This window comes from Monodon monoceros, unplaced genomic scaffold, assembly GCF_005190385.1.
Source record: "Monodon monoceros isolate NGI ecotype Baffin Bay Population unplaced genomic scaffold, NGI_Narwhal_1 Super_Scaffold_17, whole genome shotgun sequence".
Classification (NCBI taxonomy): Eukaryota; Metazoa; Chordata; class Mammalia; order Artiodactyla; family Monodontidae; genus Monodon; species Monodon monoceros.
Window position 1 is genome coordinate 2,912,077 of NW_021703773.1, and position 71,389 is coordinate 2,983,465.

Sequence of the window (71,389 nt, forward strand, 5' to 3'; positions counted from 1 at the left end):
TTGTGGCCTCTCCCGTTGCAGAGCACAGGCTCTGGACGCGCAGGCTCAGCGGCCATGGCTCACGGGCCCAGCCGCTCCGCGGCATGTGGGATCTTCCCGGACCGGGGCATGAACCCGTGTCCCCTGCATCGGCAGGCGGACTCTCAACCACTGCGCCACCAGGGAAGACCTGTATGAAGTATTTTCTAAACTGAAGTATACAGTCGTTGATTTACAATATCGTGTTAGCTCCAGGTATACAGCACAGTGATTCAGTTATATATACGTATATGTACACTCTCTTCAGATTCTCTTCCCTTACAAGTCATTACAAAATATCGAGTAGAGCTCCCTGTGCTACACAGGTCCTTGTTGATTATCTATTTAATATATAGTATAGTAATAAATAATCCCAAACTCCTAACTTATCCCTCTCTCCCCCTTTCCCCCTGGTAACCATGTTTGTTTTCTATGTCTGTGGATTTATTTGTTTTGGAAATAAGTTCATTTGTATTTTTTTTGTTCCACATAGAAGCGATATCACATAACATTTATCTGAAGTACTGGAGTATGATGTGCTCACTTCACAATCCCTCTGAGAGTTTCATGGTTAGCTCAAGTCCATCACAGAAGGAAGGTGGATGTGCACGGGGTTGGGGGCACTGAGGCCTCAACGTTTGGGCACAGAGTAAACACAGCGGGTCTTGCTCCAAGGTCACAGCTGGTACATGTTCTTGCTGCACCTGCAGATATGGACCTGCAAGCATTTCTCAGGAATCTCGCTGCCAACAAGCTTATGATAAGGTATGATGCCACTGTTTGAAGTAAATGTCCCATCCTGCTTCCAGTGATGAGTTTTTAACCATAAAGCAAAATACTCCCCACAAATTGAAAATGTTAAAGACGTCACACTAAACCACATCATTTCCCTTCACTTGGTTTTGAAATTCAACTTCCTCTTTATTTCGAAATGGCTTATCTAAACCAGTCTTCCTTTGCAGAGGTGACCTAGGAAATGGAGCAATGAGCTCTGTGGCTTCAGTGACGACCTTACTCCTCCGTGCTGCCCGGCATGAACAGGGCGGGAGCAGGTGACATGATGCAGCCCGGTCCTCTCCTTTCCACAGCAGAGGCAACGGTGACATGGGACCACAAGGTGGCCCCGAGGACGGAGACTTGGGTTCGGACTTATTGCTAAACGCCCACCTTGTTTCCCACCTATTTACCTACTACCAGCCCTGCCTGCTTCTCAGGATGCTGTGAGGACCCATGGGGTCCTTGCTAACAAAGCCGTTAAGTGATCTGGGGCCAGCCTGCCTCTCAGACCTTAATCCTGCACCCTTCTGCATTGTGCCCACTGCCTTCTAGCCACACCGACTGCAGGTAGAATTCGTTTCTGCCTCAGGGCCTTTGCACAAGCTGCCTTTTCTGCCTGGAAAGCCTTTCGAGTTCTGTGTCTGGCCCCTTCTTGTTATTCAGACCTCAGCCTAATTCAGTGAGATTCACTGAAATCAGTGAGAGCCTCTCAGAGCACCCAGTCATGCTGGTGAGCCCCCGTGAGCCCCCCGTTCTAAGTCTCTTCAAGGCACTTCTCCCACCTGAGCAGGGTCAGTGACCATCTCATTCTGGCTTGGAGTCCCAGTGTGGCGGACCGTGCCCGGCATACTGTATGCTCACTGCACATTTATTTAATGAATGGCTGAAGAGGGTGAAAACGCTCTGGAGAAAACAAAGCACTGCGTGAGATATAAAACGTTTTTCTTAACGAATAAAACCTTCCTTGCTTTCACTTAGTGATTTCTCTTGGAAATGACAGCAATATCACACTGATTACTCCAAGAGCCAACATCATGTAGATGAAAACCTGCCTTTGCATCAAGCAAGAAAGACTGGAAGGCAGTTGCTCTGTATCACGTTCCAAGGGAAGACGATTCACGTGTGTACCTCCCTCCTCGGGTGTCACCCAGACACTGTCCACTCACCGAGGTTAATTTCATCTATTCCCCTTGAGAAAGTGAAGAGCCTAAAAAGGAACAGCTGCCGCTGAGGTGGCGGCGTAGGAGAGCTGCTGCTGCTCTGCCCCCGGGGCCCTGGTCAAAGCCAGCACATGGCCTGCAGGCTGGCCCGGGAGACTGCCCGACGCTGCAGTTCGCCGCGGGGAGGATGCACCTCACTAGACTACACGCTGGGAACTGCCCACGGGCTCCTTCTGCCACGAAACCGAGACCTAGTTACTAGTTTATTGGTTGTGATGCTCAGTTAGGCACGACAGAAGTTGGCTTTAAGTGCGAGAGCAAGGCTCCAGAAGCTGAGTTTACACGAGTCAGTGACATACTATACAGGGTGGCCACACGGTTTAATCTATTTACACTCTTCCTGCCAGGAGGGTTGAGGGAGTGCTCCTGCCGCTGTCAGGTCGGGGCCCACCAGTCCCCTCATCACAGGCAGCAAGGCCTTTCTATGCACCCCCTCGGCCTCACTTTCCTCAGTTCAAACACCACCACGAAGGGCGCTTCCGTGTCCCTGCCCAGCCGCGGGGTCGGCAGAGCGATGACCCCACCTGCTGATCCTGGCTGAAGCAGCCAGGGAGGGATCTGCCCCGAGCGGATCTCAATGCCCCAGTGACCCATGGCACTGCCGGGAAAAGTTCCCATCCTCGGGCACCAGCTGACACGTGGGGTTTCCAAATACGCTCTCCAACGTTCCATGTCCTCACTCTTGGTTAGTTGCTTCCGGTTTTAAATCAGCTGTACGGCTCCAGAAGCGACCAGGGGTGCGATGGTTTTGTATCGGATCAAGTGCTGTGAGCCCTCCTCCAGGTCGATCACATAGTCCCTGGAAGAGAGAACAATGTACCCGCGGAGCTCAGCTGCAGCCCCATGGGGAGGAGTGCTTCCCACCATCCACAACGCAAACGCCACTCACCTCTGCTCATCTGTTTCCGGTTCTACCAGTATGTTTTCCTGTCGCTCTTTCACCCTCAGAAACACATATGAATCCAGATCTGGTTTGGGAACTGCCAGGAGGACGATAGTGTGATCAGAAAATGCTCAGCTAACAAGATCGGGATGGAGAAGCTGCTAGGATTAACTGCCTCAGGCACAAAGGGACCCCTGATGTAAAAGCATCTTGGGGGCAGGGATGAGAGGAGAGATCTGGCTCCTTCTAGAAACAGCATACTTCCCTCAAGGTTTCACACGGCACGCGCTCATTTGACAAGTGATGAGGACGTAAGATCTGCAGGGCACCTGGGAGGAAGAGCGAGGGCCATGGGAGAAACATGCGTGACGTCTTAGGAGGACAGAGTGTGTGAATCGGGCCAGAAAGTATGTCTGTATAAAGGGTGGGAGGATTGGATGTTAGGGAGACTGGGTCACACGGTGATGGCCTTGAGTGTCAGGGAGATGAATACGGGCTGCGCGCTGTAAGCATCCCTCCCTCTCTACCACCAGCCAGCACTTCACCACGAAGTGCCCCGCGCTGGCAGCTCTCCAGCCCTTCCCTGCCTGCGGCTCCGTTTGTGCCAAGAGGACCCCATCACCTGCGGGGTCCGGAGGACCCACCGGACAACTCAGTGTTCAGAGCCCAGCTCAGGTGTGGGGCTGCCCTCGGTTCCCTGTCTACGGGAGGGGGGTCAGGATAACTGACCGCAAAGGTCTGGGAAGGGTCCCCTGGGCTGCTCGGGGGTTCTGGGCCTGCCAGAGACACCAACTTCAGCAGGGTCAGCTGGGCCCACTGGACAGCTGCTGATCTGAGGAAACCCTCGAAGGACGTTCGGCTACAACGCCCTTCCACGACTCTGCCACTGTGGTCTCCGTGCTCCAGGGGGCATCTGGGCTACGTGAGCAAGGCTCTCATCTCACGAGGGAAGGCTGGTTCCCGAACAGCTCCAGCCCTAGGCGCCCAGCTCTGGTCCTTGGAAGGGACCCAGGACAAGCGACACATGAGCGTCAGGAGGTGTTGGCCAGCATCAAGTAGAAGCAGCTCTGGGGCAACGGCCTGGACCCGGCTCAACTGGATACGACAGGTGGTGCTGGGCAGTGATTAGGGACGTGGTCCTTGCCCCACTCGTAAGTGCAGACGAAAGCGGCCGAACTGGACACGGACTGGGCCTCCCGTGTCCCTCAGGCGGGTTCACCAAAACGACCAGTTCAGAGTTCCACAAGCCCAGCACGCGGTGGGCTTGCTCCTGGTGTCCCCTCCACGATGACACACTGAAGCCCTGAACCCCAGTACGTCAGGACAGGAATGGATTTGGAGACCAGGCCTCTAAAGAGGCAAAATAAAGCTGTCATGGTGGGGTCCTGATGCAACCTGATGAGGAGAGGGACAGACAGCAGGGTGCGTGTGCAGGGGGCGGCCGCCTGCAAGCCAAGGAGAGAGACTCAGGGAAACCAACACTGTCAGCACCCTGACCATGGACTCTGGCCTCCACATCTGTGAGAAGATCCACGCCGACTGGTCAGGCGCCCCCGTCCTGTCAGTGGTACTTAGCTGTGGCAGCCGGGGCTAAGTCCCCCACCAGCGGCAGGGCTCAGGGCACGGCCCCCAGGCTGGGTCGGCGAGGGACGCTCAGGGCTTGGCTGTCGTGAACTCAGCTTGGGAACCTGTGGACTCCAGGCCCCCATGAGGTCCTGCGTGGACACGGCGAGCTGGGAAAGGCCGGGGAGGAGGACTGGAGGCCACACGCCAGGGGCCCTGCTGGCTGATCCAAGGTTAGGGGTTACCACCAGGGCCCCCTCTTGGCTCGGCAGACTTTCAGGGGACCGAGCAAGGGGGTGAGAGGCAGAGGAGATGGCCGTGCTTCCCTCCCTGGCGCCTCCCTGCAGTCTGTCCTGCTCCCCTTCCCACAGCCGGGAGGCTGTTCACAACCGAAGATCAGGAGCCCTGAGGGACCCCCGTAGGCGTCCCAGCCTCCCAGCTAACGTCCCCCCCCGAGGAGACAGGCCCTGCATGGCCTGGAACCTGTGAGGGGGACGCTGCTGCCCCCGGAGACCACAGACCCCGGCATCTTCCTCGCCCAGAGGAGCCGAGCACAGCATGGACCCTCGGGAGGTGACTGCGTACGCAGGTGAGTCTGCACTTACAGGGGCAGCTACGAGAATTTCCTCTGAACCGGAAGAACACAAAAGTGATGCTGAAATCGCTACCCCGGCGCCTGCTTTTCACGATTTTTGGTTTTTGACCCAGAACCTGTCCCCTCTGTCTCTTTTCTGCTGATCTATCTGTGCACCTATTTGCCCACGTTCGAGAGAAGAGAGTGGAGATGAAGATGCTATTCTAAGGCACCTGGAGATACGTGGGGTGTAAACTACGGCCCCTCGGGATGTCCGAAAGGAGAATGTTCTGCTCACCTGCCCTCAAGAGGTCCACCTTCTGTAAGTTAGGAGGCATGTGCTTTAAGGCAACGTTCTTTAGGTAGGTCTCTGTGTTAGCCATGTACCTGAAACACACAAACCCACATCGCAGTGACGACACGCCCCGGAGCCACCAGGGCTATAAGACCAACAGCAGTGGCCCTGCGACTGGCCTCAGGGACACAACCACCAAACACACTGGCAAGCCAGGGAAATAAAGGCGGGTCCCACGCTCGCTGCTTACTCACTCTCTGGCAAAGGCACACTCTTCCGGAGAAAGGCAGGAAGGCTCCCCCTCACGGCGTGTTTTCTCCTTTTCGAGGACGTGAGGGAAAAACTTCTCTATCTGTGGGGACAGGAAACACCTGTCAACGCTTTCTGCCATCAGCAAGTTTGATCAAGTGTGTCATCGAAGGTCTGGTCTGACTCCAGTGGCACACATGCTAGTTTTCTGAAACAGGTCGAGGTTAATCTAGAAAGTGGCTCTTAAAATGACACGTTTTCATGGTTGAGGCTCTTTCTAATCATAAGACTTACACACTGGACTTCACGAAGGCAGGTTTCAGAGAATTTGGAGCAAAGGCCAGGGCTCAAAAAAGGAAGACAGTTTAAAAAGGATGAGAGGCCTTCATGAAAGAAACTATGGTGAGACAACTGGAAATGGAAGTTAAGAGAAAGGAAGGGGCTGTTACCCAGCACTTCTATGTCATTGTACAGACACAACTGTACAACCTGTGAAGTGAAACAGATACAGAGGCTGGAGAGACACACACAGAACATTTAAGCAGACAGAGAGTGATGCTCGATTATAAGACTATAACCAGGGACTTCCCTGGTGGTGCAGTGGTTAAGAATCCGCCTGCCAATGCAGGGGACACGGGTTTGAGCCCTGGTCCAGGAAGATCTCACATGCCATGGAGCAACTAAGCCTGTGCACCACAACTACTGAGCCTGCGCTCTAGGGCCTGCGAGCCACAACTACTGAGCCCATGCACCACAACTACTGAGACTGTGAGCCACAACTACTGGGCCCACGTGCCACAACTACTGAGCCCACGCACCTAGAGCCTGTGCTCCACACCACAACTACTGAGCCCACGTGCCTAGAGCCTGTGCCACTGCAACGAGAAGCCTGTGCACTGCAATGAAGAGTAGCTCCCACTCGCTGCAACTAGAGAAAGCCCGTGCGCAGCAACAAAGACCCAACACAGCCAAAAATAAATAAATAAACTTATAAATTAACAACAACAACAAAAGAAACAATATAACCAGCAAGGATAAAACCCACAATGAGGTGAGGTTTGGGAAGCGTGCTAAGAACTACCAGAAAACAACAACAAAGCTAAAAGCTACAGAAAGGTGTGTGGTCAGGAACCAGGAAAGGCAGTCTCGTTTGGAGTCAAAGCTCTCACGATCACCTCCGCCAGGGAAACACTCTCTGCGAGCAGGACCACGATGATGGCAAGGAGGAGCTAGGCCCAGAGAAGGCAGCACTTATCCTTAAAGCGGTGAGGTCTCCCGGCTCGGACGGACTGTGTTCCAGGATGAACTAAATTCTCGTCTGTACGGAGTTTGAGTGTGTGAGGCACCTTCTCCTGTCCTATGTGGATCACCGCTGCTACTGTATCACTTCGTGCACTAAAAATACATGCCATTTCAGAATCTCAGAGTCACTGAGTTCAGAAGAGGTGGGAAAGATTAGAGGCACACACATTTCCTGATTTTCAAAAATACAAAGGAGGAGACTCTTCCAACACACATCGGCGTCCTTCATGTTGTACGTGGCCTTACAGATAGACAGTCTGTGAACTCAGAGGAAAGTAGCGGTGTGCGTGAAGAGCATTCACCTCACCACACGCCTCAAAAAACTGAGCGGCCTGGCAGCTGAGGGTGGGGAGAGGCGTAGCACGTCTCAAGTTTTTCAAAATGCGTGATGATGTCTTTAACGTCCTTGTGGACAAGCTGTGGCAGGGGTGCTGGCTGACAGCACAGACTAGGAGACGCATAAATGAGTGAAAGAAGAACACGGATTCAACTGACAGACGCCGATCGGCGGGGAAGGCTCTGGCGGGACATCGATCACTGGCCCAGTCCTACTAAAGAACCAGATAAGATCTCTGATGACACACTCATAAAACTTGCTGAAATAACTAATAGGCTAGGTGACAAGACTGGGATCCAGAGACCAGGGAAATGGCCCAAAAAAAGAAGCTGAAGAGGGACAAGTACTGAGCCCTACACTGAAGGGTCAAAAATCAAGCCATGGAAATACAGGAGAGTGACGGGATGGCGTAAAAACAACAGCTTAAAAACTTCCAAAGAGGTTGGTGCTCACGGCGAGTGCGGAATGAACCCAGGGTGACGTGTCCGTCAGACGCTACATGACACTGGGTGGTGTTACTACCAGTCTGATACCCACAAGGGAAGTGATCATCCTGCTTTTCACAAAAGTGACCAAACTACAACGGGAACTCTGTTCCACTGTAGGTGGGATAATTTAAGGAGGATACTGATAAACCTTTTAGGGGAAGAGACCAGGAGAGTAAATGGAAATAAACAGCTGAAATGTTTAGCTGAGAGGACTCTCAAGAGCCTTCTGAGCTGTCTTCAGTATCTGAAGCACGTCCACATGGTAGAGGGTACGGCTGGCCCTTGAACAACTCGGGGCTTGAGTGTGCCAGCAGCCCTCCCCTCCCCCCGCCTTACAGTCGGCCCTCCGTATCCCTGGTTCTGCACCTGGATTCAACCAACCTCGGATCACTTTACAGCAAATATTGAAAAAATTCTATGTATCAATGGACCCACGCAGTTCACACCCATGGTGTTCAAGAATCAAGCATATTTGCTTTGTAATAACTAAGAGGGCAAGTGGAACCAAATGAGAAGAGACTTCAAGGAGGTAAGAACTTCCAGGGTTAAAACAGACGTCATTGAAAATAAGCATGTTTTGCCGTTTCATTTTTATAAGTTAGACGGCCATAGAGATATAGCTGAATGTCACTAGCATGGTCCATTTGACATTGACTTGACGACAGATGCAAAACAGTTCTTAAAACCAGGTCCCCTCTGGTCAGTATTCCCTGTTCATCCACTGCCAATACCTCCACGCTCAGCACCGCCCGACGGTCACTCCGGGGGGTGCCGTTCGCACAGCAGACAAACTAACAGTGTCCCTGGAGGTGGGAGACAACCGTGCCGTCGATGCTTCTCCAGAACAGTCCCACCCTCCTGACTCTGGCTCCCCTGACGTGGGGCCTCAGCAGCACCTGCAGGCCCTGGACCCTCCCAGCTCCTCCTAGGACCCTCAGTCCGCACGACAGCTGCCCCCTGCCCCCCGACCTTCGTGAGCCGACACCGCAGGTAGCTGCTCAGGACGAAGCGGATCCTCTCCATCTCCATCTGATGGATGCTTACCTTCAGGTCCCCCTTCTTGGCCCTCCTGAGATTTTCTTCCTGTTAACAGAGAAAAAGAAGTTTGTAAAAAACATGAGAGTCAAAGACTAAGGACCTTATTTCTTCAATCAGCGTGTGGCCCATCATTGTCGGCAACAGTAAGGACGCAGAGGCTACATTTAGGTCAGAGGAGAACAAAAAACTCATCGTTTAAGGGCTCTCATTTCCTTCTAATTTCTTAACTACACAAACAATACATGACCACAGTCTCACGACATAAAGTGCAGACAGCACTCGTTTACTTTTAGAAAATGACCACTTGAATAGAATCTGAATCTGGCTGGTCAGAAGGGCCCAAAAGAACCCCAGCCCGAGTGTGAAGGACAGCAGCAGACAGAAGAAATGTCTAAAGGGTCTTAAAATAGTTAAAACACCAGTTGAGAAACTGTATAATACCAACGTTTCAAAGCCACCCTGAGGCTGACAGTGACTAAAGCCCGGCTCATCTAAGGCAAGGGCCGCAGACTCACAGGCTTCGGGGCCAGGCAGCTAAGGTACCTGAGAAAGGTAGGCAGCCAGGAGCTGGGGGCCTGGGGAGCACATTGGAAGGGGCGGTCCCTACCCTGCTCTGGTCAGCTGTTCTCGCGTACAAATGCAGGAATGCTGAGGACAGGTTTTTAGAAGCTGACGTCCAGATGTTCATAGGAGCTCCCAGGCTTTGTAAATGTAGGTAATTAATTCAACGTTAAAAAAGAAAAAAAAAACCCAAACTAGGATGGGCCCAACGAAACAGATTTGCTATCAGCTTACGGCCTCTCACTATGCCGACACACTTTCTAAGCTGCCCTCCTCTGAACGCTGAGGGAGGCATCTCTTACCATGTGCTGCAGCTGCTCCATGACACATTCAACGATTTCCGACTTGTTTTCCAGCAGCTCAGGGGCAAACTTTTCATTCATCCAGGCCTAAAAAAACAATGCCCGAAAAACACACAAAGGGGCATTACTCACAATGGAGCAAAATAACCCTGTGAGTCAGTACTCACCCCTAAAATCACAGCCGCCTCAGCGAAGAAACTGTCTACCGGTTGGAAATACTGGAAATGCTTTGAAGACAAGCTATGTTTAATGATGGCTTTTTTATTTCCTTTAGTGGAAAGGCTGTGTTGTCAGTACACCTATGGCTGAGAGTAACCCTACCTGGTGTCCACTCGGTACCTGTCACCGGGCACCAGTGTCTGTATCTGCTATTGCCCACCAGGGGGCACCAGCGCCCTCCCATTCCGCTCAGAGCACTTTATAATTTTTTCATTCATCACTATCATAACTGAGATGAAATGGATACAGTTATCCTTACCTTCTTGATGAGAAAACACAGATTACGTTATTTACTAACTTCCCAAGAGTACAAAGGATCACAAAGGAAATGGAGATTTATCTGTTAAGCAGTTTTTGGAATAAGACGTTAAATCCCTAATTTATGACTTAGGCCCAGACGCTTGGTATGTTTCAGCAATTACCAAGGCTTAGGGAACTGAAGTATCCACTGGTGACTGAGGAAGCTGTACTTATCTTTCAATCACAGGAAATTGAGTTCTAGCATAGCTCAGAGTTACAGGCCAAGCACGCTCCAGTTATTCATTTTGACACACTTAAGCGTCTGCTTCTCCAATTATCACCATTCAGACGCATTATTAAATACCGGTATTGCTACTATCATAAAATTTTTTTTCAGGTGCTCAAGCTTCTGGAATAGTGTTGCAGATATATAAAATTAACCAGAAAGACAATCTGTCTTTTCAAGTAGCATAATGAATGAGAAAAGATCAAACTGTCATAGAGAACTTATAAAGCAGGAGATTTTCTTTTTTTTTAATAAATTTATTTATTTTATTTTATTTATTTTTGGCTGCATTGGGTCTTCGTTGCTGCGCAGGGGCTTTCTCTAGTTGCAGCAAGCGGGGTGGGGGGCTACTCTTTGTTGCAGTGTGCGGGCTTCTCATTGCGGTGGCTTCTCTTGTTGCGGAGCACGGGTTCTAGGTGCGCGGGCTTCAGTAGTTGTGGCTCACGGGCTCTAGAGCGCAGGCTCAGTAGTTGTGGCACACGGGCTTAGTTGCTCTGCAGCATGTGGGATCTTAGTTCCCAGACCAGGGCTCAAACCCGTGTCCCCTGCATTGGCAGGCGGATTCTTAACCACTGTGCCACCAGGGAGGCCCAGGTTTTCTTTTTACCTGACTTTATTAAATGCTGAATAGGTACAAAAATATTTATGAAATACACAACAACATGAAGAATGCTGATAAACACCTATGTGCACACAGCTTCATTAAAGAATATCATCATCATTTTACAAGTCCCCTTGTGTCCCCTCCCTCCTCAGAGGTGATCATTAGCCTGAATTTAGTGATTAATTTTCTGTAGTTTCATTACTTCTGTTTTTATCTCTACATGGTGCTTACCAACCTTTCCATGACAGGGCACTCAAAGAAATGATAGCACTTGTATGGTATACTGGGTAAAATGGAGTAGATTTGGGGGAGATTTCTCATTTACAGTATGAAATCATGGTAATAAAACATATAACAGTAGGGCAAAGTTTATATTAGTACAAAATGCTCAAATAAAATCTTTTCAAAATTTTTAGTGAGAAACTTGTATTTAAGTTCACAGTCTTTTTAAAAATAATGAAGTTCTCTGTTTGAAATGACTGCATCAAAAAAATTTTAACAACAACCTGTTTATCGCTGTTACGGGTGAAACTGTGCCGCCTCCACCTGCCGATTTGTATGTTAGAGCCCTAACTCCTAGCACCTCAGAATGTGACTGGATTTGGAGATGCAGTCTTTTAACGAGGTAGTTAGGTTGAAAGGCGGTCATTAGGTGGGCCTTAATCCAGTACGGCTGGTGTCCTTGTAGGAGAAGAAGAGGACACAGACACGGAGTTTCCCAAGGCTCAGTCCCTGGCACCTTCTTTTCTTTATGTACATTCACTCTCTATGGGAAATTATCTACAGAGAGGACAGAGCACATGAGGACACAGAAGACGGCCGTCTCCAAGTCCAGGAGAGAGGCCTCAGAGGAGACCGTGTCAGCACCTTGATCTCGTCTCAGACAGAAGAGCCTCCAGAACTGAGAAGGTAAATCTCTGTCAGCAAAGCCACCCAGTCTGTGGCACTTTGTTAGGCAGCCTTAGCAAACTAATATGACCATTAAAATGAGAAACTTTGCATTTTAGGTACCAAGTTTTAAATCGTATTTTTACCAGCATTCAAAAGTATCCTACGTATGCTCCCAGAGCTGTGCTCATCAATGGCCTGTCAGGCCGGCCCCGAGGCCATGCTACACGGCAGCTGTCCAGGCGGTGGCTGCCCTCCGGGCAGGAGAGCATCAGGCCGCAGGCGTGACTCCTGCTCACCCCCTGCCAAGGCCGCCAGACCCCACCCTCCTTGGGTTCCCTCCCAGGGAGCCCTGAGGACACCCAGAAGATGCCGGCAGTCTGGGCCCGGCTGACCTGGAGGGCGAGGGTCAGCATCTGAGCCTCTGCAGAGCCTCAGCGTGTGCAGCACCACCAAGCTGGCAAGCTCGGCCCTGGACGACAGCTTTGCAAGGGTCTGAACGGTACACAGACGGTTTCTTCAGCAACTTATCTTTTGTTCTTCTATGTGATGTTCCTGACAGCTGTCCATGCTGTGGCAGGAGCTTTTACTCATTTTACTGCTGTTTTTCTCCCTCGTTATGTGTATATGCCGTACTCTAGGTATGCACCCAGGAGTAGAATAATTCGGCCACAAGACACGTGTGCCTTCTCTAACCTGACCAGAAAATAACGTTAATATTTTAAAGTGACTGTACCAAGTTACACGCACACCGTGGTATACATGTGCTAAATTCTCTACATCGTTGCCAACACTTTATACTGTTCATCTTTTTCATTTCTACCACTCTGATGGGTATAAGTGATATCTCATTGGGTTTTAAATTTTCAGGGTGTCTGTGAATCTCCTGAAATTACATGCAAAGTTCTGCACGGGTATATATGTGCATTATTCTGGGAGGGCCAGAGTTTTCACCAGATTCTTAAAAAGGTCTGAGACATAAGTTTTAAATTTTTAAATGACCTTCCTTGGGTTTTATCACTCACGATGGCATGTAATGGTAGGAAAGAATGAAGAATCCTAAAGTAACAAACATGAGAGAGCTCTGGAAAGGGGCGGTGAGAGGGAGAAGAGTAAGGCAGCAGGTGTAGTAAATCAAAGAGACCTGGTTCACATCCTGGCTCTGCTGTCCTTGTGTGGCCTTGGCAAGTTACTTTACACCTCTAACCTCTAAGCTTCAGTTTCCTCATCTGTAAAATGGAGATGACAAAAGTGCTTGCCTCAGGGCGTTGTTGTACTGATTATGACCACTTGCACCTAACATTCAGTGAGCTTTCAGCACACGTCAGACAACACTCTGAGCTCTTCACACATAATACCCCATTTCATCCTCACAAGAGCTCTGTGAGGCAGCCGCTATTATTACCTCCACTGACAGTCAAGGAAGTGCTAGAGACAAGCTATACAACCTGCCTAAGTTGTAAAACAGACGAGTGGGGACTTCCCTGGTGGCGCAGTGGTTAAGAATCCGCCTGCCAATGCAGGGGACACGGGTTCAAGCCCTGGTCCGGGAAGATCCCACATGCCACGGAGTAACTAAGCCCATGTGCCACAACTACCGAAGCCCACGTGCCACAGCTAATGAGCCTGCGCGCTGCAACTACTGAAGCCCGTGTGCCTAGAGCCTGTGCTCCGCAATAAGAGAAGCCACCGCAATGAGAAGCCCGCACACCACAACAAAGAGTAGCCCCCGCTTGCCGCAACTAGAGAAAGCCCACATGCAGCAATGAAGACCCACCGCAGCCAAAAAAAATTTTTTTAATTAAAAAATTAAAAAAACAAAAAACGAGTGACATGCAGGGATTTAAACACAGGTAGTCTGAACTCCAAAACTACCAAGGTCTCCTCAGACAACAATTGTGAAGAGCCCTGGCACACAGGAAATACTCAACAAGCCACAGCGATTATGACTAAAAGGAGAAACAACCCAGAAGTGGTTTGAGGTAAGCAGTGGAAACATACAGAACGGTGGACAAAAGGAAGTATTTGGAGGAAAAGGAAGAATAAGACCAGTTTTCTCGGGCTTCCCCGGTGGCGCAGTGGTTAAGAACCTGCCTGCCAATGCAGGGAATACGGGATCAAGCCCTGGTCTGGGAGGATCCCACATGCCGCGGAGCAACTATGCCACGACTACTGAGCCTGTGCTCTAGAGCCCGCATGCCACAACTACTGAAGCCCGCGCGCTTAGAGCCCGTGCTCCACAACAAGAGAAGCCACTGCAATGAGAAGCCCTCGTGCCGCAACTAGAGAAAGCCCGTGCGCAGCAACAAAGACCCAATGCAGCCCAAAATAAAAATAAATAAACTTAAAAAAATAAAAAAGACCAGTTTTCTCCTAAAGAAGGTGTTTCAGCACTTTCTAGACCTTACAAGTCTCTACCAAGCACTTCTGCGGTCCCCACAAATACCAAGCAGATCCTTTGCTCTGTGAGCTGTTCTCGTAAATGTCCCCAAAGCTGACCCTCTCTGGCCCCACTTGAGAATTTTGTGTCTGACATAATGAGGTTTCTATCCGGCTGTCCCCCTACTTCCTATTTCTGTGTAGATGGTAAGATGCGGTCTCTCTTCTCTTGAAATAAGCCTAGAGTTCCATCACATTTCCTGATTCCCGACATTTGCACAGCTGGACTAAATTAGAAGGCTGAGCTTGGAGCAGGGGGATTCTGTTTGGGCTGCTTACCTGTTCCAGCCTGTCAATGAGCTCTGCAGGGGTCAGGACCACCTCCTCACTCCCCGCATCAGAGTCCTGTCCCGGGAGATCCAGTTCCTCTGTCATCTTCTCTGAAACCAGGAACCTAATAAATAAAAGAACCCATACTATGCTGTGTGTTCCATTTCTTTTCAAGAATATGCAACTACGTACCTGGAAAAGGGAAAGGTTTACTGCGGTTGTAGAGGCTCACTGGCAGTGGCTAGGAAATTCATAGGTTTTGGTTTTGTAATTCTTCACCTCTTCGTTCAAATCTTAGGTCAGGGATCAATTTCTCAAAGCGATCACTCCTTACAAGGGCTTCCACGTGCACCCTGAATTGAGCACCTACCACACCCTGCAGTAATTATCTGTTTGCCTTCCAGAAGGAGGTCCTCTCCTCGGGGGCTGCGTTCACTTCAGCTCTAATATGAATCCTGGAACCTCTAAGGACTAGGGACACAGTGACCTGTGCAGCCCCTGGCTCAGCATGGCTCTTCACTAAGAGCAGGCAAATAAAATTGCTGGGAGAACCAATCCACGCCCGTTTCCTGGAGCCACAAGGCCCAGCAACATCTGTCCGGTCAGTGACCCAAAGGGCTTAGGAAGGCGGGTGGTGGGGACGAGGGCGCGTCCCCGGAGCCTCGGGGACACCGAGAACACATTCCTCCCGCTCGCCTCCCGGGGCCACGAGCACAGGGTCACCGCCTCCCCCGAGGCGCGCGCGCACTCCCAGCGGTCCCACTCGGACGCTCACCCGGGCCTGGGCAGGCTGCGAAGTCACCCCGGGCTGGCGGGTGGCGAGGGCCGGACCCTCGCGGGAAGCAGCCTGAGGAGCACCGGCCGCAGAACGGTCCGCGCCAGGCCTTTCCGGGACGCAGCTGACCCTCCACTTCTCAGCTCCCGCGCTCCTCTTGGACACTTCCCGTCCGGACTCAACGTCACTGCGCACGGACGGGGCTGACCAATCACGGCCAGACGGCCCCGCCCACCCTGGGGGCGGGAATTGCGTCCCCGTGGCTCGCTCTCAGGGCCACTTCCTGAGTGGAGGCGGGCCCGAGTTGGGCCCCGCCCACCTCGTCCCGGCTTGGGTGTGCGGCGCCGGATGACACCTCCCAAGGACCGTCGGCAGGAGGCGCCTGGTCACCGCGGCTGGGGGCTCCGGCGGCGTGGGCCTTCCCGCCACCGGTTGCAGCCGTCCGCGTGTGCTCTGGCCGATAGCCGGGCCGACAGAGAGGTGGGCTGTGTTAAATCGGGCCGCTTCCACCTCCTGGGTCGTCTTCTCCACCCACTTCCCTTGTGGCTCTTCTGGTTACCGAATATCTGCAGGGGCTGCACCTGTGGCCACTACTCCCAGCTCTAAAAGCCTTTAGGCGAGTGGTTCTTAAAACGCGGTTCCAGACCACCAGCAACAAATCGGCTGGGACCCGAGAAAAATGCAAGTTCTCAGACCAGTCCGAGAACTGCGGAATCGGGAACTAGCGGGGGCCGGGGGAGGAGGGGGGGAGACGGTCAACAGGTTCATCAGGTGATTCTGAGGCAGGTGAGCTTGGAGAACCATTGCTTTAGGCAATGCTTCCATCCCAGCTGCTCTCTAGGTTATATTGACATTTACAGTTTATGCCTTCTGCCTTTACTGTAGGGCAAAGATATATATATATTTTTTTTTTTTTCTTTGTGTGATTATAGTTTTTCATCTCTGAATTGCTGATGCTTTTCTTTCCGCTCTCCTTTGTTTTCTGTGCAAAGTGTCGCTTCTGGCTCCCCTAGAAGTGTCTCTTCCCCACCAATCTGAAGATTCTTTGTGATGTGATAAGAAAAAAGAAGTCCGGCTAATTGACCGATTGGGTACTACCTGCCTGATTACAATAGTGTTATAAAAATAATTACAATAGAATATACTGAGTGAGAGAGTGGACATATTTACAAAGGGCTGAGGAAACTGGGGGACAGCAAAGAGGTATTCCAAGGGAAGGGCCCTTTGAACTGTGCTTGCAGAACGAGTTTTGTTAATGACAGACGATGGCCTTTTCCAGGTCCATTTCAATTCTGCGTTGCAGTGGTTGGTGGCCCAGTGGTTTTTAGTTGTGGCAAGTTGTGTTTTCCCAAGAGAGCTGCTCTGACATAAGCCTTATCCTGAACTCTTCTGCTCACACCTCTCCATCAAGAGGTGGAGTTTGTGATCTCCCCTTTTTAAAAAAATCTTATTTTGTTGAAGTATAGTTGATTTACAATTGTGTTCATTTCTGCTGTACAGCAAAGTGATTAAGTTATATATATATATATATACTTATAAACATACACATGCTTTTTCATATTCTTTTCCATTATGATTTACCCCAGAATACTGAATATAGTTTCCTGTGCTATCTGGTAGGACCTGTTGTTTATCCGTTCTCTCTGTAATAGTTTGTATCTGCTAATCCCAAACTCTGAATCCTGTCTGAGTCTGTTTCTGTTTCATAGAGGAGTTCATTTGTGTCATATTTTAGATTCCACATAAGTGATATCATATGGTTTTGTCTTTCTCTTTCTGACTTACTTCACTCAGTATGATCATCTCTAGGTCCATCCATGTTGCTTCAAATGGCATTATTTCATTCTTTTTTATGGCTGAGTAGTATTCCATTGTATATATATACCACATCTTCTTTATCCATTCGTTTGTCGGTGGGCACTTGGGTTGTTTCCATGTCCTGGCTATTGTAAATAGTGCTGCTATGAACACAGGGGTATATGTATCTTTTTGAATTAGAGTTTTGTCTGGATATATGCCCAGGAATGGGATCGCTGGTTGTGATCTCTCCTCTTCAATCTGGGAAGATCTTTGTAACTGCCTGGACCAAGAGAACGTGGCAGAAGTGCTGCTGAACGGCTTCCGGAGCTGAGTCATGAAAGGTGGTGCAGCTTCCACCCACTGTCTTTCTTGAGCTGCATCCCTGGGGAGCCGTGAGCTGACAGGTAAGATGTCTGGCTGTCCTGCAGCTGTCATGGAAGGTCCACGTGGAAAGGTCACTTAGAGATGGAGAGCCATGTCCAAGGAACCCCAGCTGTTCTGTCCTTCAGATGTCTGAGTCGAAGGAGCCTTCAGATGGTTCTAGCTCTTAGACTTTGAGCGACCCCAGCTGACCCTAAAGGAGCAGAGACAAGCCATCGCTGCAGAGCACTGCCCAGATTGCAGATTTGTGAGCAAAATATAGGTGTTTTAAGGCCCTAAGTTTTGGGTGTTTTTTTAAATTTTATTTTTTAATTTTTTTTGGCTGCATTGGGTGTTTGTGGCTATGCACACGCTTTCTCTAGTTGCAGCACGTGGGCTTCTCATTGCAGTGTTCTCTTGTTGCGGAACATGGGCTCTAGGTGCTCAGACTTCAGTAGTTGTGGCGTGCAGGTTTGGTAGTTGTGACGCACGGGCTCTAGAGCGCAGGCTCAGTAGTTGTGGCTTGCGGGCTTAGTTGCTCCATGGCATGTAGGATCTTCCCGGACCAGGGATCGAACCCGTGTCCCTACATTGGCAGGCAGATTCTTAACCACTGCACCACCAGGGAAGTCCATTTTGGGTGGTTTTTAATCAGCATTAGAGGACGTGAACATTAGTCTCTGAGCACAATCCCATTCTTCCATAATTCTCATTCCTACATAGCTTTGCAATGGTCTTTCCAAATATTCCTTAAGTGTTCTAGATTGGAGTCCACTCACCGATGACTTCCCTGTATGAGTACCCATTGCTAAGTTTGCTCACTCAGAGTCTTCCCTTCCGTGGTGCCAACTGCCACCCCGGTCTCCCGCTGTGCCCCAGCTAGGGAGCTGGCGTCCAGCGCCTGCTTCCTTACTAAACAGGGCCGTTACCTGGGACACATCACTTCTTTGGGCTTCGATCAGTTGTACTGCCTGTCCAGTGAGAACAAGATGTGCCTTCCCGAAGGCAGAGGGATAGATACAAAATTGGGCCCCCCCTTTCGCTTCTGAGATCTTTGGTTCCAACTAATATTCATCAGATAAAATCACTCTAGAGTAAAATGAGTTGGAAAAAAAAAAATGAGTTGGCCGAGAAAGAAGGAGCATTGAAGGAGACGTCCAAAGAGGATCGACAGAGCTACCTGTGGGCAAGCAGCACAAAGTTCTGGTGGGACGGTTGGCCTGTGAAGTTCAGGAAGGTGGGAGAAAAGACCCGGCTTAAGTTACATTATGTTAAATGGAAAGAAAAATCAGGAACATCTGGTGGACGTAGCCCCATTGTCAAGAAGTTTTAAAAAATAATTACATAGCCGTGCAAATAGAACGCCTTTCATGAAAATGATCACGTGAAAAAGAGAATTACGTAAGTTATGATAGCAGGAGGGTAAAGTTTGATGGTGATGTATGGAATTGCAGGACAGAATTTACAGGCAAGTTCTGATGATGAAAAAAGCAAGTGAACATGCCAGCATGAATTCAGATGAGTAAAACATGAAGCTACCAACATAGCAAAAGAAGGAAGAAGCTAGTGCCCAACGGTGAAGAGGATACAGAAAATAGGACCCTGTACAATTGAAGAAAGTCAATGCAATTTCCAGATACTGCTCAATGAAGGAGTTGATTGCACTTAAAGACAAGGCAAATGGAAACAGCCAAAATATATGTGGATAGGTATGGAACTATCATTAATAAGAATGGACCTAATTTTTTTCAATCACTAAGGATAAAAGACAACATATACATATCTATACAGCACCGTGAGCCTTTTTGAAGATGATGCTTTCTAAATACAAAGTAATACCATCATTACGGTTCATGTATCATCACTGCCCTTGCTCATTGGTCAACAGCTGTTTCTCAATGTTTCCTTCCTCTAAATTCCATCACATTCTTGGTCTTGAGACCCTCACAAGCAAAGCACTAAGTCTTGGGGAGTGTATTCGTTAAGCAGAGTTTAAGCCCCAGTTGTTCTGAATGAATGAAGACTTGGCCTAAGGATAGGAAAGGAAGAGAGCAATTTGCATTTTTAAGGAAAGCAGAAAAGTACTCTTAGAATATTTCCTTTTAGCCTCACAAGGAAAGCTGTCGACTGGTGAATTGTAAGTATTTTTCTGGCCGATGGTAAAACCCCATACGCAGTTGTATGGCTGAGATGCTGGAAAACTCAGGAGGTCAGAGCCCTGAAAAATGTAAAATCTGGGCAGTGCATGATATTTCTAATTCCGTTTTTCCCCCTCAGACTTTATAGCTCCTCATCCCTTACTCAAAACCCATCTTTAAAGCACATTGAGGGCTTCCCTTGTGGCACAGTGGTTGAGAGTCTGCCTGCCGATGAAGGGGACACAGGTTCGTGTCCTGGTCCGGGAGGATCCCACATGTCACAGAGCGGGCTGGGCCCGTGAGCCATGGCCGCTGAGCCTGCGCGTCCGGAGCCTGTGCTCCACAACGGGAGAGGCCACATACCAAAAAAAAAGCACATTGAATTAACATATATATGTTTCCAATAAAGATATAAACTTTTCAAATGTCTTCTAAGCTTTGAGATCACAGTTTCAAGAATAACGTGGCTTTGTACTATTGTTTAAGCAAAAAAAAAAAAAAAAAAGCAGGTACAAACCTTTAATGCTCTATTCTCCTACCCGCTCCCTTGTAGGAGCATGGTGAGACCCTCTTTCCTTAGTTCGGTCTTAATGTGTTTCTAGATTCTAGCAGAGATGTGACCTCCACCTTTGTGTCTTGTTGCCTTATGGTTGATGGGAGGATGCTTTTTTTCCTCCCAAGCCCAGAATGAGCCTTGGGAATAACAAAAAGAGTCAGTTTGCTGTGGAGGGGAACCCATCTTCTGAAAAGAAAGCTGACCCAGGAAATAGAGCATCTGGCTTTGACTTCAGCTCTTATGAAGGCTCCCCAGCCCTGGGCAAAGCTGTAGATGCTGTCTCTTCACTTTGCCTGAGCTTTGTTAACGAGGAAGCAGAGGCTGACACCAGCCAAGGCTGGCACCTCCTCGGGCAGACTGTAAGATTATGTTCTCTCGTCCACTCTCGAAGCTTTCCTTGGAGGGGCGTGGACAGAACGCCTCAGGCTTTAGACCACTGCAAGGAAGCAGGTTGTTGGAGGCTGGAGGGAATCCCCTGAGAGGAGTCGGGAGGTTATGTGATTTTAGTCATGCTCTGAAAGCAGCAGTGTTGATTTTCTTGTTATTCAGTGTTTCCCCCTTACACCCTCTTCGCTTCCTTCACGTGGAACTGCTCAGGGACATGAGGGATTTTGTCTCCTCTCTTTTCACCTCCTGTTCCCTCTTTCTAGGCTTCTCTCTTTCCCCGTAACCACCTAACGGACTCGTACGCATCCTTCAGGACTCAGCCGGAGTACCTCTTCCTCTGTGAAACCATCCCTAGCAATTAGGTCAGTGTATATACCTTACACTATACCTTACACTATTCTGATATAGCATTTATCACACTATATGGCAGTGTTAACATGTCCATTTCTCCTATTAGGTTGTGAATTCCCTGAAGGTATCCCCAAATCTAGCACAGCACCCCTCATTCCCACGTGCATTGATTTCTTCATTCAACAAATATTTCTGAGCATCTAGTGATACTTGAGTATCTACTGCCAGGCCCTGTGCAGGTGCTAGAGATAAAGCAGCGAATAGGAAACACAAACCATATGATGGGAGACAGACAATAAACAAATATCAATTGTTTGTCAGGTGGTGATAAAATAAAGCTGGGTAACACATATAGAACATTAAGAGGAAGGACATTTTAGATGGTTGTCCATTCAGGCTGCTATAACAAAATACCATAGAGTAGGTGTCTTATAAAGAACAGAAATTTGTTTCTCACAGTCTGGAGGCTGGGATGTCCAAGGTCATGGTGCCAACAAAGTCAGTGTCTGGTGAGGGCTTCCAAATGGCTGTCTTTTCACTGTGACCTTACATGGTAGGAGGGACAGTGGAGCTTTCTGGGCCGCTTTTATATGGGCACTAATCTCATTCATGAGAGCCCCACCCTCATGACTTAATCACCTCCCAAAGGTCCCACCTTCTAGTACCATCACCTTGGGGGTTAGGGTCTCAACATGTGAATTTTGGGGGAACACAAACATTCAGCCTATAGCAGACTCCCTAAGGAAGTGACATGTGAGCACAGCTTGCAGGAAGAATGAGTCACTTCCAAGGAGACGAATGTGCAGCACTGTGAGGAGATCCAAAGGCTGTGCAGTTACTTGCTCACTGCAGAATATAAAATGACCATGAATTTTCCTTTTTTTAAAAAAAATTAAATATATCTTCTGAAAAACTATGGCCAAATAGCATTTATCAGGCCAAGTAGAATGATTTTCTTAATGATTTTCTGGATAAGAGTCAAGCAAAGAGAAATGTGACCTTTCCATCAAGAAATATGTGTGCCTTTGTGTCATGAACCTCTGATGAGAAGCTTCTATGTCTACGTGCTGGGCAGGTCCTCATGTTTATTTAGGGTCCACATAATTACTCTAGGGAATTGTCTCTAGGTCTAAATGAAAACCAGGCAAACTCAGTATTTCTAAATGCTTACAGCTTAGGGCAATGCTCTTTTGTTTTTGTTTTTAAATACATAGCCATAGGAAAAAGCTAAAGGGCAGCATTACTCAAGAATGTACCCTGTATTGGCACATGAAAAGATGCTCAACATTGCTAATTACTAGAGAAATGCAAATCAAAACTACAATGAGATACCACCTCACACTGGTCAGAATGGCCATCATCAAAAAGTCTACAAATAACAAATGCTGGAGATGGTGTGGAGAAAAAGGGAACCCTCCTACACTGTTGGTGGGAATGTAAACTGGTGCAGCCACTATGGAAAACAGTATGGAGGTTCCTCAAAAAACTAAACATAGAGTTACCATATGATCTAGCAATCCCACTCCTGGGCATATATCTGGACAAAACTCAAATTCAAAAAGATACATGCACCCCTATGTTCATAGCAGCACTATTCACAATAGCCGAGACATGGAAGCAACCTAAGAGTCCAGATGAATGGATAAAGAAGATGTGGTGCATATGTACAAAGGAATACTACTCAGCCATAAAAAAAGAATGAAATAATGCCATTTGCAGCAACGTGGATGCAACTAGAGATTCTCATACTAAGTGAAGTAAGTCAGACAGAGAAGGACAAGTACCATATGATATCACTTATATGTGGAATCTAAAATATGACACAAATGAACCTATCTATGAAGCAGAAACATTCACAGACATAGAGAACAGACCTGTGGTTGCCAAGGGGGCAGGGGGTGGGAGGATGAAGTGGGAGTTTGGGGTTAGCAGATGCAAACTATTATATATAGAATGGATAGATAATAAGGTCCTACTTCTATAGCACAAGGAACTATATTCAATATCCTGGGATAAACCATAATGGAAAAGAATATGAAAAAGAATGTATAACTGAATCACTTTGCTGTACAGCAGAAATTAACACATGTTATAAATCAACTATACTCCAATAAAATAAATTGAAAAAAAGAATGTACCCTGTATCAAAATTCCATTCATTGTTCTTCATTTTAATGCCACACCTTTCTTTGTGTTAATGGATTGTAGGCATGGCACCATTTTGAGAACTTTACCTAACGAACGAAATGGGTCATTCCACTTCAGACTAAAGTTTATTAAAATAATTTTTTCTGTATAGAGGCAACTGTTAGAATACAATCAAGTTTGTCTGCATATAGATAGTGGTTTCCCTGAGCTGACAATATACAGTAAGATTTATTTTAAAATTTTCTTAAGTTCCAAACTTTCTAATTAGAGTTACAGAGATGGAATTGTATTATAATTGTTACCATTTTGTTTTCATTTCTACACGGAGGATCTATAAATTATACATCTCTTGAGGTGTCAGTACGTGAAATAATAAGGAATAAGAGGCTTGGGTTAATATAAAAATGTGAAATTTTAAAATTTGTGACATCTTAAAAACTTTTGGCATTGTATCTAAATTTCTTCATTTAAACACTTACAGGTTTCTCACTGGTAAAACTAAACATTTTAATTGAGTTCCGTATTCACCCTCTATCAGATGGCTAAAGAATGACATGATTGATTATGTTCCATAATTTTACTATTAAATTAGCTAGAACAGATAATGTATTGATAATAATTCCACCTTTAGGGTATCCAAAAGTAATTTAAAGAATTATATTTTCTGTTTATGCTATGTTCAGTCAGTTATAAAAATATTTTCAGCTGAAAATACTGAAATTTGGACATGAAATTGTGTTACTTGTTGGTATCTTTGGAAACAAAAACCAGAAACCTTGGGTCAGTTGATCTGTCAGAGCTGATCTTGCTGTGAGCAGCTGTCATCCTGTGAGCTGCTAACTCAGTAGAATCAATAAGATTTGGATGTGACCCATGGAGCTCTGTGAGGGATGAAATTACTTTGGACTTTTCCCTGTTGGTGGGGAAGTGAGATCATACATTTCCCAGTCACCCTCTTTGTTTCGTCTTAGACATGTTTACTTTAAGAGAGAAATTCAGCTTGACCCTGAACTTTACCCTTAGCTAGAGGCTGCTTCTAGGCTACAAGTTTAATTCATTTCTTTTAGAGGCCTACTCACATACCTATGAACAGGAATAAGCTATTTGTCCATATTTTTCACTTTTTTTTTTTTTTGATATAAGTAGAACTAGCAGGACTCAGAGGCTAGTGTCTCTTGACAATGAGACCAATGAGACTAACAGACCTGAACACGTGGAGGAATTACAGACACCTGAGTGAAGTCCTGGGGAGTGGGGTTGTGTGTGTGAGTGTGAGAGGTATTGTGTAAAATGATCAAAGCCCAACCTGATACTGGAGATGTTAACTGGTCTGCATAATATTTAGGATATGGTCATTTATGTTGACAAATATATGTAGTTTTTTCAAATTTTTTTCTCTTTTTAATTTCTTTTTTTAATTATTTTTTACTTTATATTGGAGTCTAGTTGATTTACAATGTTGTGTGAATTTCAGGTGTACAGCAAAGTGATTCAGTTATACATGTACATATATCTATTCTTTTTCAGATTCTTTTCCCACATAGGTTATTACAGAGTATTGAGTATTACTTTTTTTTTTTTTTTTTTTTGCGGTACGCGGGCCTCTCACTGTTGTGGCCTCTCCCGTTGCGGAGCACAGGCTCCGGACGCGCAGGCTCAGCGGCCATGGCTCACGGGCCCAGCCACTCCGCGGCATGTGGGATCTTTCCGGACCGGGGCACGAACCCGTGTCCCCTGCATCGGCAGGTGGACTCTCAACCACTGTGCCACCAGGGAAGCCCTGAGTATTACTCTTTTTGATTGCAGTATAGTTTGATTTACAACATGTAACTGTTTTAGTAATAAATATTTTTTAGGCATTTGATGAAGTATGGAAAACAGTAAGCCATTTAACATCACAAGTTCAATCTAGGCCCTGCACTCCTTTTTCTGGCCCCATCCCGTCTCCATCTCCAGAGGTAACAACTGGTGTTCCTCACTCCCAGGCATGTTTACATAGTTTATCAAAAATAATATGATAATATAAAAATTGTGTGGTGTGTGTGTACGTGTATCAGTTAGGATAACTCATGGAATGTAGCCATAAAGCAACTTTGTTTTTGTCCCTTTACATTTATTTGTTGGGTATAGTTCTTCCCTGTCCATGGATGAAAACCGAGGAAGGTCCATGATTGCTCTTGTCAGTGTTTGTTGGAAAATAGAATCCCATGATCACTGTCCCAATTCAGTAATTAAAATGTTTTGTTATCATCAGAACGCCCCTGGAGAAGGGTGCCATACTGGGACTTCGCATGGGCCTCCGATGGCCGCCTGGGCACTCAGCCGTGCCCGTGGACAGATCGGCGGTGGAGAAGTCCACGTGGTTGAGCCACTTGCTCCCCCCACCCCGCTGCAAGGACCATTTCAGGCGGCCCCACAGAGCAAGCACCAGGGAGGTAGGAAGAGGCTGGCAAACAGCAAAGGGTTTTCCACTTCCGCAGTGAGAAAGAACCTTTGCGGAGGATGCTCTCCAATGGGCACTCATGTGGCGTGGATGTCCTCACACTCTGAACCTGCTCCGAGAGGTCCTCACCAGGTTCCTCTGCTCCTCCGGGGCTGCGGGCTGACCCGCTGGCCACGCCCTGGATCAGTGCGCACACTCAGATCAGGCCCTGCGCATCCCTCCCACCGGCCGAAACTCCAGGAAGCTTGGACCAGGGAGCCGGGTTGAAGCTGTGCACAGGTCAGTTTTCCAGAATGTAGCGAAGACACCGAAGGAGAAAGGATCCGAGGGGCAAAGAGACTGTCCCGCCCACCGCACGTGAGCCTGCGTCCAGCTCTGCATTCTGTCCCATCTAATGCGAGTCTATTCTTGCTCCAAAGCCACGCATATCAGCTCTAGGACTCGGCATGCCTTGCTAGTTGCAGGGCATGTCCCTTCACTTTCCCTAGAATCAGCATGTCAAGTTCCATTAAGACAAAAAACAAAAAACCCTTATTGACACTTTGATTGTCAGGCCAATAAGTTCTTAAGTTCCTAATAAGCTTGTCTGTTAAGTGAACTGACTAGATTAAGTTTTACCCTGTGAGCCTTTTAAATGCCCCCAGTTTCAGAGGCATTTTTACTTTCTGCCTCTGCAGCTGCGTTTTATTGGCACCACACATTTCCTTGATAAATAAAAAAATTGTATTCACTTCAAAATCCACGTAGAACTTGGGAGCAGAAAACAATGTACACAAGCAACTTTTTCTTTTCCTCAGAATTTTCTCAGTTTCTATCAGGGATCTGATTATTTTTAATGTATAGCTCTTGCTGGCAGGGGTTGGTAAAGTTTCTATTGTCAATATGATTGCTGTTGATAATTCTGGTTATTTAAAAAGATGACTTTTCCTATCCTGAAGTAGCCCCTCCATATCATTAGATATGAAGTGAGGATTTTTCTCTGCAGTATTAAAAATGCCCCAAACATCCTGTTAGGCCTTTCCTGTTTAACTGAAGCACTCCTCATTTTAAAATTACACAGTAACATCTACAATAATGTTGCTTTTTCATAATTCTTCAAATATCTAAGAAATTAGGAATTGGACTAAATAAAACATTTGTAAATTGTATGAGATGCACAAAGATGTGCAAGAGTTGTGCACACCAATCCTTTAATTGGAAAGAAAAGGCCACAATACATCTAGGTTTCTGAGTCCTTGCGTATCACAGAATCTGAACTCCTACAGTTATGTGACAAACAGTTTGGCATTTATTTGGTTGTTCAAAGAAGACTAATTGCTAAAACATTGTGAATACAAGTTATGATGTTCATTTCCTGGCAATAAAGTGGTCTGTGAAAACATGAAGTAACAGAATATATACATGAACAGAAACATTAAGAACAACAGATCTGGACTTCCCTGGTGGCACAGTGGTTAAGAATCCGCCTGCCAGTGCAGGGGACTTGGGTTCGAGCCCTGATCCGGGAAGATCCCACATGCTGTGAAGCAGCTAAGCCCGTGCGCCACTACTGAGCCTGTGCTCTAGAGCTCGCGAGCCACAACTACTGAGCCCACGCGCCTAGAGCCCATGCTCCACACCGGAGAATCCACTGCAATGAGAAGCCTGTGCACCGCAAGGAAGAGTAGCCCCCGCTCACCACAACTAGAGAAAGCCCGCGCACAGCAACGAAGACCCAACACAGCCAAAAAAATAAATTAAATAAAAATAAAATTTTAAAAAAAGAACAACAGATCTAGCAGCCAATGGACTGATTTTTAGCTGCCATCCCCGCCCCAACTGCCTTTAAAAAACTCTTTGTATGAGAAACAAAAAGAAATTCTTCAAAGTGATTTATTAATCTGAAGATTAAAGATTTCACTATCAAGGTAAAAAGTGATAGCACAAAGTTAAATAAATTCTTAACAAGGTCCATAAATACTTATTACTCAGGTACTATTTAAAAAAACCTGAAAATTCTGCTGGCATAAATTTGTTTTAACTTGACAATGATACTTAACTGAAGATCTTTGGTTTTGTCCGATTTATAAAATTATTTCTTTTTGCAAGTTGGAGGCTTAAAAAATTTTAAAGTAGGCATTAAGTTCCTAGTTTCCTAGTTTTAGGCAGAATTTCTCAGAACTTCACATCTGCACCATTTAAGGTTTACGGGAAGAACTTAGGATACAATACAGAAGGGCCATGACCTTTATTTGATCACTAATTCTGTTTACTCATTTTGGAACAAAATGTACCACTGTCCTATCCTAGAACTTGGGTGGTCTAGAACATACGTTTTGGCATTCACCATTCATGGCAAATACGATGTTAATCAGACATTTGCTATCCTCTACACATTTCCATGTTTCCAGTACTGCAGAGTACTACTATATAACCATTTACTTCAGCTCTTGTGGGAGGAATAAAATCCTCCACATTTTACACATCTGCAGATTAAAGTGGGTCATTGTGTAATGGTTATATTTATTGATGTTTATCCTCCAGCCAGGCACAAACGATGAGGAACACTTTGACCTATTTCAATTAGTATTTATACCATTGAGTGGCGATATTTGCGAGCCTGTTTGATTCATTCTAGCTGCTAAATGAGTGACAAGCACATCCTTCATACAGTCTCTTGTAACTTTGTACAGAGAAGTCTAGTTAGTAAGGACTTAACATGAATACAAAGTGTCATTCACGCTTTACGAGGTCCTAGAAAACTTTGAAAAGTGGAAACTTTCTCAAAGTGAACGTTTATCAGGTTCAAGAAGTTTAAAGAACTCAGGAGAAAAATACTTTAAAATGTTTTCTAGTTTTAACCAGAGCTAGATTTAACATAACACACTGGCAAGGCCAATGACATACAGAATAACAAAAGGACAAAGTATGCGTAGGAGGCTTATTCGTTTTTTTTTCATTACTTATCTACTTCGGGAGTTTTGAATGCAATTCCTTTCCTTTCCCTGGGAATTCCTGATTCAGAGGAAGGTCACTGAAATCCTCAAGAATAGTTACCTCTAGGCAAGTCCACTCTAATGGAGTTTAAGCCACAGATACTGCCTCTTAGAACAAGACTTTATAAGGGGAGTTTACCAGCCACTATCTTATCCAGCCAGCCAAACATCTTACTAATGAAGATGTAGTAAAGTAACTCTGTTAATGGCCTGTCAACTTATATCTCGTGCATTTACACACTTTATAAATAGCTGAGTGCCAAGTGTATGTAGCACTGTGCGGGATGCTGGGAGTTGGGGATGGATGCAGGGAGAAAGAGGAATCACCCCTGCTCTCAGGGCATTCGAGGGGCTAGGCGGGGCGGCAAGGGGGAGGGGAGGGAAGTTTGGAAATCAAAGGTGGCACGAATACCCTGACTTCCTTTATGAGACTGAAACAAACAACAAAACAAGGAGCAAAGCCTGTCACTCTTGAGACGCAATGACGCGGATCCAGAAACTAGGGCCAAGTGGAATATGGAAGGAATTTAGGGCCAAGTGGAATATGGAAGGAATTTAAGTCGGAATATAGTCTCTATTTTATAAGCGGTTACTCTCTGCAAAGGCATTTCATTTAAAAAAAACTGGAGTCATCAGATGATCCAAGATTGTCACAGCACTGGGATACTTTTTTCCTAATGAGACATTCCAATCTCTTATTTCTGTAACCGAATACATTCTGACCATTAGGAGCTATTTCTTGGTTTTTACCTGTTTAGCTAACATGTCTGCACTTGAGATAAAGCACGTAAAAAATTGCAAAGTGTGACAAACTGTATGTCAGACGTTTGTTTAAAAATACTAAGCTACACTGAACCAGGAATTCTTGTAGTATTGTCTATCTGCCAAGTTTAATACCATATCATTTATCACTTTACCAAATCACACCAAATATGACACAGAGACAATTTGTTTAAGAAAAGTTTTACTAATGTGTTAATATTTCAGCAAAGTTATTGCAATGGGTTTAAAAGGCAGACAGACACACTATTATAGGCTATAAAGTAACAAGTTGCATACAATTAAAATATTACATAGACCTATGGGATTTACTGAATAACTAACAGACCCATAAAAGAAATTAAATCTGAAAGGTTAAATCCAGTATTAGCACCTACAATATCTCTGAAAGTAAAACTTTTAACCCTTTCATTCTCTCCTAGTATATGTCCTAACTTTCTCCCAAATACAGTGCTCTCAAACCCCAAAGATGAAGGGCACAGGAAGTCCCAATACTAAGAACACACAGCCAAAAAGAACTAGAAACAGTGACACAGACTTGAGACTTTTAGTTGGAAATCACTTAACTTACTGAACTTGAACCAATCATAATATTTCTGTGCACTGAATACTGTACATGAGGAAAGTCTAGGAATCATAAGGTTTGCCAGTAGGGACAGTTAAAAATTAGCAATATATAGTATTATTCCTATCAAATTTTTTTCTCTTAAGTTATATGTATAACAAAACTATAATTAAAATATTTATTAACACTTGCTCATTCAGGGACACAGCAGGGACATTTGTTTTTGATGGTTTAGCATCCACTTTATTGTGCTTACTTATTTTTATAAGGAACAAGCAACACATACCACATCTTCCCAATGTTCAAGGTAATGCAGTAATAACAGAATTCTCAAAAAAAAAAAAAACCCGAAAAACAAAAACCTGGAAATTGCATTAAATACTGCTTTAATCAGGAATTGCTATAATAAAACAAGTAACATTATACATTATTTTTCCAATGAGCTTCAGTTTGAGAAGCTGAACAGCAGAACTTGATCGTTAAGCTTTGAGTCATGGCAAAACTGGTAATTCTCTGAAATCTGGGAGATGCATTAGCAAAACCAGACGCAGCCCACCCTTCACCAAAATCCTGGCGAAAAGCGTTTTATGAATTTGGGGGAGTAAGACTGAGCACTGGCTAGTTCACGACTTGCTGAGGCCCAAGGAATGACAAGAGCCACTGGCACTGCTGGCAGGTAAGAAATAAACTGTGTTGGGCTGACCAACTGCATATTTTATTAATGGCTTTGAATAAAAAAAGTGAAATGCTTCATTGCGTTTTCTCAAAAACTAATCAAAAGATTACAGAGTCCTACACAATTTGGAGACACAAAGTGGATGCTGAGCGACTAGAGGTCACTCCAGGTGTGGAATTTTACAAAGTCAGTCCTTGGAGTGAATGGCACCGTGGCTCTGGCAGCAGATACGAAGGAATGATGCTCTGGAGAGGAGGTGGGGGACACTCTGCGGTCGGCCGGTGGACAGATGAGGGTCCCAGCTGGAGGTGGGCCTAGAGTTACAGGGGAGAAAAAAAGGTTTTAGAAAGGGATGCTAACTTACCTCCAAACATCGACTGATGGGAGCTCCTAGTATGTGGGCTACACTCTATGAAGCCAGGTGCTAGCTAATAAAATCCCTGGATCTGTACTACCTGCCGGAGTGAGTACACAGCTCGACGGTCTAGAGATCCAAGGCTGTGTATTTCCATCTCTGACCAATCCTGTCAGGACAGGTAGCACAGCACGGGGCAGGCGGCCAATCCGGGGCCTGGCTACCTCCATGACTGCCTGCCCACCTCCATAACTGCCTGCCCATTTTTGGCCTTGCACAAGTAACTTAGGTTCTCTGTGCCTGAGTTTCCTCATCTGAAAAACAGGGATAACATTATCTACCTCACAGGGATGTTGTGATAATTAAAATGAAGCATTTAGAAAAGTACAGGCACATATGAAGTGCCAACGAACGGTTATTTTTATTATCACTTATTTATTGTGACAGAATAATGACATATTCTGTTTTTTGAGTAAAGAAGACAATCTTAATCCAAAGAGAGAAAACACCATCAGTCTATATATTTTTTTTTTTTTTTTTTTTTTTTTTTTGCGGTACGCGGGGCTCTCACTGCTCTGGCCTCTCCCGTTGCGGAGCACAGGCTCCGGACGCGCAGGCCCAGAGGCCATGGCTCACGGGCCCAGCCGCTCCGCGGCATTTGGGATCTTCCCGGACCGGGGCACGAACCCGTGTCCCCTGCATCGGCAGGCGGACTCTCAACCACTGCACCACCAGGGAAGCCCACCAACAGTCTATTTAAAGGCCACCTCCAGGATTTGTGTAGTCTTCTGTTAAATCATTAATTTAATTCCCATATAATGCTTCAACCTGCAGACACCAGGTAGACTGAAGAAAAATTATAGAACTGAATTCATTATTCTTATAGTGTTCCCCCTCCTCCAAGACCTCAGCCCACACAGGATCCTGGGTCTGAGGAACACATAGCTCGGAAAATTAACTGCACTGAACAAAAATATCTGCATTCACGAAATTACCACAGGTTCCTACTGTAAAGCTCATTTCAAAATTTTACTGTTGCTGAATGTTGATAGATTGGTCTCTGGTGTGTAAGTGCTCCAAACCCCGCACCACCTCAGAAAACCAGTGTATTGAGCAATAATAGCTGCAAAGTGAGCCATGATGACGAACGGATTGGGCCGAGTCAGTGCAGCTACAACTGATCAAACAAACTTATCCCAACGGCACGTCACAAATACCACATGTAGGGCTCCTGGTTGCTCGTTTGAGAATTACCAGTTTGGAAACTGCATGTGAGAAAGTGCACGAATAGGTAACACTAAGTGTTCCAAAACAAAGCCTCAGTAAAGAATAGAAAGCCGAGCAGAGGGCATCATTATTTAGGTCTGTGGCTTGTAAGAATCTGTGTGACACATTCCCTAGAGCTAAAAGAAGGCAGCTTTGTAGGATTCAACAAATGGCACGGCAGACAAAACGTATTTTTAAAAGGTAGTGGAAAAGAAAAGAAGGGGATAAATACTTAGAATAATCTGATCAACTCTTTCCTTTCTCCACGTCTCTGCTGCTGCACGTACTTACAGGAAGTACGGTGTAAAAAATAGGGGTTTTATGGTCCATCAGATTTGGGTTCATATCTCAATACCCATTAGCTGTGTGACTTGGAGAACATCATTTAATATATTTGTACCTTGGTTTGCTTATCTGTAAAGTGGGGGAAATCCTCTGCAGAATCTTGTGAGAATTGGAAAACACCGTTTGAATAATAGCGGGCACATAGCAGGTACCCTCAGAACGGTAGCTACTGTTATGACTGTTGCCCTGGGAAGGAACTGGTCTGCTCTGGTACAATCTGTTTCTGTGCGGCCTGTGAATTAGTGATGGATGCCTGCAGACAAAGTCAATCAGGCAAGCACAGCAGCAGAACACATGACTGGACTTGGCAGAAACAGTGAAGTACAATGTTTTTGTCACTTAGAAGGCTGGGCTAAGGTGCTGTGGCTTCCACGTGATTCTTCCCCTAGATTCCCATCAGTATTCACCAATTTGTTTCTCACTTGTTCAAGGTCATTATATGGATATATAAGAACATAAACATTCTAAAAAGAATGAAAATTTATGGTTCTACCCACCAGAGGTAAGTGTTCTTCTAAAGGGCTATGAAGCCACTTAAATCAATGAAATATTTAGAATCTCCCTACCCCACTCTGAAACGTTTCTTTGGTTATTAAAGCCATTTGTCATTTAGGCAGGGAAATCTCTGAACTGATTCTTATATGCAAGATCCATCTATTAAAATGTCTAGGATAGTTTTAAAATAAGATGCCTCCCCCCCAAAAGAAAACCTCTCAAAACCCCCAAAACAAAGTAACAACTACACCAGTCTGAAAACAATACAGGGGGAAGAAAAAAAGTCAGGATTAAATTCTCTGTCACTTGGGTTACAGAATTCGGTTTAAATACACGTTAAATATCAAGCCGGTCCCGAGAGCGAGCCGCTACTTATGATGCAGGGAAGAAAATTCATGCGTCCTACAGAATTACAGAAACTGCACATAAATCATATAGTTTCGTATTTACCTTTAATCCTATGGTTTATCTTCCACTGCTCACGCCTCTGTCTTCATAAATAGTAATTTCAATCTAAACAGCATGGCTGTTAAGAAAACACACTAAAGAACAGAACATAGAAAAAGGGACCACGGCAAGATGATAGGTATGATCTGTGCAGACTGGTCTTTATTTATTTTAAATTGTTACTTAATTTAAATTCTTATTTAAATAATTAAAAATAATTAAATTATTTAAATAATTAAAAATTATTTGCTTTACTTATTTTGAATTATTAAAATTTTCTCCTGCTTGAGTTAAACACGATGTTTTCTACACCTTGCTAAAAATTTAAGAACTGTAATTGCTTGTAGTATACCACATGTAGCTCCTCCCCAAACACTGATTATTCATTTTTTGAAAAAAAAAAAAAAAAATCTGAAAAAGGATGCTTTATTGTAGAACTAAGGGGGGGGCTCTTAATTGAGCATCCATGGAGGTAATGAAGTCAGGGGTTCAAAATGCCCTGAATTATATGCAAACTTTTTCTTGGGAGATAGCTCACAACGTCTAAAAGTTTAAGAACCATTGCTGCTGAGTATAATAAAACTGTTGAAATTATTATCAGCCGGAAGGCCTGGGGTTATCTGACCTAGGTTTTAAAAGAAAATTTATTTTACCCAGTTATTTATTTTACTCCCATTATCAAGCTAAATTGGTTTTTTTGCAATTTTATTTATGAAATTCACTTTGTGATTTTCAAAGCTTGCTGCCTCCAAAAATACGCGCAGTATGTCAAAGGTAATGAAATGATACATCTGGCAGCTGTGGCTGATTTCAGTGAGCCAGATGAACCCACGGATCTGTGATTCATCTGGACAACCTTGCTGCACGTTAGGAGTTCATGCATTTCAAAGGGGCTTTGGGTCCAGCCTCTGCAGCTGAAATGCATGACTCATACCACTCCCATTATTACTACAAGATGCCACAGAGCCACCAAGATGACGGCAACCCGAGCACTACACAATGCACAGAGACCAGCATGATACAGAGGAAGGAGAGGCGTGCGTCAAGGGAGAGTGCTGGAGCTGGGGGGCTCATGGCGGGTGTGCCTTCTCACAGAAGAGTCCTAGGGCAAGTACGGCAGTAAGGGAGTTAAATTCTCTCCGGCCGCTGCTCGACAGGACCAATCAAAAGGTTCTGTTCACAGATATTGAGACCTTGTGATCTAGGCTGAAAAGATACAACTCGAAGTCCTCTCTCGATGGGATCTGTCAGGAGGAGGCCTTGGGGAGCATAGATCTTCTCATTCTGCTCTTGAATGTATTTGGAGACTTTCTTCAGAACCTGACAAAAAGAAACACCATAGGTTTTTATAAATGTCATCAGATTTCCCTGTGAAGCATCAGCTGGACCTCAAAATATTCAGGCAGTGGAATTAGTTTTCAAAGTAAGAATGGGTGTTCACGTGGAGGGACGGCCCTGACTAGGTGGCTAAGGCCACGGGGCTCCCGACACCGCCTCCACCCAGTCCCGAGCACCGTCCACACAGTTCAAGTGCCACAGCAGATGTGGCCTCACGGTGGCACGAGAGCCACGCCCTCCCCTCCCGGTCACCTTCATCCTGGTTGCGGAGAAATACAAGGTGACTATATACACGAGGGTTAGCATGCTTTCCCCTTCCCTACTCATGAAGTGCGCATCATGTGACCTCTTCTGATATCAAGGGCAGCTCTTGGCCTTCTCCTTAATACTTAAGAACTGCTTCTTGGGACTTCCCTAGTGGTCCAGTGGTTAGGACTCGGCGCTTTCACTGCTGAGGGCCCAGCCTCAACGCCCGGTTGGGGAGCTAAAATCTCGCAAGCTGCGCGGCGCAACCAAAAAAAAAAACAAAAACAAAAAAGAGAGAGAGAGAAAAAAGAAAAAAAAAAGAACTTCTCTCCTTTGTACATTTTCATCAATTTTAAGTAATGATACAAGGTAGGCCTACAACAAAGGAGCCCAGTGAGTTTTAAACTGAAAAGTTTATTCCCTTCATCAAGCATGCACTTGCTGGCTGCCATGGAGGTTCTGATGACAAGTGTCTTATATCATTTCCAGGCCTGCATGGAGCGTTGCTCTGTAGTTCGCTCTTGTGTCCTAGATGGGAACCTCAACCTCACTAAACCTTGTAAGTTTAGTATTAAGCTTGTAAAAGTCAAAGCAAATGTAGACAAAAGCCAGACAGGATACAAAGGAACTTCTGGAAATTGCCAAATCTCCAGCTTTAATAAGGGCAATTCTGAAACAGATAACCTAGAAGAAAATAAATTTTAATAGCTGTATACAAAATCAAAGAGTTACATGTTTTATTTCAGATTCAAAGTCATTATAATCCTTTTCTGGCTCTAATCTTCAAAGAGGCTTTGATCCAATTCTTTAATTACTATATGCTTTCTTAAATTCACACTACCAGAATATGATAAAGTCACAGATAAATGTGATCACAACATAAAGGGAAAAGAACTGTATGAAAATGAAGTTGGAAATTAAGAAATGATTTATGTGTGGGTCTATAATGTACCAGGCTAAACTAACAAATTAGGATGTTAAAATTTAGGTGCTTTGGTATAAGTTGATTTAGAATTTAAAACTCTACGTGGTTTGTATAATGAATTTTCTCATTAAAGGAAGATAAATAGTTTATTCAGGTTACATCTTTGGGGAGTAACACAATCTAACGTTTTACGCTTTTTTAAAAAGAGCATGATATTATTAAAAGAGCAATCTGCAGGGTTATGAGCAATTTAAGAATACTAGTTCTAAAGAAAAGAGCTTTTCACCAAATTATCTGAAGTACATATGTCATTCTCCTATTCTCAACTCTCAAAGAATGTGAGTGGTGCTAGGGTCTTTATGGGCGCTATCTTTCTATCAGCGTTTGTCAATCATGCTGAAATGACATGGGGAAGGAAGTAGCCCATGAAGGTGCCCAACTCAGGACCCCTCCATCTTCTCTCCAATTTCCTTCTCAGCTCACCTGCCAGAGCTAGAAACTGGAGAGCCAGTCTCCCCTCACCCCAGTCCATTTATACTCAGGGGTACACTCAGAAAAATGCCTGCATGGCTGGTTTCAAAGAAAGAATTCCTTCAGAACAGCTTTCCTCCCTGTCTCCGTGGGTACAGGTTACTAGCAAAGAAACAGCATTCCTTTATGTGATTCATGCAGAACTTTGTCATGCAAGGTTTTTATTTAAACTTTAATAACATTCATGGGCACTTGGGTATCAGTTCAGAAAGAAAACAATTAGTTTTCTTTTTGTGTAAGTTCCAAATCCTCTTACGGTATTATGGTGAAGCCAGCATTGTCCTAACCAAGATGCTTTTAAACTCTTAGTGTCATTAGCAATAGGAAAGCATTAATATGAGTCAACTCATACCTCATCCCAGACAGGACAAAGCACCATTCTCACCCCCAAGAAACCTTATGTTGACATATTACTCATACTTTATTATTTTTGGTAAATCAATGTTAAAACAAACTACGATATTGAACAAAATTATCTGTTATCTTCACTCAATAAAACCTCAATTTATATAATATTTACCAAGCTAAACACTCAAACCTCAGGAAAGACTATTATCCTCCTTGAGAATATTAAACCGGAGAAAGCCTACCAGACCCTCAAGGAAAGATATCCTAAGTGAGGCTGCATGAGAGCACCAGGATTTTAGTATTTTCAGAAAGATCTAAGCTCCTCTGATTGTGCTCCTTTCAGATCACAGCCCACGGGCAGGAGGGATGTCTTCTGGTTGATGAACACAGCAGACAGCTCCTGAGAGGAGAACCTTCTACAAGCCCATTTGTTCCCTGATTATAATGGGCAGCAACAGAGAGGAATAACACTGAAGCCTTTATCTTCATTTTAAATCAATAAATAGCACATTATAGGAAAAAAAATGCATGATTGTTCTAGTGGGTTTTAAAAGGCCTATTTACAATTTTCAAAAGTTTAACCCACGTGACTAGTGTAAGCACAATTATATTTGGCTTACTGTTTGTAGACTAGAAGTTTTAGTGTTTAAAACAATAAAGACTACTAAATGACTCAATCCTGTCCTTTCATAAAGTAGAAAATAATGGCACAGAAATTCCTGAGGGACAAACTGGAGAGAGGGGGTGGCTGGGTATCAAAAATACAAATACACGTTTAAAATGTTTTCTTTTAAAAGTACAGGTACATTATATCTTAATTATGGCCATTCCAGTTATTTACTTTGCATGATCTAGTTATTCATGTCCAGTTTCTAAAATAAAATCATGTATTTATAAAAAGTGACCATGGCTTAAATTTTGGTTTCTTGACTAATTTTACTTGGTTTTTACTTGTGTTTATTAATACTCACTCTATAAAAAGAAAGAGACCTTAACTAGACTTATAAAGTAGTACCTTATATGTTACCTATGAACTCAAGTCCATTATATTTCTGACACTGAGAACTTCCCTCCAAGATTAATAATCAAAAAAATTTTAACTAAGGGTTGCTAAATGTTTTAGTAGATAAATAAACTAGCAGCTGCTAAAAAAGATTACTTATACACTTGAAATAAACTGTACATGTAAGTTCACAAATATCTGATTAAAACATATATATATGTATACACTAACTTAATTTTTAAATCTATCTTAAGAAAACTTTATTAAGCATCTACCACATATAAGGCAATTTATTAATTCTAAGACCCATTTTATTTTTTTTTTTTGATTTACCTTTTTTTAAAATTGAAGTATAGCTGATTTACAATGTTGTGTTAATTACTGCTGTACAGCAAATTGATTCAGTTACACATGTATATACATTCTTTTTCATAGTCTTTTCCACTATGGTTTATCACAGGATATTGAGTATAGTTCCCTGTGCTGTACAGTAGGACCTTGTTGTTTATCCATTCTCTATGTAATAGTTTGCATCTGCTAATCCCAGCCTCCCACTCCATCCCTCCCCCAGCCCCCTCCCCCTTGGCAACCACCAGTCTAAGACCCATTTTATGGTTGAGAGAACTCAGACTTGGAGAGATTAACTTGCCCATGATCTCATCATTAGTAAATGACTTGGCTGGCACCCAATTACCAATTTCTTTTTATAACTGAGGTCAGAAGCAGGTATCTGTATCTATTTTAGCAACTGCACACAAATAAATAAAAGTTAATTAAAATCTCATCAACAAATTTAAAAGCTATAGTGAAATGAGAATTCAAGCATCTAATACTCCACTAAGCATGAATAAAATACTCTGGAGGATCTACTTCTACCTTAGATTGACAATATTACACATGTCTTTAATGGCCACCCGGGATGACTGCTTTTACCCACCGTGGTCAGTGGCTCCTCAGGGTGTCCAGGCTCCACCACCAGCGCGTCCCCTGAATTTGTTCACCTCCTTCCATCCCTGCTGCTCTGCTCTCCATCCAAGCTATCACCCTCTCTTGCCTGGACTTCAACAGAGCGTCTTACTTCCACTTTTATTCCTTTTCCCCCCAGAGCCAAGGAATCTCTTTAAAATGAAAATCTAGTCCTATTATTACTCCTGCTTAAAAGCTTTGAGTGGTTCCTCCCTGCAGGGAAGTAAAATCTAAGCCTCTTTCCACGGAGCACACACTCCCGGAGGATGCAGGTCCCCTTACCTCTCGAGTCGCCTCCGCCCTCCTCTCCCCACGCCCCGCTCCGCACGGGGGACGCCAGATGCTCTGCATACACTCATCCCTCCGCCTGAAGGGCCCTGGGCTTCCCATCCTTCACGCGGCACCTTAATGTTACCATCTCAGAGGCCCTTTCTGACCACACGATCTAAATTAGGTCTTTCCTGTATTTTCTATCCTAGGGAAGTTCGTTTTTTTCAAGGCATTTATCACGACTTACAATTCTGTGGGTTTTGTTTCCTTATCATCAGTTTTTACCACTGAGTTATAAACTCCATGACGCCAGCAACCATAGCACATGGTAGGTGTTCAATAAATATTTATAGAATGAATGAATCCCCTGTCCCTTCACTCACCAAATGTATTATTACAGAGAAGCTGGTAAGACAGACAGACTGAAAGCTGATACTGATCCTCTGTAACTCCTGATGTGGAATATTCAGCAGGAATGAGAGTGTGCGACATGGAGAGGGATATAAACTACTCTTCTTCAGTGCTCCCTTTTAGTAACACCAGGAGAATTCTTGTCAGGATGCTAAGGAAGAATGCAGCATCATTGTCAGCCGATAGCTCAAAATATTTTAGCTGCAACTGTATCTGCTCTCCACCACATGGAGTGCAAGACAGTCACAGGGAAACTTCTATCAGGTGGGTATAATATAGATCTCCTTACAGCCTTTCGTTTTCTAATCATGGTCAGAATTTAATTATCTATTTGGGGTTTACTGTGATTAACATAAATTCATTCACTTAACACACAGTAAATGAGTGCCTCATCTACCCAAGGTATGGTGCTAGGCCTGAAGAGGGATACACTGTCCTTGACCTCAAGAAAAAGACATACTTGAAGGGCAAGTAAGACAAGAATATAAACGGCTACATTCCTAAGTAGAGAGTGCCAAGTGCCAGAAAATAGATACGAGTAAAGCATTGTGGGGATACAGAGGAGAGAATGAATTCCGATTACAGGGGTAGATAAAAAGTTAGCTGAGGGCTTCCCTGGTGGTGCAGTGGTTGACAGTCCACCTGCCGATGCAGGGGACACGGGTTTGTGCCCCGGTCCAGGAGGATCCCAATGCCACGGAGCGGCTGGGCCTGTGAGCCATGGCCTCGGAGCCTGCACGTCCGGAGCCTGTGCTCCACAACGGGAGAGGCCACAACAGTGAGAGGCTCGTGTACCGCAAAAAAAAAAAAAAAGTTAGCTGAAAGTGGGACTGAGGGACTGGTGAGATTCGGACACGGGAAGAACGGCACTTCAGGTGGAGGAAAACCTCGGAGTTTTTGCGTGGTTGGCTGAAAGACAAAGTGAGGAAGGGGGCAGGACACAGCTGGAAAGGTGAGCTGGAGGTGGGCTCGAGAAGGGCCTGAAATGGAACCCGGGAAGGCCTCTCACTTTGCAGGAGTGGCAGGGGAGGCATGGCTGTGTTTTATGACACAGCAGCTGTTTGGAAATGGAAAAGAAGGGAAGGAGTGAGGTTCCGGAGACTGTGGCACTGGTCTAGGAGAAAAGTCATAAGGGCATGAATCAGGGTGGTGACAGAAGTCATAAAGTTAATGAATGGGAAAATGGAAGCTATTTCAGTCTGACAACTGATAAATTCTCCCCCTCTAGCCCTCCACCTAAAGATGGTCCTGAAAAAGACAGGATGCTACTGAACGAAATGGGGAGGTGACTTCTGGACATCTAGGTTGAGAAGCCGGCAACCTGGGCCCAGCAGACAGTTGAAAGAGAAGATAAGAACTCAGAGGGGAGGAAAGATGGAGGATAGAAATTTGGGGAAATGAAGAAAGGGCTTCTCAGAAGGCTAGGCAGAATGAGAACATGGATTTTCTACATTCTCCCTAAGTGTAAGCCAATTTGAATATTAACAGGGCAACCTGTTTCTGAAAGACTCAGGATTCTTTTCTATGTGTCTGGTCACAGAAGCAACAATAAAATCTGAACTATTATTATTATGAATGCCCCTTTAAATTTTACTGCAACTGTCACCCTGTAAGCATAAACCTGTAACAAACCCGCCCTCTTTATGATTTTAGGAGACTGTGCGAAGACAGGCGTAGGCTTGCCTTCTCGTAGTGAGTTTCCATGCACAAGAAGACGGTGTACGCCGTTAGACAGGCCAGGCAGCCTTCGAGGTAGGACTGGCCCCCGAGCTTCTCTGCTTCAGCATAAAGGTTATTTAGAGTTCGAACTGTTTCTTCAAATTGCTGCCTATCAATCTGTAAGAAAAAAAGAATTTAAAAATGAGTTTTGCAAAACAAGACGAGCACCTCACTCCTGCTTGCTATCACTAATTTAGGTTGTTGTTTTGTCAACATTCTTATCTAACTGTCTGAAAACAAATTTTTAGGTGATTAAATCTGGACGTAAGTTACTGAAACTGGTTAGTGTTTGTTTAATTTTATCCTTCTTATGGACACTGGATATCATCAAGGCTCAAAATGGTGTCTCTTTATCCTCTATACTGAATCACAGGTAGCTTAATTAAATGATACAATCTTTCCATCTTTCCATTCTCTCATATTCACATTTATGGAGCACCTACCATCAGGTATCATGACAGGCCTTAAAGAAAGATGACCAAGATACTTTCTAGTCCTCAAGGCATTTACAGTCATAAGCATAACAGATATGTAACAATAAAAACACAGTAAGTCAACAGAATACTGTAACTGAGGCATGTATAAAGTATGGTGGGGAAACAAACGGAGGGGTGCATTCTCTTTATCTGGAAAGAGCAGGTAATCTTAAATCAAGTCCCTAAATGCTGGAATCTACTTAGGCAAAAAAGGGAAGTAAGGACGTTTTCGGCAGATCAAAAGGTGCAAACTGTATTATTTCCTCACTTCCCATCTCTTTTAAAGTAACTATTTGGTTACTAAAAGCTGACACCGAACCAGGCAAAATCTCAAACTACTACACAACTCTTCATACCACGGGTTCCTACTACCCTTTTCTAGTCAGTGACACCACGTGCACTAACACTACTGTTGTAGCCTCTTTTCACGCTCATCTTCTGCTTTCACCTTCTTCTTCCGGTAGCACATTACTCTCTTCTTTTAACAGTTCGTGGATTTCAAATCCCAATACTTGGCCCTGGGAAATTTCAAGTCCCATTCGTTGAGTATTTCACCCAATTGTAGCATTCTTGGTAGGTAACAAAGCACAATTTATCTGTCCTTATTCTCCGCTTTCTCTCACACAATACCTCCCTTATTCCTAAAACTAATAACTACTTACATATGAATTCTCTCTTTCATGAAGACTTTACATAGAAATAGACTCAGAAAGAAACTCAAAGAGCCTCAGTATACAGTGTGAGACAAAATGTTCCCAAGAACATAATTCTCTGTTAACGTACAGAATACATCTGATGATTTATGACCATCACCCTTAAGCTATTGAAACCCTTTAGGTGAGAGGCAGTTGTTTTGTCCTTCATGTGGAAAACTGTGAGGACTCAATGAGCCAAAGGCATGAAAACTTGAAAGTGGTGGTGGCTTGACCTGTTTCCAGAACATGAGTGTTTCTGACCGGGGCTGGGTGGGTGGAGATGGTGCTGAGAGCCAGGGCAGCGTCCCTTCACCGAGCCTCCACTTGAAGATGTGCTGTGTTACGAACGGTCACCCAGGCAACCTGTCACCATTCCCAGAAAACAGACTTAGGAGAACAACTCAGTGAACAAGTATTAATGGTAAATTGTTATCTCCACCTGGTTTTGCCTAAGTTAATGCCTTCAGTTCGTCCATCAGTAAAAGCACAAAGGTCCAAATAATTTCAAACACTCGCATTTGATTTACTACGATGTTATGATCTGAGAAAGAAAGTTCTTTGAATTATTTACGTTTCTTTGGACAGAATGATTCAAAACTAGGGAATCAACCCAGAAACATTTTATTTCTTTCAGATCAGAATTACTGATCCTACCAGAAACACTAATTCTTAAAAGTTATTCCAAGATTGCAATGCTTTATAGGTTGGAGGCAAATCATAGATCATAAAAAAAAAAAAAAAAATCCAAGGTGAAGAATTTTTTTTAAAAAAGTTTAATTAAAAAAAAGGGGGGGGGGAATTCCCTGGTGGTCCAGCGGTTAGGACTCCATGCTTTCACTGCCCAGGGCGCAGGTTCAGTCCCTGAAGATCCCGCAAGCCTCACACCTTGGCCAAAAAATAAAAAAAAAAATAAAAAAGGAAAAAGCATGATGGGCAGCAGTAAGGGCAAGGATACACTTACGAAGGGCTCTACAGAGGTGTGGGCCTTGTTCTCATACCCTTCAGGCACCATGAAGCATGGCTGTCAATGTTCACCCCTCGGTACCTGCACACTAATATAGCAGCTACATTGACATTTGGAGATATGTGAAGCTGGAGCTAAATGCAAATTTGGACCAATAAACACCGGCAGCCAGAATAGAAATAGGAATCAGGCTCATCTTCCCAGAATTTCTGTTTCTTGTTGAACTACCTGTCAAAGAATGGGGCTGAAGCTTAAAGAGACTGCAAGTCAAACGTAATTTCTACTGACTGGATGTAGAGACATATTTTTAAAGGGATGCAGGGGAACAAATGCCTCAATTATAGTTCACTCACTTCTCTGCTGCCCAGGCCAAGGGTGCCTAAGATGTCTGTATTTTCGCTAAAGTGAGAATCGAGCTTTCTTTAAAGAACTGTCCTGGCAACAAAGCACTTATACATCAAAGTATTAAGTTCTCACAGGCAGTGAGCAAGTAAACTTGTTAACAGACAGAACTTGTCCTCACTCACAAATTAAAGGGTACAAATGTGTGTGTTTAATGCTTTAAAGTCATACAAAACATTTGCATGTTTATTTCTTCCTCTATTAAATTGCCAAGTGCAATGTTCTCACAAAGGGAAAATCAGCCCTAGAGGCAGAGCAATCAGTACAATTTCTAGGGTAAGTAGTAAAAAAACAAAGAAAGAAACTTTCAATTTTCCATCAAGCAAAGCAAGGAAAATTTAAATCTGTAATTTAAAATTAATCTCGACACATTTAAAAAAAAACCCAAAGCTTTCCCAAGCAGTTTAAAGTATAAGCTAGTGTTTTAACCCAAACATTTAAAAAAAAAAGAAAATTCAAGGGCACAATACCAAATAACATTCCATATAGTACTCAGAATCACAAGCAGTTCTGGGCTACATGAAGTCAAAGAAGTAAAAGGACTCCAGAATTTAGAGACAGCAATTTCCTGTAACAGTGAAGTTCTATGACTACATTGTTTCTGTATTCAGACCATAAAATAAAGGCTCTACCACACACAGAGTGGAAGGCTCATGTCTGATTCTACATACATATATTTGGGTCAATTATGAGTTGGAAGTTTGACTTTTAAAACTTTTAAACAAAGGCATCATGTGACATCCAAATAAGTGTGGTGCAAAAGAACTGTTTACACTCTGAGTTGAAAGTACATAAATAGTATTGTCAGAGTTTCAATGTAAGAGGCTTAAAAGTAAAACATTTGATCCATTTCATGTAAGTCCTAAAATGTAAACCATGTTAACTGTGATGTTAAATTATTTTTAAAAAACAACATTCAGTAGCTCTAACCAAGAAGCAACACGCTCAATGGCAATCAAGTAGGACAACCCACCTCCTCACAAGCCAATTTTAAATGACTGCTACACAGTGCTCCAGGAGACTCATCAACACCTACTTACTCCACAGCCAGCACTTCTCAGCTCCACACCCATGCCCAATGACCTCTCAGTCCCGCACCCACCCCTTGTCAAAGAGGAAAGAGCCACAAAACCTGCTCCCATCTAACCAGAAATTGACCTCTGAACAGGAAACACACAGTCAGGTTTATCTTACAAAGCTCAAGACCAAACAGTCTGTCTTTGGGTGTATGAACACATGTGGGCACAAGAAGACACACATACTCACATATGCTCACAATAATCATTACCATTATTTTTCCTAAGTCTGAAAAAAGGGGAAGCACATCCCTTTTTGCATGCAAGGCTGCCCCAAAGACCCACATCCTGATGACAATTCTGACCTGAAAGCCAACACAGTACAGGTGTCTCCCAGCTATCAGAACTGCGAGGGACAAGTTGAAGGCCTCGTTCTGAGATATTTCCCTGCCCAGGCCCATCCAATGCTTTGCGTTTTCCAGGTTCAAGGCCTGTCTGCACTGCCTAGCACAGCCCTTAATAATAAACCCTTCCGGCCAAGCAGTGTGGCCGGCACTGTGGCCACAGACGCCAGTCACGAAAATGATATTTATTTCCCTGGCGTGGTGAGGTTGGAGGATGCAGCTTACAACACGCTGAGGTAGGTGGCCTGGAGCGCCAGGAATTAGTTCCTCATCACTGTGGTCAATGACCCGGGGTGGGGTGGGGATGGCCAGGGAAGACGGCGGCGCAAACATCAGGGACCTGGGCACCACGGAGCTCCACCAGGTCGTCAGACCGGGGGCTTGGCTTTATTCCTTGTCCTCCAAACACCAGGTCTTGCTTAAAGGCCCTCTTCGCACATCCCCAGCCCAGGCTCCTTCTGTGCCTGCTCCTCCCAGACCCGCACTCCCTGCCGCCCCGGGGGAGGCTCCCGGCCTCGCCCCAGAGCATGTGCGGGGAGCCCGGCTGCATACCCGGTTCTCCAGCTCCGCGGGGAACTTGGTCTGGAACTGGCAGCGGGTGCCACTGCTGTAGTCTCGCTGAATGAAAACCTTCCCGGACACTGGCGCCTGCTGCGGCCTCATGGCGAGGACAGGACGGGCCGCGCTGCGGGTTCGGGGGACACCAACCACGGTCAGATCTCCGGCCTGGACCCAGGACTCCAGCCCGCCAGCCCCGCAGACCCACCCACCGCCCAAAGCAGCCCAAGGCCTCCCCGCCCCACTCCCCTTCACCCATGCTTTCACCGCGGGCCTTCAGCTACCTCCCGGGCCAGGCCCCGCGCCCCCCAGAGCCCGGTTCGGCCCGGGAAACACGAACCCGCCTCCGCTGCCCTCCAGCGGCTGTCGCACCGCCTACGCCGTCACTTACGTCCTGCCGCAAAAGGCCTCTTTCCTCGCCCCTCAACTCGGCCTCCTACCTCGAGTCTAGGACCCACCCACTCCTCCGGCCGTAAAGCGATCCTGCCGAGGCTGCGCGGGGCGGGCACCGTGGGCGGGGCCAGGGCCTACTCCGTCCCCCACCTAGCTCGGAGGAGTCCATCCGGAAGGAAAAGGCCGGGCGGGGCCTCAGGGCGGGGCCGGAGGGCCTGGCTGCAGGACCCGGGGGGGCGGGGTTGCGGGGCGGGGCGACGGGGAGAAAGGTGGAGACAGAGTTCATCTGAGGGTGCAAAGGGTTCGAGACTCGGGATTTCCCCGGTGTGTCATTTCCCTGGTGTGTCATTTCCTCGTTATCATGGCGGCATAGTTTCTGGTCACCGATTGTAAGGGTTTATTTTCACTCTTGATTGGAAGTCTCAGTTTACAAGTGGGACACCACCCAACTCTACAAAACAACTGCTCACACAGATTTATAAATGAAAAGCAGGCTTGGCTGGGGACGATCGGTTTGGCAATGGGCGGGGGGAGGAAGGGAGGAGGGAGAAGCTGCATGGGCTTCATTGTCAAGCATCCCTCCTTCAGCTTTCCTGGAAGTGTTGTCTTTCCTTCTACCCCAAAGATTTTCATCCAGCAGTCCAGCCTCCACCCCTCCTGAGAGGCTTGCCAAGGGCCCTTACCCACCCACCCCCACCCCCAGCCCGGCGTACCTTTGCAAGGCAGCCACGGAAGCCCTTTATCTGGTGTGCCTGGCTGATACAGCATTCCACCTTTGTTTTGCTTTCCCAGGTTTCAGTTACCTCCGCCCCCACCCCCAGTCAACCTCAGTCTGAAAATATTAAATGGAAAATTCCAGAAATAAACAATTCATGTTTTAAGTTGTGTGCCTATTCTGAGTAGCGTGATGGAATGTCTTGCTTTTGGCTCCATCCCTTTGGTATCCCCAATCATCCATGTCCACTCCTGACGTCCCGTCATTGACATCATCATGATCCAGGATCTCCCAAAGCAGATGCTCCTCTCTGACCTATTATCAGGTCAATAGCAGCCTAACGCTGTCATTCACCTCACATCATCTCATCGCGTAGGCGTTTTATCATCTCACATTATCACAAGACGAAGGGTGAGTACAGTACAATAAGATTCTGAGAGAGACCACATTCACATAACTTTCATTACAATATATTGTTATAATTGTTCTATTTTGTTATTGTTGTTAGTCTCTTACTGAGCCTAATTTATAAACTAAAATTTATCGTAGGTATGTATATGTAGGAAAAAACAGTATATATAGGGTTTGGTATTATCTTCAGGCATCAAACTAGTACTTTGGTACTAGTTTCAGGCATCCACTGGGGTTCTTGGAATGTACCCCCCGCCTTGGGTAAGGGGGACCAATGTATAACCTGTTAGCACCACTCTCTGATACTGCCTACTATATATTAAAATTTTTTTCTCTTATTGTATTTTAAAAACAGCTTTATGGGAGTATAAATAGCATACAATAAACTGAATGTATTTAAAGCAGACAAATTGGTAAGTTCTAACATGTATACAACCATGAAACCATCACCTCAATCAAGATAATTCCTTTCTTCAGTCCCTTTCCCCAGGCACTGACCTACTTTCTGTCACTATACATTAGTTTGCATTTCCCTGAATTTTATATGAAATGAATCACACAGTATGTATTCTTCTTGTCTGGCTTCTTTCACATAGACTAATTATTTTGAGATTCATCTGTTGTGCTGTCAAGAATTCATTCCTTTTTGTTGCTGGATAGTATTCCATTGTAGGGACACCCACAGTTTGTTTATTCATTCATGTGTTGATAGACATTGGAGTTGCTTCCGGTTTTTGGCCATGACAAGTAATGCTGCTATTGCACATTCTTCTGCAAGTCTTCGTATAAATATATGTTTTCCTTTCTCTTGGGTAAATACCTAGGAGTAGAATGTCTGGATCATAGGATAAGTATATGTTTAACTTTTTAGGAAGCTGCCAAACTATTTTCCAAAGTGGTTGTACCATTTTACGTTCCCACCAGCAGCAAATGAGAGTTCCAGTTGCTCCACATCTTTGCCAATACTTGTATTGTGGTATCCCCTTGTGGTTATAACTTTAGTTTTTCTATGCCTAATGATTTTGAACATCTTTTCATGTATTTATTTGCCATCCATATATCTTCTTTGATGAAGTATCTGTTCAAATCTTTTGCCATTTTTTATTTGTGGTTATTTTCCTGTTTTGAGTTTTGAGACTTATTTGTATATTCTAGAGCAAAGTCCTATATCAGACATAAGGTTTGCAATCATTTTTCCCTATTCTGTGGCTTGTCTTTTTAGTCTCTTAACACATTCTTGGGTTTGGGGGGATTAGGGTGTGGACATCTTGAGGAAGGCATTATTCTGCCTACCACAGGTATGAAGTTCATTTTTCCCCTCCATACGATTATCCAATTGTTCTAGCACCATTTGTTGGAAAGACTCTCCTTTCTCCACTGCATTGCCTTTGTACCTGTGTTGAAAATCAGTTTGTGTGTGTGTGTGTGTGTGTGTGTGTGTGTTACTGGATTTTCTGTTCTGTTCCATCGTCTAATCGTGTTTTGCATTAAATGTCTACTAGTGTTTGTCTATGAAATTGATGCTTCCTTACTGCCTCAGTAAGATCTCTTGGGAGTTGTTTTCCTACACACTTAATATTTGCAGTTGGGAACACCCTGAAACAGGTAGGTAAAACAGTTTCCACCCTCAAACTGTCAGTTTAGGGGAGTAAACAAAGAAAACAGTTTTCATACAATGTGTACAAGGGTAATATTTTTGGAAATATTTCTCAATGTACTTACCCTAGGGAAAGTACAACCCAACTCTTGATGCTTGGGAAGAGGGACCTGGTTGAAAGAGGGATTAAGGGACAATAAGTCAGAGTAAATGTCTTTGCCTACCCCCTTCACACAATCATGTGTCTGTATTCTTCCGGGAGGAAACTGCCGGGGGAGGGAAGGAGGACGAAGGGGGAGTCCAGGATGCCAGGACATCTTGCTCACTGCTTCTCAAGGTTTAGAACAGAAAGGCCCTCTTCCAGCATCGAACCGGCAATCAGAGGAGCCCAGGTGCCACACAGGTGGCGGGTGAGAGAGGCCAAGACCGGTGGGCCAGAGTTGGTGCTCCAAGGTCTGTGCCTATGACTGGGGGAACCAGAAACCCCTCTGTGGAAATGCCCAGAGACCCGGGGACACGGAAGAAGCCTGGGGCGGGGATGAATAGGCTGCAGAGCGCAAGGGCCTTCAGCTGGGCATGCATTCTTCTACATTGCTGCCAGCGTGATGCTCAAAAGGCTCATGTGTGCCCTACTGCACCTCAGTGAAGAGCAGCACAAGATGTCCAGAGGCTAAGCAGGGCAAGCTAGACCCGGGAGGATGCCAGAGCAAGAGCCCAGCTCCCCTTCCCGCAAATCAGAAGGCTATGCAAGCTCCTCTACAACCTGGATTTCCTCCAGGAGGAGGGACTCGGAGTTGACTGCACTTAAAACCTAACCCAGGTTAAAAAAAAATACTCAGAAGGGAAGTTTTTTTGAATAGAGAACTTTAAGTGCCCCCCTCCCCTGCTAAAGTAGCAATAAAGAGAATAAAGAGAAAATCAAGTTATATTTCTTTAGCCCAACTATCACAGCCTCTAAATTTCACCTCTCGAAGCCAGCACCTGGAAAGTTATCCCCAAAGATGTGAAATCTGATCGTCCATATGAATAGGAAGGAGTTAAAAGGGAGAGGTGGGCTCTCTCCTGCACTTGAGTTTGTTTTGGTACCAGTGATTAGGGTTGAGCTTCTACCTAATTACATTTGTTCCTTGGTATCCATGGGGGATTGGTCCTGGGACCCTCATGGATACCAAAATCTGTGGATGCTCAAGCCCCCTATATAAAATGGTGTAGCACAGATGGCCCCCCATGTCCACGGGCACCGCAGGTTTGTTGAATCCGAGGATACAGAGGGCCTACTCTGTTGAGGGAGATAAAAGTGTGACTATGGAATTACTTTTCTCCCAGCGAGACTGGTTAAGGATCAGAGATATACTTTTACCTTAGTGGCTCCCAAGCTGTTTTTCTGCCTCGATATACCAAATGGACGACAATTGCATTGATGAAACACTTCCACAGACGTGCCTAGATCAAGGACTATGGTCCAGAGAAAACATTTACATTTGCATCAGTCTTCATCCTCCTCCTCCTTCCCCTACTTTTCCTCCTCCTCTTTTTTTTTTTTGTGGCCCCTCGCATTGCGGAGCACAGGCTGCGGACTCGCAGGCCCAGCGGCCATGGCTCATGGGCCCAGTCACTCCACGGCATGTGGGATCTTCCTGGACCGGGGCACGAACCCGTGTCCCCTGCATCGGCAGGCGGACTCTCAACCACTGCGCCACCAGGGAAGCCCTCAAGTGACCCTTATTTTATTTAATACTGGCCAAGGGTAGTGATGCTAGAAATTCGGATATGCCAAAGAGAACCTGTGAAAGGCTTCCTTTAAGGGAAAAGGTAAAAGTTCTCCACTTCCTAAGGAAAAAAAATCATATGCCATGGCTGCAGAGATCTATGGTAAGAGCCAATCTTCTGTCCATGAAATTGTGAAGGAAAAAGAAATTTGTGCTAGTTTTGTTGTCACACTTCAAACGACAAAAGTTACAGTCACAGTGTGTACAGTGCACAGTGTTTAGTTAAGATGGAAAAGGTATTAAATTTGTACAGTAAGATATTTTGAGAGGAGAGAGAGACCACATTCACAGAACTTTTATTACAGTATATTGTTATAATTGTTTTATTTTTAGTTATTGTAGCTAATCTCTTACTGTGACTAATTTATAAATTAAACTTTATTATAGGTGTGTACAGGAAAACATATAGTCTGTATAGAGTTCGGTACTATCTGAGGTTTTAGGCATCCGCTGGGGGTCTTGGAACGTATCCCCTGCAGATAAGGGGGGCTACTATAATACTATAATATGAATCAGACACAGTCTATGATCCATGACCCTATGCTAGCTCCAAATGATCTTTTATATGTTTTCAAAACTCCTTTAATATTTTAACTGGCTGAAGTCAAGCTACTGGTCTCTAGCCTTGAAACTTCATTCTTTTCTATTTTGAAGCTTGAGTCCACTGTCTGTGTCTAGTTTCTTTGAAACCTACATGTTTATTTTATTACTCTGTCCATGATAAATTCTCAAGAAATGATTTGACAATGAATTCATCCAACAAATATTTATTGAGCACTTACTCATATGAAGATGAAGGGGTGAGCAAAGCATGGAGTAAGTCCTAGCAAGCAGGAGCCAGAGGGTGGGAGTGGGGAGATTATAGCAGGTAGATAAGCTTGAAGGAGGAGATGGGATTTAACGGATGGAGAAGTAATAGGATATTCCAGCCCTGTGTCCAGGGAATGATGAGTATACCTGGGGGCGTGGTAAATTTTACATCTCACCTTGACTTGGCCAAGGGCCGCCCAGATAGCTGGGTGTGTCTGTGACAGTGTTTGCAGAAAAGACTAGCATTTGAACTGGTGGACAGAGCACAGCAGGTGGCCCTCCTCAGTGTGGGTGGGCGTCACCCAATCCACCAAGGGCCTGAATGAAACAAAAAGGTGGAGGAAGGTTGAATTTGCTCTCCACCTGACTGACTTGAGCTAGGACGTTGATCTTGTCCTGCTCTCAGCACTTGTTCTCAGGACCTCAGACCCAGACTGGAATCTACAACATCAGCTTCCCAGCTCTTGGGTCTTCCAACTGCATCAGCAATTTTCCTGGGTCTCCAGTGTGCAGAGAGCAGATTGTGGAACTTCTCAGCCTCCATAGTTGCATGAGTCTCTTTATACATAAACCGGTCAGTCTGTCTGTCTTTCTGTCTCTCTCCTTCTCTCTCTGTCTCTCTCTCTCTGTGTCTGTCTCTATCTATATATATGTATGCATGCTTCGCTTCTCTGGAGAACCCTGGCTAATACACCTGGAGTGATAGACTTTGATGTCTGTCTGGGTGAGGGCAAGGTGGGCGTCAGGGTAAAAGACCTTCAACAGAGAAGAGAGATAGTGGTAAAAATCTTACATCCTTTTACATGCCCCTCTATTGTCTATTCTTCTTCAAGATAAATGAACCAGTTCCCTTTGTCTTGTAAGGTAGGATCTCTTTTCCAAAGCTTCAGTCTTTTTGTACGTCTCTCGGGCCCTTTTGGTGTTTAGAACTAGAGGCAGGACTCCAGTAAGAGCATTCATCTGTGCTGAAGATGATCAGAGAATGGCCTTTGGTCCTTTCATTGTAAACTCTATTTCTTTCTGATCAGAACAAAGCAAGCTTTTCAATATGGGACCCTATTCTGTATCACTGACTCATGTTCAACTTTTGACCCAGAGATCATTTTCAGCCCTGCTTACAAACAGCTTTCTGTGCTGCAGTTTATTTCCCTCTTCAGCTACCATCCCTCTCAGGTTTTGTTCTGTTTGTGCCTGACCACTTTCTCTGAGGTCCTTCACCAAGATTTGAATTGAAAGATGTACTTATACTAAAGAAATTTGAGACTGTGCTCCCTGGCCATGCTCGTGTTGCTAACCAAGCCCGCCATTTCATCCAGCATTGTTTTTTGGTTGTTTCCTTCTAAAACGTCGAGGCAGAACTAGACGGGAAGATCACACCCGTTTTTTAAAATTAATTAATTAATTTATTTTTGGCTGCATTGGGTCTTTGTTGCCGCACACGGGCTTTCTCCAGTTGCGGCGAACGGGGGCTACTCTTCGTTGTGGTGCACGGGCTTTTCATTTGGTGGCTTCTCTTGTTGTGAAGCCTGGGCTCTAGGCGCACGGGCTTCAGTAGTTGTGGCACACAGGCTCAGTAGTTGTGGCTCGCGGGCTCTAGAGCGCAGGCTAAGTAGTTGTGGCGCACGGGCTTAGTTGCTCTGCGGCATGTGGGATCTTCCTGGACCAGGGCTCGAACCCGTGTCCCCTGCATTGGCAGGCGGATTCTTAACCACTGTCCCACCAGGGAAGTCCCCAGACCCATTTTCTTAGTTTACATTTCTTGTTTCCAGAACGCACTCATATGATGGACAGAACTGCAAGGATCATTGTCTCTTTGTGTTCATGCATTTGAACACAAGTTAGCTCCTGTTTCAGAAGCTTGCCTGTCTTTATTGCATTTTCAAGTTAGCTTCTGTTTCAGAAGCTTGCATGTCCTTATTGCATTTTGAGATTACATTATTAGCATATCTGAGTTGACAGCATCTGTTCCTTCCCAATTAAATCCCACCATCCAAAGCCACACGTTCCCCAGTTTCAGAAAGCAGGCTGAACAGATGCCTAACAGTTGTCCTGAACACTTTCCCCACGAAAGAGCTGTTCTCGCCTGCACTTTTGTTTCTTTCATTGTGAAGGAGAAGAGTGGATTCAACTATGTCATTAACAGGGGTCCTTTGCCTTTACTGTTTGCGCTAATCATGCAGAACTCTCATCTCTGAAGTGGGTGGTAGGCGCAGGTTTGGAGATTTCAGACTCTCTTCACCAGCACAGTGTAGATTCATAGAGCTGGAAGCAATGTGGCTTCATGGACGTACAGCCTGTGTGGTTGCACCTGGCTCAGGGCTTGCGTGGACCCCAGGATGCTGTTGCATCTTGACATCCTTCATTTTTGAACATGGGGGGGGGGATCCAAATTTTCATCTAGTCATAGCTGGGAAGAATAAGAGAGCATCACACCATCACTATCTTGGGTAGATGTGTCGACTGAAGAAAAACGCATAACCTACAAGTTGCAAGTTATGTTTTATTCAAGGAACTTACTGAGGACTATAGCCCAGGAGACAGCCTCTCAGATAGCGCAGAGCAATTGTTCTGAAGAAGAAAGGGAGGAGCCAGGATACATAGGAGTTTTGCGGTACGCGGGCCTCTCACTGCTGTGGCCTCTCCCGTTGCAGAGCACAGGCTCCAGACGCGGAGGCTCAGCGGCCGTGGCTCACGGGCCCAGCCGCTCCGCGGCATGTGGGATCTTCCCGGACCGGGGCACGAACCCGTGTCCCCTGCATCGGCAAGTGGACTCTCAACTGCTGCGCCACCAGGGAAGCCCTATGCCCACTTTTGAGAGAGTTTTTGTTGTAAATCGGTGTTGAATTTAGTCAGAAACCTTTCTGCATCTATTGAGATGATCATATGGTTTTTATTCTTCAGTTTGTTATATGGTGTATCACATTGATTGTTTTGTGTATACTGAAGAATCCTTGCATCCCTGGGATAAATCCCACTTGATCATAGTGTATGACCCTTTTAATGTGTTGTTGGATTCTGTTTGCTAGTATTTTGTTGAGGATTTTTGCATCTATGTACATCAGTGATGTTGGCCTGTAATTTTCTTTTTTTGTGATACCCTTGTCTGGTTTTGGTATCAGGGTGATGGTGGCCTTGTAGATCGAGTTTGGGAGTGTTCCTCCCTCTGCAATTTTTTGGAAGAGTTTGAGAAGGATAAGTGTTAGCTCTTCTCTAAATGCTTGATAAAATTCACCCGTGAAGCCATCTGGTCCTGGGCTTTTGTTTGTTGGAAGATTTTTAATCACAGTTTCAATTTCATTACTTGTGATTGGTCTGTTCATATTTTCTATTTCTTCGTGGTTCAGTCTTGGAAGGTTGTACTTTTCTAAGAATTTTTCCATTTCTTTCAGGTTGTCCATTTTATTGGCATATAGTTGCTTGTAGTAGTCTCTTATGATCCTTTGTATTTCTGAGGTGTCAGTTGTAACTTCTCCTTTTTCATTTCTAATTTTATTGATTTGAGTCCTCCGCCTTTTTTCTTGATGAGTCTGGCTAGTGGTTTATCAATTTTGTTTATCTGCTCAAAGAACCAGCCTTTAGTTTCATTGATCTCTGCTATTGTTTTCTTCATTTCTATTTCATTTATTGTTGCTCTGATTTTTATGATTTCTTCTCTTCTACTAACTGTGGGTTTTGTTTGTTCTCCTTTCCCTAGTTGCTTTAGGTGTAAGGTTAGGTTGTTTATTTGAGATTTTTCTCGTTTCTTGAGGTGAGGTTGTATTGCTATAAATTCCCTCTTAGAACTGCTTTTGCTGCATCCATAGGTTTTGCGTCATTGTGTTTTTGTTGTCATCTCTTTCTAGGTAGTTTTTGATTTTCTCTTTGATTTCTTCAGTGATCCATTGCTTATTTAGTAGCATATTGTTTAGCCTCCATGTGTTCGTGTTTTTTACAGTTTTTTTTTCCTGTAATTGATTTCTAATCTCATAACCTTGTGGTTGGAAAAGGTGCTTGATATGATTTCAATTTTCTTAAATTTACCAAGGCTTGATTGGTGACTCAAAATGTGATCTATCCTGGTGAATGTTCTGTGTGCACTTCAGAAGAAAGTGTATTCTGCTGTCTAATGTGTCACTTAATGTTTGTATTTACTTATTAATTTTCTGTCTGGAAGATCTGCCCATTGGTGTTAAGTGGGGTGTTAAAGTCCCTCACTATTATTGTGTTACTGTCAATTTCCCCTTTTATAGCTGTTAACATTTGCCTTATGTATTGAGGTCCTCCTATGTTGGTGCATCAATATTTACTATTGTTATATCTTCTTGGATTGATCCCTTAATCATTATGTAGTGTCCTTCTTTGTCTCTTATAACATTCTTTATTTTAAAGTCTATTTTGTCTGATATGAGAATTGCTACTCCAGCTTTCTTTTGATTTCCATTTGCATGGAATGCCTGTTTCCATCCCCTCATTTTCAGTCTGTATGTGTCCCTAGGTCTGAAGTGGGTCTCTTGAAGACAGCATATATATGGGTCTTGTTTTTGTATCCATTCAGCCAGTCTGTGTCTTTTGGTTGGAGCATTTAGCCCATTTACATTTTAAGGTAATTATTGATATATATGTTCCTATTGCCATTTTCTTAATTGATTTGGGTTTATTATTTTTTTCTTCCCTTCCTCTTTTGTTCTTTTCTCTTGGGTCTTTTGCCTAGAGAAGTTCCTTTAGCAATTGTTGTAAAGCTGGTTTGGTGGTGCTGAATTCTCTTAGCTTTTGCTTGACTATAAAACTTTTGATTTCTCCATTGAATTTGAATGAGAGCCTTGCTGGGTAGAGTAATCTTGGTTGTAGGTTTTTCCCTTTCATCACTTTAAATATATCATGCCACTCCCTTCTGGCCTGCAGAGTTTCTGCTGAAAAAACAGCTGATAACTTTATGGGGTTTCCCTTGTATGTTATTTGTTGCTTTTCCCTTGTTGTTTTAATATTTTTTTCTTTGTATTTAATTTTCATTAGTTTGATGAATATGTGTCTCGGCCTGTTCCTTCTTGGGTTTATCTGGTATGGAACTCTCTGTTCTTCCTGGATTTGGGTGACTGTTTCCCTTTCAATGTTAGGGAAGTTTTTGACTATGCTTTCTTCAAATATTTTCTCAGGCCCTTTCCCTTTTTCTTCTTCTTCTGGAAGCCTTATAATTCGAATGTTTGTGCATTTAATGTTGTCCCAGAGGTCTCTGAGACTGTCCTCATTTTTTTTTCATTCTTTTTTCTTTATTCTGTTCTGCTGCAGATATTTCCACCATTCTGTCTTCCAGGTAATTTATCTGTTCATCTGCCTCAGTTATTCTCCTATTGATTCCTTCTAGTGTATTTTTCATTTCAGTTATTGTTCATCTCTGTTTGTTTGTTCTTTAGTTCTTCTAGGTCTTTGTTAAACTTTCCTTTTATCTTCTCAATCCATGCCTCCATTTTTTTCCGAGATCTTGGATCATTTTTACTATTATTACTCTGAATTCTTTTTCAGATACATTGCTTATCTCCTCTTCATTTAGTTGTTCTTGTAGGTTTTTATGTTGCTCCTTTGTCTGCAACATATTTCTTTGTCACCTCATTTTGTCATACTTGCTGTGTTTGTGGTCTCCTTTCCACAGGCTGCAGGATCGTAGTTCATCTTGCTTCTGCCCCCTGGTGGGTGAAGTTGGTCCAGAGGCTTGTGCTGTTCTCCCCCGCTGATAGGGGGTTTGATTGGTGTTATGTTGATCAGACCCTGCCCTAGACATTGAGTGGGACCTCCCCTTTGCTCTGTGGTTGTCACTGCCCTGTCAGCGTTGGGCTCTGCTCCCTGTGTGTTGGAGTAGAGGTCCTCAGATCTGTTCCTTAGCTGTGATTCTGATCTGCAGTGTGAGGTAGGTGGGATTAGAGTGCTCCCAGTGGGAGAGCAGTCACTGAGTTTTCCTCCTCTGGAGTTGTTCACCTGTAATTGTGCTCCATTTTGTCCCCTTTCTCCCATTGTGTGGGCTCACAAAGTATACTGTTGTTGGAACTGCTCTCAGTCCCACCTTATCTGTGAGTATGCTGGCACCTGGCCCTGGTGACTCTCAGGTCTTTTTTTTCACCTGGCCACCAGCACAGATCCACTGAGGTTAGGTGCCAGTACTGCAGTAGTCGTGCACCTGGACCCACCATGGGAGCTATGTAGGCAGCTTGAACTCTGGTCTGGCCCTACCCCAACGTGTACGTGCTCACAGAGCCCCAGCTACTAAAGCCAGACCCGTGAGAGGTGGTGTGACTGGCGTTGTGGTGACCAGAGCTTGCCGTGGATATTGCGCAGGGCCTCCCCTTTGCTCTGTGGTTGTCACTGCCCTGTCAGGGGCAGGGTCTGATCCCTAGCTGTTGGAGTAGAGCCCCCAGATCTGCTTCTTAGCTGTGTTTCTGATCTGCAGTGTGAGGTAGGCGCATTTGGAGCACTCCCGCTGGGAGGTCAGCCACTGAGTATTCCTCCTCTGGAGCTGTTCACCTGTGGGTGTGATCTGTTGTGTCACCTTTCACCCGTTGTGCGAGCTCACAAGTTACACTGTTGTTGGCACTGCTCTCAGCCCCACCTTAACTGTGGGTGTGCCGGCAGTTGGCCCTGGTGTCTCTTGGACGTTGTTTCCACCAGGCCACCAGAGTAGATCCACTGAAGTCAGGCCCCAGAACTGCAGTAATCATGGATCTGGACCTGCTGTGGGTGTTATGAGGGCCCCTCAGAGTCTAGCCTGGCCCAACCCCCATGTGTATGTGTCCGCAGAGGCTACAGCTGCTAAAGCTAGACCTGTCTTGCCTGTGGGAGCGCTTGTCTGTTCAGTTGTTCTGTAGGCGCTGAGTTTTTACCAAGCCACTTGTGGAGGTGTCAATTCTCAGTTTGCTCAGCAGCAAGGGGAGATTTCTACTTTTCTTCCTTAGTTGCACAGCCCCTGGTGCTCAGCAGTGGTTTCAGCCCCACCTCTGTGTGGGGGCCACCCACAGGGGTCTGCTCCCGAGGCTTCCCTGGAGCATTGGGTCTGCCCCAGTGAGGACAGGGCGTGGAGGTGGCACAGCTGCCGGGGTCTCGGGAGCCCTGGCGATGACAGGTGCGCTGGGCATTTGGCGTGAGCTAGAGATCTGGCCCTGTCAGTGACGAGGCACGCAGGAAGGCTGGTGGCCTCAGGCGCGAGAGATCAGGCTGTGGTGGGAACCTTTCCTAGCTCCTGGCTACAGGCACCAAAGTGACAATTTCTTACTGGAGGCATGTTGATATTCACGAATGTGTTAGCCTAGACAGATTTCTCTTTTTCCTAGAAGCCTGGAGGGCCTTGGAGGATGTGAAGGAGTTTTATTTCCATGGAGAAGTGTGGAAAGAAGTAGTTGGGGCACAGGGAATAGCCCAAGTGAGCCAGCCCCCAGAGGGTTCCTCGAGGGTCTGGGGGCTGCCCAAAGGCATAGGGTGCCTGGGAAAGGGCATAGCTAGATGGTAACAGGTGTTTATCTCGGATGTCATCGACATTTACAATTCTGCTAAGAGCTGGTCCAGGACAAGACGTTAGCCCTCTATTATGTCCAATCTGCAGAGAAGTTTCCTTTTTCCACAGGGCCACAGAGAACAGGACAAAGGCCGGGTGAGCCTGGACCAGGCAGAGGAAGAAGCATGAGGTCTGAAGCAGGGCAGGCTCTAGTGTGATGATCTCTAATGGGCAGGTGGGGGAAGGATTGGGAGGGGAAAATAGGGGAAGACGAATTTCTCCTACTTAGTAGTTGTACTGGCATGGCCCTGCTTCGACCGATAAGACCATTTCAAAAATGAGCTAACCTTTAGAACCGGCTGCTTCAGGACTTAGTGCAGTTGAGGAGGGATGACCAGGTTTGCAGGTGTTAAGAACAGGTGTCCAAACCAGGTGTCCTCTGGTAAGTTGTATATCCTGCCAGGTGAGGTGTGTCCCTGTGGAAAATGTGCCCTTCATCTCATGCTTCTGAGGATGGGGAAGGTCCTTCCTGTGGTCTGTCTCTGGGCCATACTTATTCCTTGACATTTGTCTTTCTTTTATTTTTCAATCCATCCAGTGTATTTTAATGGGCAAAAACTCTATACTCTTGATTTCTTTGTATGAAATCAGAGGTAATTGATTGCTGGTCCCACAAATTGTAACAAAGATGAAATGAGATAACTCAGTTAAGTTCCTAACTCAGCTTCTGGTAACTCCCTGGATGTTGGTTTTCTTTCCCTTCTAAGATTACTTTTCCTTCATTCATTTATTCATTCTTCCATAAGTATTTATTGAATGTCTCCTATGTGTCAGGTACTGTTTTGAATTTTGTAAAATAATGATTGCTTTGAAAAGAACTAAAGTACTGGCTTGCCTGTAGATTAGTTAATGTTACATGTCAAAGTTAATCATACAGCCAACTAATAATACAATTACTGATCATATTAATTAGTATGATTGATCATCATACAATTAATAGTATGATGGGCTATTAGACTATGGTTTTATAAGAGGGTAGCATTTGTGGAGGCTAGGTGAAAGATATGTAAGACTTTTTTTACACAACTTTTTATGTAATTATTTCAAAACAAAAAGTTTAAAAATTGTAAGAAGTATTGGGTCTCTCTGTTAAGTAGCAATCCATATGTATTTATCTCTTTGTCATTAGGTGAGGCTTGATGAGAGCATTGTAAATTATCCTGGGTTTCACTGACTGGGTAGAGATTCAGGGAGACAGATATTGTGGTGAAAGACCCCTCAAACTGCAGTTCCAAAATTGAGCTAATTCTCTTTTTTACCTGCTCCCCTTTTGGTAATTCTCTTAATGAATAACTGGCGTCCCCTCCCTAATTAGTCACCATCAATTAGTCATTGCATCTTTGCCTGTCTACACGCAAATATCTCTGAAACTGTTCTCTCTCCATCCCCACTGCTCTTGCCTTTGTCTGGGGCTCATTCCTGATCAGTCTTGCATTCTTCTATACCACCTTTCACATCTCTACCAGGAAGATCTCTCCAAAATGAAAATTTGACTGTGTCATACTCCTGTTTAGAGGTCCCATCTACTTACATGATAAATTTCAAAGTCCCTAGATGGGTTAAACTACATCCCACCCCCCAAAAAGGTATGTTGGAGTTCTAACCTCTAGTAACTCAGATCGTGACATTATTTGGAGATAGGGTCCCCTTAACGGGGGATCAAGTTAAAATGAGGTCATTAGGGTAGGTCCTAATCCACTATGGCTGGTGTCCTTATAAAAGGGGAAATTAGATACAGAGACAGACAGGCACAGAGGGAGAATGTCATGTGAATGCTGCCATGAACCAAGGAACCAGCAATAGCTAGGAGATTGGCCTTGGGATGAATCCTCCCCTAGTACCTTCAGAGGAAGCATGGTCCTACTGCCACCTTGATCTTGAACTTCCAGCCTCCAGAATCTGAGACAATACCTTCCTGTTGTTTGAGCCACCCAGCTTGTGATGCTTTGTTATGGCACCCCAAGCAAACTAATAGAATGTGAGTCTGTCTCAGCTTCCAGGGTTTACTTCATTTATTCATGCAGCCAATATTTGCTGAGAGCTGATCATTTCCAGGGCCTGTGCTAGTTCTTGGGATAGAGCTGGAAATAAGGCAGGTGGCTCCTGCCTCATGGAACCTGTGCTCTTGTGGAGACAAACTACCCTCCCCTTCTCTCCCTGCTGGCCACCCTTCCATTATGTTCCCTTCAGGGGTATGCTTTGTGGTTTCTTTTCCCCTTCAAACTTGACCTTGTTCATTTTAACCAGATACAGACTATTTTTAAAACATGGTAAAGAGAATGAGAAAAGCTACAGACTGGGAGAAAATATATGCAAAAGACATGTCTGATTAAAGGAATATTATCCAAAATATAGCAAGAATTTTAAAAAATCAATAATAAGAAAATGAACAACTTGATTTAGAAACGAGCAAAAGACCTGAACAGACACTTTGCCAAAGAAGATAGCAATAAGCTTCTTAAAAGTAAGCATGTCACATGTCATCAAGGGCATGCAAATGAAAAGAATGAGCTCTGCTATTCACCTTGTTAGAGTGACCAAAATCCAGAGCGCTGACAACACCAAATGCTGACGAAGATGTGGATCAGCATGAACTCTCATCACTGCCGGTGGGAATGCAAAACGGTGCAGCCACTTTGGAAGACAGTTTGGAAGTTTCTTACAAAACTAAAAACGTTTATCATATGATCCAGCAATCATACTTGATATTTACCCAAGTGAATTCAGACCCTGTGTCCATATAAAAACCTGCCTATGGGTATTTATAGCAAAACTGCCAAAATTTGGAAGCAACGAAGATGTCCTTCAGTAGGTGAATGGATAATAAACTGTGCTACATCCGGACAATGGAATATTAGCACTAAAAAGAAATGAGCTATTGAGCCATGAAAAGACATGGAAGAAACTTAAATGCATGTTACTAAGTGAAAGAAGCGCATCTGTAAATGCTACATACCGTATGATTCCAACTATATGACATTCTGGAAAAGACAAAAATATGGTGACAATAAAAAGACCAGTGATTGCCAGGGGTGAGGGGGTAGGGAGGGATGAACTGACAGAGCACAGAGGATTTTTAGGGCAGTGAAACTGTTCTGTATGGTACTACAATGGTGGATACATGTCACTATACATTTGTCAAAAATGCATAGAATGTACAGCACCAAGAGTGAGCTGTAATGTAAACTCTGGACTCTGGGTGATGATGATGTGTCAGTGTAGGTTCAGCCATTGAAATGCACAAATGCACAACTGTGGTGCGGGACTGTTGGTAAAGGGGAGGGTACATGTGTGGGGACAGAAGGCATATGGGAACTCTGTATTTTCCACTCAGTTTTGCTGTGGACCTAAAATTGCTCTAAAAATAAAGTTTATTGCATTTAAAAACCAGAAACCGAAACTCATGGGTCAATTAGAGTTGTGGGTAGGAGTTGTCATCTCTCCAGTTTTGTGCTTCTTTCTCCCACTCCACATCCCCATGGGTGACATTCCCAACCATTTGATTTCACCTCTGGCTCCTGTTTTCTTATTTTTCTTCCTTCCTTTTACTCCGTCAGGGTCCACAGAATGTCAGTTTCCTATAATGATGTTTCTGCTAACATCCAATTTCCATCAAAAATACTCTTTTATTTTTCTGATGCCCAATAAATTTTACCTCCCTCCCCAAATCTCTCAAAGCACAGGCTTCCCAGGTCTCACCAGTCACTGGTTTAATTCTACTTAATTGGATCTGTCCTTTATACATCGCCATATGGCTTCAATATGTATGCTTTCAGTATCTCTTAATATGTTATCTCCTAAATCCGGAGCATTTATAAAGATGTCGCAAATGGAATTTAATTAAAAACAGATGGATCCTCTTTGAACCGCTTCCTTATCAATTAACAATACCAGCTGTCTCACTAATGCAACCCTGGAGAAGAGAGAAACCATCTAATCTAACTCTTTCCTTTCATAAATGAAGAAGCTGGGGGCCAGAGATGTGACTTTCCAAAGGTCACACAGCTAGGGAGTGACAACACTGTGCTTTGAGTTGGAAGACTTGAGTTCTAGTCCAGCTGAGTTTCATTCAGCTTAGACTGCTCCCCACTGGTGATGTGTGTTTGCGGGGTCCCCATGGTCAAATGCTCCAGCCACTGCATGGAGGAAAGTTCATTCATTTCTGCTGGCTTTCTCCTCTTTCTTCCTCCTCCTTCACCTCTTCCTCCTTCTTCTGTCAGATAAAACGGAAATACATTTTTCACGATCTCACACCTTTTCCTTAAAAAAAAGAAAAAAATAAAAAGATGATTCATGATACAAATGAACTTACTTACGATACAGAAACAGACTCACAGACATAGAAAACAAAGTTATGGTTACCAAAGGGGAAAAGATGGGGAGAGGGATAAATTAGGAGTTTGGGATTAACAGATAGACATTACTGTATATAAAATAGATAAACGACAAGGAACTACTGTATGACACAGGGAACTATATTCAATATCTTGTAATAACCTAAAATGGAAAAGAATCTGTAAAAGCATGTATATAATATATATGCACATATATATGTAATATATATATATATATGTGTATATATATATATACACATTTACATGTATATGTAAAACTGAATCACTTTTCTGTACACCTGAAACTAACGAAACACTGTAAATCAACTATACTTTAAAAAAAAAGATTATTGCAAAGACTCCAGAGGTCACTAAGTCTTGCCCTGTCACTTTACAGATGAGAAAACTGAGGCCCAGAGGGTTGAATTAACTTGAGTTAAGTTGTTCCACCACAGAGAAATGGTAAATCTGAGATTAGAAGTCCACTCTGCAGACTTCTAGTGGAAAGTGCCCACCACAGCCTCCTAACACAGCCTGATCTGCAGAACAGCTTTGTTTAGCAAGCTGCGGGTGACGTAGGGCTGGGAGCATCACTGAGGGGGCCCCTTAGGAAGGATTTGAAAATGCACCATTAATTAATTTCGTGTGAAGGGGATCCAATACTTCTAAAAACATGTCCCTGGATCAGAGATACCACTGTTGCCCTGAACTTCTCAGAAGATGAAAAGCAGAAGTTTGTACTGGCACAGTCTCCTTCAGTCCACAAAAAAGGAAAAATGTCCTCTTTTTGGTGCAAAGAACCACAAGGATTGTTAATTTCATTGTGCTTTCCTAGGAATTTGAGAGAGTGGGAACAGATTGGCCTTTACTCACAGATTATTTCTCAGTTTATTTTGCTGATAAACATATTATCATTTCCAGACCAATTAACTTTTGACCTCCAGAATCCTGCCTTCTCGACACAAGCAAGGTCAAAGGTTATTTTGTTCAATGAAACATTAGGATGGTTGTTATTCCACCAACTCAGCTGCTCCAAAATGTGATGTTTTATTCCTCTTCTTATATCTATTTTCAGAGGTTTCCTTTTTAAAATCAAAACACTTCAGATTTTTATAGAGAGGCAATATTAATTATTTGTGAATTCTAGCATTCTGTGATAATAAATTTGAACACATTTTAAGGCCTTAGGCTTAAAAATAACATTTCTTAGAAACTTCTCTGCATTAATAACACCAAAGATATTTTCAACTTTAAAAAGCATTAAAAATGCTTAATTGGTATTAAACTTCAAAGCTTAGTTTTTATTTCCCAATTACCTTGATTTTAGTCTAAATCAAGTGGCAATTTCAGCACTTCAGAGTAGGGAGAATGTTATTGTTACCAAGTCCAAACTCCTTGTGCTCGCTACATGACAGGCCAATAAATCGGGAGATGAGGTGTTGGGGCAGGGAATATGACTTTATTCAGAAAGCCAGCAGACCGAGAAGATGGCGGACTAGTGTCCCAAAGAACCATCTTACCCAAGGTAGAATTCAGGCTCCTTTTGTGCTAAAAGGGGAGGAGGTGTGGCTGGTTGTTACAAACTTCTTGGTGTCAGAATCCTTTGTTCTTGCAGCTGTCCACACAGGGCAGGTCAGCATGTTCCTGTAAACCTCCAACAAGGCAAATGTTATTCTCTGTTCTGCAACTTTTTATCTCTACATGAATGGAAAAGTGTTACACCCTTAAAGGTCAGAGCCTTGAGAACTGGCTATCCTGTATATTTCAGGCTACAGGCAACATTCTTCTACAAAAGGTGCAGAGCCAACATGACTAAGCACAGGCCACAGGGCACAAAGGTTAAAGAAAAAGGAACAGATCTAATATGGAGTCAGATTTGTTCTTCCCCATTACATTATGGGTGGAATTGTGTTCCACCCCAAATTCATATGTTGAAGTCTTAACTGCCAGTACGTTAGATGTGACTGTCTTTGGAGATAGGATCTTTAAAGGTAATTAAGTTAAAATGGGTCATATGGGTGGGCCCTAATCCAATGTGACTGGTGTGTTCTTATAAGAAGAGAATAGGACAAGGTCGCACACAGAGGAAGGACCATGTGAGGACATGGGGAGAAGATCACCATATACAAGCCCAGCAGGGAGGCCTCAGGAGAAACCAGCCCTGCCAACACCTTGATCTGAGACTTCTAGCCTCCGGGATGGTGAGAAAATACATTTCTCTGTTTAAGCCGCCCTGTCTGTGGTATGGCAGCACTAGCAAACTAACAGGAAGGGGGTTCTTGGAGAGAAAGTCCCTTCTTTCTCTCCCAGAAATAGTGGGACAGGCGGCTCCTCGCTTCCCTTACAGCGCTGGTGAGAGGCTGCAGTGTGATAATGCGTGTGAATTTGATTAGAAACCGTGAATCACTGTCTGGCCATGCGACCTTGGGCAAGTGTCCTTCGACCCTTCTCATCAGCCTCCTGTCCTGGGGGGGTCCCTCGACATTCTGATGGTGGCTCCACACTGCTACTCAGTGCACCCCCTCCAGCTGGGCCCCCAGGGAGCTGGGTAAAAATACAGATTCCCAGTCCCACCTGCAGATATTCTGATCCAAAAATCCTTGCAAGTGATGCACAGGAATCTCTATTTTTTAACATACTTCCCAGCAGATTCCATTGCAAGGCAGTGTTGGGAACCGCTGGATTGGGTCATCTGCAAGCTTTGTGCCTGAGCCAGCACTCTGTGCTTCTGTGCAAAAGATTTTGATTCCCGACCTCCACCAGAGGGGTGGGAAGCTGGAAGCAAATGGTTGATGGGATCTTGTTGTCTCCATCACACACTAATTATGGCCCCATTTTATGGCTTGCACATTTCCCTGCCCATCTCCAGATGTTCTGAAGCATCACAGGACAGTCTGGTTCATGAGGGGGCCTGATGGGAGACAGGCTGGTCCCTGGTGGCAGGCTGTTGATGGCGCACAGCACGGGGCTGGTTTGAGGTTTAAGTAAAGGGGTCAGAGACTGGGCCCGATGCTGGAAGGGAGGCTCCGGGCTGTGATGGCACATAGATTGCTGGACTGAATTCTGTTCCCAGCTTTGTAAGGTTCTAGTTCTGTGGTCTTGGACAGCTTAGTCGGAACTTCAGTTTACTCACTTGCAAAATTCATTTATTTTCTGCTCTGCCTGTCTCATGGGACAATCCACTGAGATGATGCTTATCAAAGTGCCTTGAAAAATAGAATCCTTTTCACTGCTCTCAGGTTCTATCGTTAGGATATGGTGGTAGTAATGAGCTAGGGTTGACGGGGCTCAAGCACAGGTCCTTCGAAAGCTAGAACGATGAGCCCCTTAGCTTTAACCACATTTTCTGACATATGTCTAATTGAGCTGTGTAGCTTTTGTTAATGCCGAGCCACGACTTGTCATACGATGAAATGACTCTGAATCCAACACAGGGGAAATGGGTTACTATGCCAGATACTGGTTCCAAGGCTCCACATTGACAGGGTTAGAATATATGTACATCCGGGTCTTCTGACCCCAGGATTGGATGCTCCTTCCCTGTCCCATCGTGATTCTCTGAGTATAAATGTCGTGCTCCTGGCAGGGGTCTCACTCCGCAGTCCCACCCTTGGAAGGGCAAGTTCCCAAGAGGACCTCACAAGAGCCACCATAGCCATCTTTTATCAAGTCTCTTTACTACCCATGCGCTGATTTGTGGGAGACGTGTGGATATCTGCACGTCTGATTTTCAGCCTCACAGTTTACAGATGTTAACTAGTAAACCCTCAGAGAGTCCCTCTGTGAGGCTGGTGATTCTAATTTCAGTTTTACGAACAGAGCAATTGAAAAGTGATGGGACTTCCTCCAGGCTCTTGTTAGTAGGGAGGCCGGATTCTAGAAAACTGATTTTTTCAGCTCAGACTGCACAAACTCATGACTCCCTGGCATATCAGAGAGTCCTTTACTCATCTCTCAGGTGGCTTGAAATCAGTCAGAGAGATAGGTTGAAGTAGTCGGTTTTTCTGTTTTAGTTTATTCTTTCCTTCTCTCTTTTTTTCGTGTACGTGTGTGTGTGTAGATATGCACACATACATACATAAATGCAAATTTTATACAAACATATGTTTTCCCCAACAATGTCTTTTGTTGATCATTTTGAACTGGGGTTTGATTGAGACATACACATTGCTTTTGGTTTTTATGTCTCTTCAATCCGGGTTAATCTAGAAGAGTCTTATCACTTACTCTTTTTCCCACAACATTGATGTTTTCAGAGTCCACGTCAGGAGTTTTATAGAGTATCCTACCTTCTGGATTTGTCTGTCCTTTCATGGTGTTTGGAGCCTGCTCCCCTCTCCCCTGCTTTTCTGGAAAGTGAAAATTAGGACCAAGGCTTGCTTAGATTTCGGTGAAACGTTTTTGCGAGAGTAAATCACAGGTGATGCCGCTCCCCTTGCCTGGAGCCTCATCAGGAGACCCTGACGTTGTGCGTGATTGCTGGGTGCAGTGGCGACCCATGCGTCTTGCAGTTGTAAGGCACACTTGCACACTGGCCATCTGAGGGGTGACACTTTGACACCCGGTAACTCTCCTGCTTCCAACAACATCTCACCAAATGGTTTTAGCATCTTTGGAGGACGCTTAGCTGATTCACTGACTACTCTGTGGGTTGCAAAGTGCTGTTTTTCTCAGTGCATCATCTTTTTCACATTACCTGGCCTTCTGTGAAGAAGAGCTTTCCTCTGCGGCCACCGCCAACCGCCTTCTCTCTCCTTCTTTAAGGATCAGTGCGGACTCATGCATTTTATGTATTTAATATGTTACAATAAGTTACAGTCACTTGTGATGCTTAAATTTCCCCAAACTTAGACAGCAGCTGTGCCTTCGAGTTGGACCCTGTGTCCTTCTGGTCTGACCCCGATGCTCCTCACGTGCTGTCCTTGCTTTCTGGCCCATGATGTCTCTGTGTCTCTTCTTCTCTCTCCCCAGACCTGAAATCAGCCATCCGTCACAAAGCCCTGATTTCTTTTAATGGGAAAAGCATGAAAAACCAAGATCTGACTTAACAATACTAAACTGTACACTTAAAAATGTTAAGATGATAAATGTTATATTTTATCACAATTTTTTAAAAAAAGCAACAACCAAGATCATTGCTGCTGTCAGTTTCCAGGTCCTTTCAGTGGACAGAGCTAGGAAAGAATACTTTGAAAAAGGAGTTTATGTTGATATTTCCAAATCTAATCTAAAATTGGAGGGGTTTTTTTCTTCCCTTATTTTATTTTATACAGGTATCTCTGCTCTCATTCTGAAATCTTGGTTTACAGAATAATTTATTTAACTTATTTTCTTTACCTTGTCATATACATAAAATAATTTCATGTTTATAATCACAATTTTGCTATTAACAACACATTTACCAAATGAAGTTTAATATTTCCTTGCAGGACTTTTTGTCCTTAGAATACAGTCGTACAGAGAGAACAGAGCCGTTGGGGACGTACAGAGTGTGGTATTCAAAAGTTACTCGAAATAATAATGTCGTGTTGTTACTTTGATAGCCAGTTAGGCTGATTTGTTTCTGTTTCTGATCTGTTTAAGGTTTTAGTTTTTTTTCTCTTTTTGATTTAATTTTAGGTTTTGAATATGTTAAATATTTATAAAGTTTAAAGGTCAAAATAATATAAAAGTTATACTACTTGGAAAATTCTTGGTCCCATCTCTACCTGCTCATTCTGCATCCCACCTGCTGACCTCAGAGGCTGCCATTTTCATTTGTTGATGGTTTACATTTCCTATGTTTCTTTTTGAAGCAACAATAACAACAACAATGCATATTTTTCCTCTTTCTTTATTTCGCACAAAAAAGTATGTTTTACTTCCTCCCACTTTTTTCTTCACAAAAAGAAGTATACTTTAGGTAACATTTACATTATTCTTGACTTTTTCCTTAATAAAGATCTTGGAAATAATTCCATATCCATTCACTAGAGAACTTCATTTCTCTAAGGTTGCATAAAACTACACCAGGTAGGTGTACCATAGTTTATTTAACCAGTCTCTGCTTGATGGACATTTGTATTTTTCTAGTCTTTGGCTGGTGCAAATAATTTCATGAGTGAGTGTGTGCATATGTCATACAGGTGTTGGCTGAGCTGTATCTTCAGGGTAGATTCCTAGGAGCCTCAACTTTCCTTCTTCAAGCCTTTTGCCACTCTTTAGCTAGTATCTGTTTGTTTCCTCTTCAAGTGGTTTGTGTGTCAAAATTAAAGCAAAATGTACTATGGAATATACAAGAGAGGATTTGGGATAGTTATTAGTGAACATCATAACTGAACAAAGAATTTTTAATGTTAAACTCTGCATAAAACTCACACTCTCCAGCACAGTCATTTGTAGCCTAGTACTTCGTACTTCTAGTTAAAATTGTCTTTGGGGTTGGACTGCACACAGGAATTACAGTCCAACGCTGTTTCAATTCATATCCTCTTTTTTGGCCTGTGTTCTCTCCCAATGCCTCCTTCTGCTGTCACAGTCTGGGGGCACGAATGAATGATGGTAATCCCTCACACCTATCCCTGAGGGGGCATTCATACTTATCCACTGAGGAGAACTGTAACATTTCAAGATCACTCCAACAGAGAAGAGGAGAATTAGCAAAAAACCCGATATGAATATCTGTGAAGAGTTTGACATGGGGGAAAAAAGCGAACCACCATCTTGATAAGTATGGGCTAAAGAAGGCCTTGTAATCCAAATCATTAAGGGAATAACCACAAGAAATACAAAATGTAAGCCAGCTATCTCTATCCTATTTTCTCTGCCTTTATACTCTAGCTCACAGGTGATCACAAACGAATCTCTGCCTAGGTCATCCTAGGGTCATCTTTTCCTTCACTATCCAAATAAAGTGATGGGGCCAACAAGAACTTCTTAGGTTCCTATAGAACAAACGTGCTACTTAAGCAAATGTCTTTTGGGAAGCTATCCAGGCTAACTTTCCTTTTGAATGTATGCAGAGATGGCATGTCCTTTACAGGTTCCAGATGTCCCCTGTCTGGTTTGGAGACACAGAGCTGGCCGTGGTGGAGCCCAATCTCTTGCCTCATAGGAGGGAGAGGCACAGTCTCCATGTAAGCTCCCATTTCGGACGCCTAGACCCCATGCTTTGGGGAGGTTCTAGGTAGCCCTGGGATACGCAGATGGATAGGGAGGTTTCCCCGCAGCCCAGAATGGAAACTTTACCGAGAAAGCAATGGTGGAGAGAATAAGAAATTGACTGGCCTGACTTGTGGGGGGGGGGGGCTGAGGATTGTGTTTGGGATGAGATTTTGGAATCACACAGAATTGGGCAAGGCAGAAAAGAGAAGCGGAGGGAGGTGTGGAGAGGGATGGGCTTACGAGGTCCTTTCTTTTCCCAGATGCTTGGAGATTCAAAGAAGCAAACTGGCCAATCTGCGGGGAGATGAATACCGAAGAAGGTAAGAGCAATACATAGCAGAGAGTTTTGCAGGAGAAAGCCAATTTCCATCGGCTAGGGAGTCAGGAAATGCTTGCCAAGCAGACCTGGGCTGAACCAGGTCTTGTGGAAAGCACACGTATCTAATTTAGATAAGCCAAGAAGCAGAGGGCTAGTCTGAGCTGCCAGTTGGCGATGGAAGGCAAGCATCACAGAGACGGTCTGGCGGAGCTGAGGGGAGGCTTGGGTGGGTGACTGGTGGGCGATGAGTTTGGAGAGAGGGCTTGAGGCGGAGGCGGAGTGGGGACGGAGCAGAATGCTTTGATCGCCCGGCTAAGAACTTTCCATTTTACCCTAAAGGCAGGGGCAGAGTCAGGTTTTGTGTGTTTCGAAGTGTATGAAATTTGGAGGTCTCAGTCGAAGGAAAAGAATCCACAATTATGAAAACAAACTTGCTGGGGCTCCTTGCAGGCGTCTGTGCCAATGACAGGCCGGGAAGCTCAGCCTTCCTTCGCCTCGCTGTGCATGGGGCCCTGGGATGTTTTTGAGCAGTGGGGCCTCTCGGGTTGCCATGCTCATCTAGAACTGTTTGGTTGGGGGATGGATGCAGACATAATGTTTTGGAGCGCCCAGATTGGTAGCAGGTGTGTTGGCAAGCTTTAGGGGGGCTGTTGGAAAAAATCACCATAAACAGAGTGGCTTTAAAGCAATAGAGC

General features: G+C 44.5%; 2 protein-coding genes across 7 annotated transcripts; both read right to left on the reverse strand.

Moving 5' to 3' along the window:
- Nucleotides 1-2,205: 2,205 nt before the first annotated feature.
- GINS4 (GINS complex subunit 4) lies at nt 2,206-15,499 on the reverse strand. 2 transcript variants are annotated; one of them, XM_029226660.1, is made up of 8 exons: nt 15,329-15,499; nt 14,563-14,677; nt 9,608-9,694; nt 8,751-8,789; nt 5,585-5,682; nt 5,334-5,422; nt 2,905-2,995; nt 2,206-2,814 (listed from the first exon to the last, which is right to left on the reverse strand). In XM_029226660.1, exons 2-8 carry the CDS (start codon nt 14,656-14,658, stop codon nt 2,718-2,720), a joined length of 597 nt encoding a protein of 198 aa, XP_029082493.1. In that variant the 5' UTR covers nt 14,659-14,677; nt 15,329-15,499; the 3' UTR covers nt 2,206-2,717. The 2 variants fall into 2 exon arrangements, with proteins under 2 accessions (XP_029082493.1, XP_029082492.1); XM_029226659.1 differs by having other exon boundaries at nt 8,676-8,789.
- Nucleotides 15,500-29,439: 13,940 nt separating this feature from the next.
- On the reverse strand, nt 29,440-46,059 carry GOLGA7 (golgin A7). 5 transcript variants are annotated; one of them, XM_029226603.1, is made up of 6 exons: nt 46,028-46,059; nt 45,682-45,814; nt 41,137-41,289; nt 34,634-34,735; nt 33,419-33,481; nt 29,440-30,821 (listed from the first exon to the last, which is right to left on the reverse strand). In XM_029226603.1, the coding sequence occupies exons 2-5, from the start codon at nt 45,790-45,792 to the stop codon at nt 33,434-33,436; spliced, it is 414 nt and encodes a 137-aa protein (XP_029082436.1). In that variant the 5' UTR covers nt 45,793-45,814; nt 46,028-46,059; the 3' UTR covers nt 29,440-30,821; nt 33,419-33,433. The 5 variants fall into 5 exon arrangements, with proteins under 5 accessions (XP_029082436.1, XP_029082435.1, XP_029082439.1 ...); XM_029226602.1 differs by having other exon boundaries at nt 45,972-46,050; XM_029226606.1 differs by having other exon boundaries at nt 33,419-33,486; nt 45,972-46,050.
- Nucleotides 46,060-71,389: the final 25,330 nt, after the last annotated feature.

Coding starts and splice junctions, on each gene's coding strand:
- GOLGA7 (XM_029226603.1), bottom strand. CDS start 45,792: ATGAGGCCGCAGCAGGCGCCAGTGTCCGGGAAGGTTTTCATTCAGCGA. Junction 41,290..45,681: donor CCGCGGAGCTGGAGAACCGG/GTATGCAGCCGG, acceptor TTTTTCTTACAG/ATTGATAGGCAGCAATTTGA. Junction 33,482..34,633: donor TCGAGAGAGGACTTCGAGTT/GTATCTTTTCAG, acceptor CATGCTGTTTAG/ATTGAAATTACTATTTATGA.
- GINS4 (XM_029226659.1), bottom strand. CDS start 14,658: ATGACAGAGGAACTGGATCTCCCGGGACAGGACTCTGATGCGGGGAGT. Junction 2,996..5,333: donor GGTGGACCTCTTGAGGGCAG/GTGAGCAGAACA, acceptor TCCTCCTGGCAG/TTCCCAAACCAGATCTGGAT. Junction 2,815..2,904: donor CCGGAAACAGATGAGCAGAG/GTGAGTGGCGTT, acceptor TCTCTCTTCCAG/GGACTATGTGATCGACCTGG.